The sequence below is a fragment of the Urocitellus parryii genome, chromosome 7 (genome assembly GCF_045843805.1).
Source record: "Urocitellus parryii isolate mUroPar1 chromosome 7, mUroPar1.hap1, whole genome shotgun sequence".
In the NCBI taxonomy this organism is placed as follows: Eukaryota; Metazoa; Chordata; class Mammalia; order Rodentia; family Sciuridae; genus Urocitellus; species Urocitellus parryii.
This window is the reverse complement of record NC_135537.1, coordinates 70,812,412-70,884,500: the sequence shown is the minus strand read 5'-3', so window position 1 is coordinate 70,884,500 and position 72,089 is coordinate 70,812,412. Positions and strand designations below refer to the sequence as shown.

At 35.5% G+C, this 72,089-nt stretch overlaps 1 pseudogene; it reads left to right on the top strand.

Moving 5' to 3' along the window:
* The first annotated feature begins 21,316 nt into the window (after window positions 1-21,316).
* LOC113176937 (tRNA pseudouridine synthase Pus10 pseudogene) lies at window positions 21,317-50,541 on the top strand (annotated as a pseudogene).
* The last annotated feature ends 21,548 nt before the right edge of the window (window positions 50,542-72,089 follow it).

The window sequence follows — 72,089 nt, the reverse complement described above, 5'->3', positions numbered from 1 at the left end:
CTCTGAATAGATATTCTATTCCCTTAGCCTGCATCTCTCCACCCTTGTTTATACCACTTGTCCTTATGTTTGGTATTTTAATAATGTCCCTGAGATCTTCTATCTTCTATTTAATCTTCTTCATTTTGTTTTCTTTTTGGTGAGGCTTTCACCAATAGATCTTAAAATCTGACTTATTGAGCTATCATTTCCAAGACTTCTATTTGATTCTTTTTCAGAATCTCTATCTCTTTATTTAATTGCTTTTTAATATCCTGAATTGCCTTCCTTAATTTATTTATCTGGTTAATTGTATCCTCTTGCAATTCATTAATCTTTTCAACAATCATTCCTTTGAATTCTTCATCATCTAGCACTTCATACACTGCTATCTTTGAAATCAGTTATTCTAGAGTTATGAAGTCTAGGAGATGTCATGTTGCCTTTTTTTCATTTTTTAAAATGTTTACACGTTGAGATTTTCTCAGCTGGTGGGATGGATATCTCTTCTACTTTTATGTGAGGACCTTATTATTAAGCAGTCTTTCCTGATCATGAGCCCTGGGATATTAGCTTGTTGTGTAGTGTTGAGTTTAATTCCAATTGGACTTTGTAGACTCAGGGGAGTTTGATTATTTGATTTGAGTTATACAGCAGAACCCTGATTTAGTCAGAGATTCACTTACAAAATTTCACAGGTTTTGGGTCAAATGTTTTTCCAGAAGGAACAGTTGGAAATTCAGTGTTTCTCAAGGAAATGTCAAGTATTTCTCACTGTCTTCAAAGTCCTTAATCTGGTTCCAGTAATTAATATGTTCTCAATATAAATGGCTGCATTTATAGTCAATAAACATGATTTAATTAATTGTGGTAAAAATAAACTTGCCTTAAAAATTCAAATGCATAATCACATATTTCCACAATATTTCACAACATAAAAAATTTCCCATGTGCAAAATCATATTATTAAAATGACTGAAGTATGGCAAGATAGCAGAGATAATTGGATTTGTTCTTGTGCTTGCCTAAATGTTCTGTCGATAGGCCAGTGATGTTTGAATGAGTGATCAAATAAATACATATACAATTCACAAATTATTATAATTATATCCCTCAAAGTTTGCTTTTTCTTTTCTTCTTGAAAAATTACTCATTAATGTTATTTCTGCTCAAACTATGAAATTTACTTATTCAAGAATCTACTGCATTCAAGCTATTTTAGAAGGAATTGACAAATTAATTCTGTCATTTATCTTAAAGTTTCTACTGATCAAATCTTCCTCAGACTTAGGAGCAGGGTCTGTTTCTGACATTGTCAGAAATCCAACACTGAAAACCTCATTGTGTTTAGATACCTTTTGTTTCATGGACGATGAGCAAGAGATAGGGAATAGCCTCCAGCTGTGATATCCTAACATCACATTGGGAGGTTTGAATCAGCATAGTGGGAGTTTTTATGCTCTGTACATACTACAAAGAGGGTCCCTCCTGATCCTCTTGAGTAGGTTCTTAAACATCAGCATATCACTAGTAGGGATTGCATTGTGTATTGAATTCTGAGTGACTGAGATGTCTGCCTTCCTTTTCATACATTTCTCTTTTTTTAAGTTTTTTTTTTAATTTGTTTTAATTAGTTACACATGACAGTACAGTGATCTTGACATATCATACATTTGAATCAGATGGGGTATAATTTCTCATTTTTCTGAGTGTACAGGTTGCAGAATCACATTGGTTATCCAGTCACATATATACATACAGCAATAATAATGTCTATTTTATTCTGCTATCCTTCATTTTCTTTGTGATGTGTTGCTGATATGCAGAACCCTCTAAAACACTCTGGGATTCTCTTGTCCAGTTTTAAGGGCAGCATTGATCTCTTAATAAACTGTGACTTTTGAAAGTGTCATTTTCTTTAATTCTTTAAATGAAAAGTCATTTTACAAAGATGATATTTTTTTTCTCTCACAGAAGACTAAATATTTTACCAATTTGGTATCCATTCTTTTAGTAAATATAGTTATGTGTTGGCCATCACAGTGGAAGACCCATTTTGTTAGTCAATATTGATATGATTCTTACTTAACTTGTTTGTTCTTTTTCATGGTCACTAGAGCAGATTTTATGTTATAAACACTGATCCAATTAGCAAAATGAAATACTTCTGAATTCAAATACCTAAAGACGTGTGTGTGTGTGTGTGTGTGTGTGTATGACTAAAGTAACATTAATTGCTTAATTTTTAGAAAGATGGATTTTAATCTTCAACAGATACTTGATTATCAAAAAGATGTCAGTAAGAAGAGGGACATTCTAGAAAAAAAATGGGCTGGTCAGATTAACTTCATTCAATTACATTGTTGTAGTTCATAAAAAAAATGGTAAGATATCACAGTATAACTCTTGCTTTAGATAATCTAAAAAAAGACAAAATGGCTTGGGTTGCCAGGAATTGAGCATGGTGATTAAGAAACTGATTTATAAAGCAGAGAAAGAATTCATGTCATTACCCAACACAAAGCAAATCTTCCAATATGGAATTATTTCCATCTTGTTCTTAATCTGATAGAATGCTTAGTCCAGATCCCTGTCAACTCATATAACTTACGCAACTATTCATCCATTCAGCTCCAAGGCAAAAGATTAGTAATTCATATTTGCTTCATGAAAATATGATCATAAAAATATCTGGACATATGTTGACCATCAAAATCAGGTACTGTATCTTTTCCTCAGAATTAGTTTAACTGATTAAATGTGTTCAATATATTGCAGCATTTACATTTATAAATTCATTTAGTTCAGCATGCTTTTTTGGGGCATATTTTTTGTTTATTAAAAAAAGCCTGGTTAAAATTATGCTTTGTATTAAAAAATTGAATTTGAAGTGTTTTCATAGTTTTGAATTGAGGATTCATTTTCCTAGTTGAACACGAAGCGATAGCGATTCTACGAGAAACAGAGTACCTTCTGAGGAGTATATATGGTACGAAATGCAACGGAACACTCATTTATTCCATGATTTCCAAATGTGGAGGAAAACAAGGAGCTACTTAGCTCTATTTAATAAATTCTCTCTGATGCCTACGCAGTCATGCTTCTGTTGATAGTTTTGGCTATTGTTACCATAAATGACTTGTGCTGGTGACTGGGGAGTAAAGGAAGAACTTTATGTGGGTACATGCTACGATCTCCCATCCTGCTGCATGTTGAGGTAGTGTGACTTAGTGTCAATCTCCACCTGAGATTTGAGGTGACCATTGTGCAGGCCCATACCTGTTAGCTTCTCCAAAACAGAGGAAAGAGCATTCGTGGGATCTGTGGTAAGGGATGCCATATAAGATGAGTCAGGATTTCACAAATTACCCTGCCTATCAGTCTTCTTTTTTATTTTATTGACAACTTTTCATTGTAAGCCTTTTCAGCCATAAGTTTTGGTTAGAACTGAAACAGAGAAGGGTAACTGAATATCAATTGGCATTGAAAAGGAAAGAGATAGTAGAGAGAAGGCATAGGGCCAGTGTATAGAAGAAAAAAAAAATCACGGACGTAGAACCTGGGGGTGTAGCCCAGTGGTAGAGTACTGACTTAGCATCTGGGAGGCCCTGCTTCCATCTCAAGCCCTGTTTAAAAAAATCACAGCTGGGGGTGGTGGTGCACACCTGTCATCCCAGTGGCTTAGGAGGCTGAGGCAGGAGGATATTGAGTTCAAAGCCAGCCTAAGCACTAAGCAACACAGTGAGACTCAGTCTCTAAATAAAATACATATAGGGCTGGGGATGTGGCTCAGTGGTTGACTGCCCCTGAATTCAATCCCCAGTATAAAAGAAGAAAGAAAGAAAGAAAGAAAGGAAAGAAAGGAAAGAAAGGAAAGAAAGGAAAGAAAGGAAAGAAAGGAAAGAAAGGAAAGAAAGGAAAGAAAGGAAAGAAAGGAAAGAAAGGAAAGAAAGGAAAGAAAGGAAAGAAAGGAAATAAAGGAAAGAAAGGAAGGAAGGAAGGAAGGAAGGAAGACATAGAACTTAAAAAAGTCTTTTGGGAGGCTGATGTGGGAAGATCATGAGTTCAAAGCCAGTCTCAGCAAAAAAGTGAGGCACTAAGCAATTCAGTGAGACCCTGTTTGTAAATAAAATACTAAATGGGGCTGGGGCTGGGGCTCAATGGCCTAGTTCCCCTCAGTTCAATCCCTGGTACACCCCTACCCTCACAAAAAAGTCATGGTTTATGGTCAATGTCTCAGGATCTGGAGAGAGAGATTTTAAAATTACAGAAAATTCTTTTACCGTTTCAGCCTTAGTAGAACTATAGAAAGCAATCAGTAAGTAATTTCATAGATCACTACTTGCATATTCACACTTTCATGTATTTGTTGGAAATGAAATTTAAAAACGTGTCCTTCCTCATTTATATCATTTATATCATGTAATGAATTTTTTTTCTTGCTGACCTACTCTAGGTAATTGAGAGCTAAAGGATATGCTCATGAGGTTCAGGTCTTTGGAGTTGTAGTGGCTGTTGTGGGGGCACTGTTCCATTGCCTTCTAGGATGGTGCCCCTTATTTCCATAGCTAATGGCGCATTGGAGGCTGAGGATTCTCACCTAAGTCCTATTTCCTTCCCTTTCAGTAGACATAGTCTGCCTTGTTCCAATTGTAGAGTATGTACTGCCCAAGTGAGTAACTGAAAAATTCTTTTCCGCAACTTTATAGAGATCCTTATAAATTTTTTTCTTTTGCTAGTCATACACATATTAAGACATATTTTTCCCTGGGCATAGTCCTTTTCCTAGATGATAGCATAATATTTTATTATTGTGGAGTTGTTCACATATATTCCCATATTCTCCACTGTCTGTTCCTTGGACAACTTCCACTCTCTCTGGGTTTGCCTCGGTCAACTTGCCTTCCACAATTCTGTCTTTACCTCATTAGCTATTGAAGTTAAATATCAATGTTTTAACTTTTTTTTTTTTTTACTTTTATAGATCCTTAGGTTTTCATATAGAATCTCTGCTCCTCTACAATATAATTTGTCATTTTCCAAATATCGATGTCTTCTTTTTGGAATTATCACCAGTTGATATGCATCCATTTTGGCAAAATGCATGTACTGGATCAGAATTGTTGGTGAATGTCAAAAATGTAAAGTAGATTAATGTACATGGGTATTTCACGGAGAAGAATTTTTTTTAAAAAAACACATGCACGCTCTTTTTCTCCTTTGTGCACATACTGTTAATTTTGCGTAAAATTCTCTTCCTTACTTTATGCAGCTGGCAAAATAAAACCCAGTTTATATATGACTACTTTCTTGAAGCTTCCTGACACCTCTCCGGGTCCCAAGCTCTTATTTATTGCACCATCTCTGCACTGGGTGTATGTTGTTATGATGGCAGCTACCTCTTGAATTATAATAATAACAATTATTACACTAATATGGTTTTACTTGTCTCATCCTGAGATTCTTGAAAAGAAAATTTTCACACCTGTCATCTTTGTATTTCTAGTTTCTAGCCTAGTGTGGAGCATAGATTACATGATCCATAAGTGTTGGCAGAATCTTAAGTAAGGATATGTCGGGCTGGGGATGTGGCTCAAGCGGTAGCGCGCTCGCCTGGCATGCGTGCGGCCCGGGTTCGATCCTCAGCACCACATACCAACAAAGATGTTGTGTCCGCCGAGAACTAAAAAATAAATATTAAAAAAAAATTCTCTCTCTCTCCTCTCTCACTCTCTTTAAAAAAAAAAAAAAAGTAAGGATATGTCTATTTAAAGATGGTGAATGGAACCATTCTCTATTACGTGGCAAATGTCAAGATGGGTTACATTCTCATAATGGCAAGGGGCACAGAAATGAATGGAAATCACTCTGAATTAGTTGATAAATATTATTGTTTAAAAAAATTCCATGAAGAAAACCAGTTGATTGAAAAGTGGCTGCTGCAAGGTTGTAAACAAATCATTATCTCTGTTCTGCATATGCTGTTGGGAACTCCTACTGAAAAATTTAGAAATATCTAAGAGATAGAAAATTATAAAAGAGGAGTAGACAAAATTTAAAAATTCATTTTCCAAATGGGACATGTTTAAATTCAGGTACTGCTTAATGGGAATAGTATTCATATTTTTACAGATGTCAATGCTTTGCTGTTTCTAGAAGTAATAGATTTGGGCATATAATGGTTCTCATTTTCTCAGGTTTAGCTCTTTGCTTGACTTTTCTGTTCTTTCCAAGAGGAGACTGTTCACAGCAGGAGAATTCCATGCTGAGAACCTGACAACACCCGCTTATCTTTCAATGGGATTCTAATTCATTAAAAAATAAACCAGGGCTTCATTCTCATTATAATTCTCCACATGAGTCATGGACCATAAGGTGCAATCTCAAGCTTGTCTTTAATTTTGGTGAAGCAATGTCATTCTAATTCATGAAAGGATTCAGGAGATGGTGGCTGTTAAATGTATTCTGGCTGCATGATAGAATTTTGTAGCTGGAAACAACTTTTTATGTTACTAAACGGACTTCCTCGTTTTATAGATGAGCAACCAGAGATCTGCGAACATTTCATTCCTGACTCAAGGTTAAAGAGATGGCACCGAGCTCAGTGATCTTTCTACTACAACAAGTTGATTTGGATATAGTTTCCCCCTTATGGTTCATGTGCTGGAAAATCGATTCCTGGTATGGGATGTTAAGAGGGTGGAACCTTTTAAGAGGTGGGGTTCTAGAAAAAGTAAACACACCACCCTCATGAGGGTCTTTTGGGAGTGGGTCAGGTCTCCCATATGAATGGGTGGTTATGAGCTCTGATTCCTCAGGTTACTCTCTTGCTTCTTATCATGGGATCTTTCTTTAATCCCCACCAACCCTCTCTTCACATGTTCCTCCCATGCAATGCCATCTGACCCCCAACAGAGCCAAGCAGATGCTCATGCCATGCTCTTGGACTTCCAGAACTAAACAAACCTCTTTTCTTTAAAAGTATCTAACCTCAGGTATTTTGTTCTAGCAACCTAATATGGATTAAGACAATCATACAGCTTTCATTTCTCATTGAACACTGAGAAAGTCTGAATACTTTAGAAGCTAGGCCCAATTGTATGAATTATTCCCATCATGACTGTGTTTTCCTCTTCCTCTATGTAAGCAAAATAATGGCCACCAAAGATGGCCTTTTCCCATGAGACTTGAGAATGATATTTTATATGACAAAATGAATTTTACAGATGGAATTAAGATTTTGGACCTTAATATAGGAAGACTTATAGGAAAAGTATAAATACATGAGTCTTGTAGAAGAGGAGGGCAGAGCAGTAAGCCAGAAAGATGAGATGGAAGAAGACAAGGAGAGGTTCCAAGCCCCAGAAGGACCTGACACACCATTGTTGGCTTTGAAGATAGAAGAAGGAAGGCATGAGCCAAGGAATGCTGGGACCCTTTAGAAGCTTGGAAAGGAAAGGAATGTGCTGTCTGCTGGGTCCTACGGATGAAAAACAAGGTAGATTTGTGAGAGTCAGAGGAAAGAAACTGAGACCACAAATAACTGATCTCATAATTTGTCAATGTAGTAACAGGACAAGGTATGTACCCTCCAGCTGCACTCCCTGCCTCTCCTCCACCTTCACATCCTCCCTGAAGTCACCATCACCATTGCCTTCATCAAGGTCATTGCTCCATGGTGGCCATCATCACCATCACCACCAGATTGTCCTCTTGCCCTGGGTGCCCATCAAGTGGAGCACTGGGCTGGATGCTTCACACCCACTGCCCCCAACCATTAGTTCTTTGCAACAGTTCTGCCAGGTCGGTACTATTAACTCTTTCTGACAACCCAGGTAACTGAGTTATAGAAAAGCAAGCAAATTTTTTTGTGGGTACATAGATAGGAAGTGTAGGACCACCTATCCCTAGGTAAGAAAGGATGTCAAATTTGTGGGTAGGCAAAAGTCATAATACTTTATTGTTAATTTTTTTTTATAAATGATCTAAAGAGAAGAAAAAGAAGGAGGAGGAGGAGGAGGAGGAGAAACAAACAAAAAAATAGTGCCTCTCTGCCTTGATACACTTGACACACTCAGGCATGTGGGCAAGAGAATATCAGCAGCATTTAGCAACAGAGGAAGATGAAATAGGTATTTATAAACAAGAAATTTTAAAAATATTTTATACATAGACATGAAATGAATATAGTATTTTGAGTGATGGCATTTCATGATAGTGTCAGTGTGGCTCAACATTTCATCTACAGACTTAGAGATTATTAAGATTATCCTAGGTGAGTTTCCAAAAGCCTTTGCTGCTTAGATAAGGAGATCTTCTAATCTCTTCATTACCTGATCTAGAATGGAGTTCAGGTAAGCTAAGCACTGCAGTGTGCTTACATCATCTGAATAAATCGGCTGAAAATACGCATTGTGGTCTCAGAATGTAAAAAGATGCTGGGGATAGATGCTTACTAACAACCATTTGGTGGAAATAACAAACCTGTAGATGGCAGAGAGGTCTGCAGGCCTGTGAGTCTGTGCTACAACATTAGGGTGCCAGGTGGGGGTTGCCAGGAGAATCCAAAAGAAATGGTGAGATTAGTGGAGGTTAGAAAGGAGACCTGGGAACAGCCGAGGGCAGGGAATTTTGGAAAAAAAAAAAAAAACCAGTAAAAAGGACAGAAAACAGGCTCAGAGAAACAAAACACCAGGAAAGAGGGATAAAATAGACCTAGAAAAAGGAGAGAAAACTGGAAATACTCAAAACAGTTTTTGGAAAAATAAAAGACATCTTAAGAAAAAGAAAATAAAATGGTGTTTGGGGTTATAGTGTTTAGGATGAGCTATTAAAATTCCAAGGTCATCTTTTAATGCTCTGTTTCCATTTTTAAAGGGTTCAGTTCTTATGTCACGTGAAAATATTTAACCAATTTAACTAACATTTGTTGAGCAAAGAGTTTAAATTTTTTGGTCTCCAGTTCACTTTGTTCTTTGAAGAAAAGAGCTGGGATTTGGTTCTCGTTCTTCCTGACACCCAGGCCCAGTTGCTTTTAACATTAAGGGTAGTTTGAAGACATCCACAATCTATACTTGTGTCTATTTGGTCAGGATAACTAAAGACTTTCATGTGCATCCTGAAATCCTGAGTTGAAGCCTTTGTAAAAGTAAGGAAGGGATCAGAGGATGGTGCTCACACTCCTAGGCAAAGGTGATTGACTCATAGTCAGGGCTCCCCCTCTTTCTGAGAGCCAGGCACTGTCCTGTTCCTTGGTGTCTATAAGAGGTGGAGGAGAGCAGGGTGGGGGAGACTGAAAACTGCCACCCAATAACCAAAGTTTTAGTTTATTTTTTTTTTTAGTAATAGAACACTAATACTATTCTGGACATCAGTGTTCCCATCGAAAATACTTCTTTAATAGCCCCCTTGCAGCTAGGTATGTCTACATGATTATGATTCAATCTTCAAAACAACTGAGGAGGTTGCGTGAGACTTCCAGGAAGGCTAGGAGCTTAGACAAAGCTTGATCATCAGGAAGGACACCATTTGGTTCTCTGCTCTTACTTCTTCCTGCTGCCTGGGACAGATGAGATAGTAGAAGCTCTAGCAGCCATTTTATATCATGGGGTGACCTTGAGGACAAAAGCTGGAAGCAAAAAGAGGACTTCTTAGTTACACCAGTTCTGGATGTTCTCCCTCTGTGCTTGAGAGAAAAATGGAATTCAGGGGGACAGTGTTAGTGTGGGTTTTCTGTATGTTCAAGGTAACATAATCCCAACTGGTACCATAGTTGCACTAGTTTGAGTTGTCATGGAAACAAACATCAAGACAGGATCAGACGTGAGATTTATAAGGAGGAAAGAGATTTATAAGGAGGAAAAACTGTGAAAAGAAAAGGGGAGGGAGCCCAGAGGAGGTGAGGAGAGTGTTGGGAAGGAGAGAGGGAAAGAAGATGGGTGAGATAGGCAGAGTCTCAGTGTGCAGGATAGTTTTTATGAAGGTTTTGGCTGGGAAGCTGGGTGTGGGTCTCCCTGCCAGCATGCACCTGCTGTGGGTCCCGGTCTTAGTAGCAAATGCAATAGTGGATTCAAAACACAGAAATTGGGTCCATTCATCAGCCCCAGTCTCATGGCAAGACAACGAGTCCCAATGCATTTCCATGGCCTCCCTAGCAGCCCAATATTGTTCCTGTCTGATTGTGTTCTGATTTCCCCTATTCAAAAATATTCTCAGACATTTGTGCACAATGAATCAAAGTGTGTTCTGTTGTCATGTGTAACTAATCTTTTAATTAGAGTAAAAATAAATAAATATTCTTAGAGATGGCGGTGGGAACACACTGTGTGAGACACTTCCACTGGGACAAAACCAAGCACTATGTTCCTAGTGGCCTCTGGTCACAAGTGTTCCTTCATGCTTCAGGTGCCTGTTCTAGGCTGCTTCCATTCTAGAGGTGAGAGCAAGAAGGCACACTTCAGTGGTTCTCACACATCCTGTATGAGCCAGGGAAAAGGTCTCCTCTGGAGGGATGGGCTGAGAAATAAAAGTGAAGAAAATAGTACTAGAGATAACCACAGGACACAGAAATATAGTTTGGGAGTGGGGGCAGCGATGGGCCATGCTGACCAGGCAGGTGCAGCTTCTAACAAAGATGGAGCCTGTGCTTTCTTCATTTATACTGGTACAGATCAAAGGGGATGGATCAGTGGTGTAAGGTTTTAATGTGGGAGGAGTCTTGCCTCCTACTTGCTTCTTCACAAAAAATAAGATATAGGTGGGGGTGGGCAGGCTGTTGGCTCTTAGAGCATCATGCCATCTCCAGTGTTGCGGGACCTTATGGCAGAGCTGGGTGGGAGTTCATATTGTTTTGGGCCATCTCACCAACAGCAGTGCTGCTGTGAGTTCCCAGACACCAGATCTTCCCACTCAGTGGCTTCAGTGCCTATCTGGTCCACGCACATTTCATGGGGGTGACTTCCCAAAAGTGGTTTCTCCCAGTTTGGGATGGTCAAGAGGAACTGAGAGATCTTAACATACACAGAGTGATGTCAGACAAGGCAGGTTGGAGAAGCCCAAGTGTGGATGGCAGAGAACACTGGTTTCACTCCTGCTCGCTGCCACAACTTGGAATGGACACTGGCAGGAGCACCCTGCCAGAAATGTCAGCTCCAGAAATGTACTACAAAGGCTATAAATGGAAAAAAAATGTGCTTTTTCTATTGACTTGCTTGTATAAATAGCTTAGAGATGTTTTCCAAGTGCAAATCCCTAACACTTTTAAGTTTTTATTTCACCCAGTAGGAAGAAAATACTCATTAAAGGATCTACAGACCCCAGCTTCTTGGCAGGAATTTTCAGCTCATTACATGGTAATTAATACTAATCTATATGCTAAAAAAACAAAAAAAGAAAAAAGAAAAAAACAACCCCTTTTCTTTTTTCCAATTTTTATATTGCTGCTCTGCCAGACAGCCAATAAAAGTAAAACAGAATCCTTTGTGCTTTTTAAGAGAGTATAAGGCAAATAAAAATTTCATGCCTAGAGTAAAGAGATCTATACATTTTTAGGTTCTTGATGATAAAAGTTTATTATTATTTGCAAAATTACTACCATCACTAAAACACTTTGCAACAACTGGAGACCCCCACAACCAGTAAAAATGCAAATAGCAGTAGGAATTGGAAAACTCTTTAAATCTTCTTTTTTAGATACTATTTTACCTGGATTTCATTACTTAACAATGTGAATTCACTAATGAAGATAATATTTGATATTAGATAGACTAGGCTCATGATGGAATTTAAAAGCTTGGTTTCTAATGATTATTCCATACTATACCATACAGAATAAATGTGAGATAAATACCCTCATTCATATTAATGTGAAATTTATAGCATTTTAGCCATATTTCTGCATGCGTATTTTTGAAAAAGTGTAACAATTTAGAAAAGAGGAAAGAAAAGATATGGCTTTTATTTTCTTAAGAACTTAGGAAATATTAATGATGATGACTCTGGTGATAAACATGAAGAAATATGTAAGAATAGCCATAGAGGGACTGGTTAGAAAAGAGATGCACACTAAGTACCTTCTCTAAATAAGGCACGGGACATGGACACCACACTTGTGAATTTATATAGTATTGAAAGAACATGATCATACATTAAAATTTCACTTCATGGAAAAATTGAATGGATGCAAACTTTCCCAAGTTTGGAATTCATTAAAATCTTGTATATTTACAAAGAAGGGCAGGAGGAGTGGCTGGTAAATATTCCATTGCCATGTGTGGCTCCACTTTAATTGGGAAAAGAAGGACCTGCCATCTTTTGTTAAGACCAGGTGTGTTGCTGTGCCAGTTCTGGGTTAGCGATGTGTCCTTTCATGCATTATGACTGCTGTCCACTGTGTCTTGGGAATGGTATTGTGCAATTCACAGACACTGCCGTTTAGTCCAGTGGAAGACATAAAGAAGTATAAAGACACATGGAAAAGGGGAAGACATGCAATGAGAGAGTCAAATACAGTATGTTTACAAAGTAGAGAGAAGGGAATAGGGAATGGGACCCAACTTTGAAAGTAGTAAGACAATCAAAAGGAACTGTCAACTCTCTGAGTTGACTTATGTAGACAAGTGGAAGTTAGCTTCAGAAATTGTTGGGGAATGTGGGTGATTATTACAGGAAAAGGATATTCAGGTAGAGGAAGAGGTTATGCAAAGGCATGGAAAGGAAGATGTAGTTTGGCTAGTCTGGAATGCAATTAGGGATGAGGCTGGAGAGGTTCTTAGAACTGTTCTAAGGAGTTTGAACCAAGCCAAGTATACATACTTTCTTTACAGGCTCTGTGTCTGTGATATGTCCAAATTTCTATTTTATAAGAATCACTTTGGAAGCAATGGAGGATGAACGGCAGGATATGGAGCAGAAGCAATATAAGACATCAAAGGGATCAAAACTGAAGCAGCAGAAATGAAAAAGAAAAAGTTAACTGAGTGACCTTTATGCAGAAAGTGAACAAGTCCTCATGACAGGTTAGTTTGAATTTGGGAAAAGAAGAATCGTGGATGAAGATTAATGTATGATTATATGGAGAGATCAGAATAAACAGGACTTTTAGACCAATTGGATGTGGGTACTGAAGGACAGAGAAGATTTTATTATAACCATTATATTTTATTTTTATTTTTTGGCAATTTTATTTTATTTATTTATTTTTGAATTGTATGCAGTGAAGGCTTAACTCAGTAGATCTGAATTTTTCTACAGTCTTCAAATGCCAAAGAAAAATTTGACCCTTGCCCACTTTCTGGGATATAACCCCTGATCCCTGGGATTATCCTACTTGTTAAAATGGACTTTGTTTATCCTAGGTCTTGGGTTATGCCAGGTAGTCTATGATAACAATGTGATTTATGGTGGGGCCCTTAGGTCATGCAGTATCAGATTGAACTCTGGTCAGACTGGACATTAAATAACTAATGTCAGCCACATGAGCAGTCAGCCAGGCGGATGTGACCAACTCCCAATAAAACCCCTTGACTCCAAGACTTGGGGACCTCCCTGGCTGGCAATCCTTGGGTGTGCTGTCGTATATCGTTATTAAGAGAGTTATGCACTGTCTCTAAGAATCACTGGGAGATGGGGCTGGGATTGTGGTTCAGGGGTAGAGCCCTGGCCTAGCATGTGGGAGGCACTGGGTTTGATCCTTAGCACCACATAAAATAAATGAACAAAATAAAGGCATTGTGTCCATCTACAACTAACTAACTAAATAAATAAATAAATCACAGGGAGAGTACCAACTAGAAGCTTGTGTCTGTTCTCATGTGTTCTCTGCCTCATGTTTCTTTTACCTTTGCTGATTTTAATTTGTTTCCTGTCACTACAATAAATATGATATCACACAACAGCTTTTCTGAATTGTCTAAATCCTTCTAGAGAATCCTTCAAACTGAGGATGAAGCCTTGGGGATCCCCATACACCAATAACCAATTGGATAATGATGATGTCATTTGTGGATTAATGAATAGATGAAAAGAAATGGATTTGGAGGAGAAAATGAGTTGGGTCTTGAACATATTGAGTTGAGGTGCTTATTCCTAAGCATTGAAGTAGAGATATCCAGTAAGAAGTGCATGTAAACATGGAATGGAGGAGAGAGGGACAAACCACAGCTCTGAATTTGGGAACCATACTATAGAGATATCATTTAAGTACATTTGCAAGGATAAGATTATCCTGGGAATCAGAAGGAAGGATAGTTAAAGAGAGAATTGCAGAGAAGCCCAATCGTGAAAGAAAAGAGGAAGGACTATCTTAAAACCAAGATGCAACCATGAAATTTCAAAAGCCAAAGGGGAAAAATATTCCAAGAAGGAGTTATCATCTAAAAATATGCCAAAAGGCACAGAAAGACCAAGTGATACTATAGGAATTTAATACAATGGTAATGGCCTTGTTAACTCTAAGTTATAGATGTCTAAGTTATACATGAAGAAACAGAATTGTGATTATCTAGCAAACACCACAAAGAAAGTGTCAGAAAGTAGACAGCCCTGTTCTCCCATGCCTGGACAGTCTCACTTGATCCAGGTACTCTTCTGGGCTTCTTTTCTGCAGGGTGCCCTTCCTGACCACACCAGCCTACACTCTTTCCCCAACTCCACTTCCTTTCATTACTGTTGCATGTCTGTGGTGCATGGAGGCATGCGCTCCCTCAGTGAGAGTGTTAAGTTCTCAGAGGCAGGGAACTACATTTCAAAGTATAGCTGTACAAAGTCATGCGTTACAGCATAATTTCTCACTCTCTCTTTTCATGATTTTGCTTCAGATATAAAAAGCTAAATCTCACCCCAGGGGATGTATGTTCTGTAAAGGAAAAAAGGATGAGTGTATAGTGGTTTTATTATGGATCCAATCCATAACTTATGATAACATGACATTTTTTTCTTCTTCTTCTTCCAGATGTAAGTAGGAATGATAGAGCTAGACAGCAAAGGTAGTATAGAAATGAACAGTTAAAGTTTCACCACCTTCTTTGGGGGGAGGTAATGGAGCTTTGGGGATGGTGACCGGTTCTAGGAGTTGAATTTAATATGAAGTTAGTTCATAGGATGATCTGGGTGAGACCCTTAACAAATAAAGTATTAAAAATTGAAAATGATGGTAGAAAAATTACGAATACTGCTGGTAGTATAAGTAGGGAAATGGATTCCTGGGAAATAAGAAGTTATTGTTATTTTGGTGAATTTTGTTGATTAACTGAGCAACTTGAATGTTTGCAGCAGACTCAGCTGGGGAAGCCCCTCACATTAATAAGGAAGGGACTTGCTCAAAGTGTTTTCTGGGATTGGAAGTATTCCAAGCTCTTGCTGACCTGTACTTTCTTGTTTTTCTCAGGCTGTTTCGAGGTTCTGAATACATTGAGAAAATGGAGAAAGTGGGAAATTTTAGTCCCAATATGACACTTGTAGATTAAGTGTGTTTTGCATTTTCTGCTTTAATGACCATTTTTGTTGATTCCCTATATTATGGGTGCCTCCAATATGGTGGTGGTTTTGAAGTTCATTGGTGAAACATGACCATGTTATTAAGCATCTCTTTCTAGTAGTATTGGAAAGGAATGGGAACCATTTCCTAAAGCCAGTCACCTGGCTTCAGTGAAATCATTATTTATAGTCCTAGATATGAAAAGTTGATATATGCATACAGATCCATTCAAGGTGTGTCCTCTCCTAAAATATAAATATAAGTGTGTGTGTGTGTATATATATATATACTTGGGTCAAAATGGAGGGAATGTGAATGCATTAAAATAGTTCCAGAAATCCTCTGCAATTTCTCATGCAAATAATTTAGCAACTTATAACTGTATTACCAATGACATAGCCACACTTCCCAGAAATGGGAGTTGCTATCCGTGAAAGCAAATTTATTGGTACAGTTACCAATTATATTGTGATTTTAGGAGATGAAGTAGGGTTGAAGCTTCCCAGCAGATATTAAAATCATTAATTTATAAGGAAAATTCTCTGGTGAACTTTCAATGCAGAGTAAAACCAACATAACCAAAAATCAGTCTCAAGTTTGTTTGCAGATGATTTCTAGAGGAAATTTCTTCTTGAAGTCTATTGTTAAAAATGAAGTGGACCTATGGTATAACAATGGAAAAATGAATATTTAAATAAAATGGTTTTTCTTCAAGATTTTATTGCTTAGTAGTAGGCTTGACAAAGAATGAAAACTTTTCTGTGTAAAAAAATTTAAAACAAATTATAAACTCTTAGGGTTATTTATTCTAACCATCATACTTTATTGACAGACAAACTGAGGCCCTAAAAGCTAAAAAATTTATTCAGGTCATGGAACAAAGTCCACCTGGACAACAAGGGCCTGGTCTGCCAGACCAGAGGTCTTTTGCTTAATTAATTTAAGCTTCCATGTTCTTCAGGAAGCTTAAATGGTTTCATCCATTATTCTAGAAAGGCTACTTTACTGAGATTGGCAAAAGCATTCAGCTGTTTCGTCTGCCTGGGAAACGGGGTGAATTTTGATCTTTAAATCCTTACCTGGTTTCTCAGGGAGTAGTGAAAAATGACCTAGCCTTAGGTTTTAGTCCTCTGCACTTGTGGGTATGAATTTTATTCCACACTACCAGGTAAAAGATATACACTCTTACTTTTAAATATGCACTGACAAGAATTTATATATTGTTCACTACTGGGATACTCTTCCACACTGGTAGAGTCAAATGAAGGTTTTAGCACTCTTTCCTAATGCTGAATATTCAGAGAGGTTCCCCCAATTTGCCTCCCTCTTCCATGTTTTTGTCTTTGAGTAGCATTGTATTGGGAATGGTTTGGAGAGCAAGGACCCTAAATACTCTCCTTCATTCATAAATACTAGCTCCATTCTTTGAATAGCAGCTCCCACCATCGTATCTATACCCTATACTCCAGTTCTATGACTTTGAAGGTCTTTGCCAATGTCACACAGTTAAAGATCTGCATATGAGATCATCCTGGTTTAATTCCAATGATAGGTGTCCTTAGAAGAAGAGGAGAAGATACAGAAGAACTGAAGACCATATGAAGAGGCGGAGACATTTGAAATTAAAAGCCAAAGAACCTCTGGAACTACCAGAGTACTTTTGGATACTACTTTTGAATACAAAGGTACTGGATAGTAATTTTGTGGACTGGGTAGCCCTCCTTGCTAACACTGAAATTTGTATTTCTGGTCTCCAAAACTGTGAAAGACTTGTATTCCATTGTTTTAAGACTTCAGGTTGTAGTAATATATTATAACACCTGGGCTAGGGGTAAGAGCACCTGCTTAGCGTCCATTAGGTCCTGGGTTCAATCCTCAGCACTGCAGAGAGAAAACAAAATAGAGAATCCATGGACAAAACCAAACTCAGTTACAGGAGGTACAGAAAACTAATACAGTGAGATAACCAAGGTAAGTATATCATAAACATTAGGCCTTGAGTCCATGCTGAACACTATTGATAAGACTACATAGAATGATTTTAAGCATCTGCTTCTTTGTTTCTGTTATGCAAAACTTGGGGAAAGGTGGTTTGTGGACTCCAGGACACCGTTATCCTGCATCCTCCTTTCCTAGGTGGTTCTCCATTTGAGTAGGTGGGGTCTTGTGTTAGCTGTCCCTGTTACAAAATACCTGAGATAACCAACTTAATCAGGGAAAAGGTTTACTTTGGCTAACAGTATGGTTGATTGGCCCTGTTGTTTTGGGCCCATGGTGGCACAGTACATTATGGCAGGGGCATGTGGCAGAAGATGCCACATGTCTGTTCACCTCATGGCAGCTAAAAAGCAGAGAGACAGGAAGGGATATGAGTTTCAATATCTCCTTCAAGGGTACCCAGTGACCTACCTTCCTTCCACTAGGCTCTACCTCTTAAAAGTTCCACCCCACTTCCAGTAGTGCCATAGGCTGGTGACCAAGATCATAACACATAGGCCTTTGCAGAACATTCAAAGTCCAAACTCTAATTAAATATGCACATTACAACTATGTTGTTTTCACTTCTTGGACAAAAGTGTGACTCCTTTCTAATCTATGTTGCTATTCTGGAAAACTGTGGCTGGACTGAGGACAGTGGCTCTGTCATGTATCATGTGCTACTCAAGGGGCTTTACTCTGTATCTTGCATGTGGTAGGTATGATCTAGATGCAAAGTGTATTTTGCTGAAGCAATTAAAATTTTTCAGATCTGGGAGACATATCAAGTTTTGGGGAATTCAAAATAAAAGGCAGAAGAGATATGGAAATATTTGGCATGTATTTAGAGGTAAAAGGAATGGATTTTGCTGAAGAATTATAATGGCAGTCAGAAATAAACATCATTATTGGAAGTTCCTAGGTTTTGCTCTGAATAAGTGGAAGGAAAGCAATGCTATTTAGCAAGATGAGGAAGACCAAGAAAGTCACAGTTTTGTTTTATTTTGATTTTTTTGTGTGTGTGTGTAGTGAAGTTTGAAGTCAAAAGATATCTTTTGGACATGTTCACTTTGAGATATATGATAAGTTCAACTTTAGAAATCAGGCTTGCAACTGAGCTCATCAGTTTGGAGCCCAGGTAAAGACTCAAAGGTGGGACATTGCATTTTTGATTTGCTGTAGCATACACAATATTAGAAGGTGTTTGAGGTCATCTAAGGAGGAAGCGTAGACTGAGAGGAGATGGTGCTCACTGAACCAAGCTCTGGGTTTCAATACAATTGACATTCATTATCAGTTATTTCCAATATGTTTCTTTTGCTTTAGCAATCACTTTAAAAAACCTGAAACTTCTACTTTATAGGATTCCCAGTCTCAGAGTGTTCAAAAGAATTGCACATTCTATATAATTTAGTACTGCTTATTTTGCCAAAAAAAAAAATTCCGTTAAGGTGTGCAGTCATTCCTTGCTTTATGAGAAGCCTTAACTTCTTAAGAGACCTGTAATTTTCCTTTTAATTTCTGATGTGAAGAGTCTGTCAATAGATTTTAGTCTGTTAATTACTGAAGCTTTATACTGGTTTCAACTCGTTAGAAAATGTTTAAATTTGATACCATTAGGGGAAATCTTCATAGGTCTTTTTATACTTCTCTGTTCTCAAAAGTATTTATAAACATAGCAGCTAAGGTTTCTTATTCAGGGAATAGCACTGATTTTATTTAATGAGGTACAATTTGGCTTTCCAATCCACTACCAGTCTCTCTCACACAGCTGGTATGGTATGGCCCGCTAAACCCCAGCCTTTTCAATTGTACTGACTTCTTGTTAAGTCCTGAAAATGCAATTTAGAAAAAAATTGGCACCCAGCACCAAGAGAGAGGGGATTGAAAAGGATCATAGGTCACAAGGAAATGATAGTCATTTGGGGGTTGGAGGTGTAGCTCACAGAGAGTGAGTGCATGATCAGCTTATGTGAGACCTTGGATTCAGTCTTGAGCACCCCCTCCCTCCAATTGGCAGAATCCTACAAGGCTTTTACCCATATTTATTTGACAGAGACCCTCTGAAGAACACACACACAGCAAAAAAACAACAACACATACACAAATAGTTAAAACTTGTCTGTTTCCCATGCCTGTCTTTTCCCACTCTCATGTAATAAGTCCATTTACAGGACATCTAAATAAAAGGACATCAACTTGCTCACAGTGGATATCCTTGACAGCTAAGCCTCCTTTGGAATTTCTGAAACCAGAAATATGTAGGAGAAGAAAGAACTGGATCTGACACCCAGTTCTCTTCTCAGCTAATACAAGAGATACTTAATGCTCAGCCATGCCTTCTTTCCAGTAAGAAAGGCCTGGCTGGGTTTTTGCCAGTGCTATTCGCTCCCACTATAAATCTTCTAATGCCACTAGAATGCTTTATTTTTCAGGTTTCCCCTGATCTTCTTCTCACTGTGATTTAGCAGAAAAACCCACACACTGCCAGATGATCCTATACAATTACAGGATTTATGGGGTGCTAAAACAGCCCCTGGGCAAGGCCATCAAAGGAAAGGAGCTATTCAGGGATTCTGTAGTTGGTGGGTGTACAAAAGGAAATGGTCAAAATGGCAACTGTTTATTACCAAATCTAAAGAATTTAAGCAGTTACCCAGGATAATCTGCTGGGTAAGAGGAAGCATATAGGACTTATTCACAAGAATGGGGTACGGTTTAAGGGTGCTTCTCTTACTGGATGGGCTTTCTGAGACATTCGGCTTATTCAAGCCAAGATACCCTTGTCCCGTAGATGAAGAGTTGGTCCTTTATCCTGTCTCAAGTTTTCTGCTTGGGAGAGGATGTGAATGAAATGCAGATGTTTAGAAATATAAAAATCTCATTTTGCTTTGAGTACTTAGTCTGGGAAGAAAGCCAGTGGAATCACTAATTCTGTTTTTTATTTGTTTTGTTTACTGAAAGCTTTTTAAGGTAAGAGTGTAAAAATCATTAAAGAAGATTTTTGACAAATGTCGAGCAAAAATCCCCCATTTTTCTATAGTGAAATGGAAAATGGTGCTTTTTTTAAAAAAAAAACAAATCTAGAGGTATCTGATTATATAAATCAGAATCCATGGTGATCAGAAATTTTTTACTTTTAAAATAGTTTTTTTCCCCCATGGAAATATGAATACTCTGAAAAAATTTCGTTCCACTTTCAGAGGCAGGTAGCGTAGGTCTGTCACTCTTGTCATTTCCCATAGTTTATCACAATTATGAAGAATTGGGTCATTAGAACAAAGTGTTGCACTAATTACATGTGAGAGTCTTGTGCACATAGTGCTCCAGTCTTGTGCACACAATCTGTGTCCACTGCTCTTTAGGTGCTAGATCAATATTTTGCTCCTCATTATCACCCTCTAACTTACCATAATGCCTTGATTATATGCAACCTTAAAGGCTGACTTACTTACTTACTGCAAGATGGGTGTGTGTCATGAGTCAGTGTTTTAAATAGTCCCCAAGATGTCCAGCGATCTTCTAGTCTATTCTGCTCGTTCCTGTTCCATGATCATTTTATGATTAGTGGCACCATGAAGGAGGGGACGTCCAATACACTCAGCCCTCTACGGTAAAAACCTGGGAGGAGAACCTATGGATGGGGTCCAAGGGAACACAAAACACCCCAGAAACATCATAGAATAACAATCGTGGGGAATATATTTGAAAAAGACAACAAACAGTAACCGAGTCTTTACTGTAACATTGTCAGGGGACCATATTCAAATCAATCAAAAAAGAGATCTGCCCAGCTTTCTCACCAAAAGTTGTACAGGTGATTGTTTGAAATCTTCACCTGGGAAAGCATTCCAATGTCTCCAATGAGAAGAATACTAAACTCCGATGTTTAATGTCCCATCCAAAGGAAATACGGTGTCCAAGAGGCACTCATGTACATCTTACTGTGACCTTACAGGATTCTCCTCAGCCTCTGTGATGGTGAGGGATGGAGGGTGGCTGGATCCAAATGCAAAATTGCAGGTGCTAGCTTGTGTTCATTCCCAGGATCGCCGGATTGCCGTGTCTGCCAAAGCCTGTGAGATTGCATGAAGGGGGAGCTTTTCATGTAACTTCTATTATTAAAAAAAAAAAAAAAAAGTGTTCTTTTTCATGCCAGTTCTCAAGCCTAAAATTGAGAGGCCTCCCTGAGGTCTTTAGGTGGTTATTACGAAAGTAGCTAAAACATGTTCTTTTGTTTCCCATTTAAGTCAGTTCAGACAAAAATAAAATTACTTCAGTTCCAACTCGAAGTGAACTGTGTTCAGATCCAGAAGTTGAAAGAATTTCTCAAGCCCATAGTAATCATCATGGCTTTCATTTATTAAATACTGTGCTATGTGCTTTACCACTGAGTAGCACTCTGAGAACTAAGTGTTATTTACTCCATTTTACAGACAAGAGAACTGATGTTCAGAGAGGTCAAGTAAATCAACCAGGCTTGCTCAGGCAGAAAATAGCAGAGCCTGGATTTGATACCAGAGCCTGTTTTCAAGTTTTTATCTCTAGGCCACATGGCCTCTGGCACTCGATTAAAGAGCCCTCTGAAATATGCAGCTAATACCTGATTTCTCAAAGGTCTGCTATCTGACCCAAATTAAAAATGAAATTGAAAATTGAACAAGAAAAGTCAAATGTGTCTAGATAAATGCTAGGGAGATAAAAAGGCATTTTCAGATTACTAGACCTTTTAGCTAGGGTTTTGTAGGTTCAATTATCTATATGATTCTCTGAATTCATTGCTCAATTCTGCCTGTGTAATATTTAGGCACTGTAAAGGCACTGCCCTCTCTCCTTAAGGACATTTTGTGATTAGTAGTGAGTTCTTAATTAAAGCCACTAATTGATACTAGTTAGTGGCTTTCTGTGGCTCCATGATACTTTATATTGGACATTTTTTTTTGATAACTAAGGTTGCAATCTAAAGGCTTTTTTAAAATTAATATATCAATACATTCAAATATATATACTTGATCTTTTCTCTATCTCTGTCTCTGTTTTTGTAATGACCCTTGGAGTTTTCCTGCTGAACACCAATAATTTCAGGGATGGTTCCAGCATCCTTTTGGGTACATTGTAGAATGCATAAGTTGGTCATTATCTCCGTTGCTCTCCCTCCAAAGATGGTAAAGAGTTTCAGATGAAAGAAATCTAAACTGTGCCTCTTTGCCAAAGAAAGCAAATCCAATATCTCCCTTATGGGTTTGTTGTGCCAAACTCCTAAAGGAAGACTGTATTTAAAATGGTGTCTTTTGCATTAAGTTTTCAAACACCACTGGATTTAAAGTAATCATAAAACTTTTTCCATTTCTTTGGATCTCGTAACTCTTTTAGGTGACATGTGAAGAGATGTCAGAAGACTCTTCTGTGGCCACATCAGTTTTTCAGGCATAGATCCCTCTCCTTCATCTCCCCCTGCCCCACCCCCCAGTTTGCATTAGGACTCTGAAGTCAAATGTGCTAATAGGATTCTGACAAATGTTTTAGATTTACCATGGAAAAATCTTTATCTACTTTGGATTATCAGTGTTTTTAATTTTTATTATAGTTCTTGGAAGCCAGTGGAATTTTCATGAAAACATAAAAGTGAACAGTAAAATTAAAGTCTTGAAAATCCATACCCTCCAAGAGTTTAATCAAATGCTACATCTCCAATAAAGCCTTTGTTGATTGTTCCAAGAATTGACAACTGTTATATTTGCTCCTATCATGTTCTTATTAATTTATTACATTTCTTTATTTTCCCTTTCCCTTTACAGTTGTCTGTACAAAATAATTCAACAAATGCTTTCTGAATGAATGCATTTTGAGTGAATATTACTGGAAATAATTGTTGGTGTAAATAAGTAAAGTTAACATACTAGTAGTTGATATTATGTGTGTTTTAAAATTGCTTTCTGAAACTTATCAAAAGTTACTTCACTATTTAAAAAGATCACAGAACTCTTCATAAATATTAATGTGTGCTCAAAAGCAGGTCAACTTTAATAAAAATGAAGAATTTAAACAACTTCCAAATACCTGCATTTAGGGATTAGGAGCTGAAAAGTTCAAAACACAAATTCCCAGCAAATTCCTAAGTTTCAATGGATTTAAATAGTAAGTGAATATGATTTGAAAGTTGTGAAGAAATGAAAAGTAAGTCTTTGTTGTTGTTGTTTTATATCCCATGTATCAATACTTAAGAGCTGGGGAGTAAGATAAGGGCTTGGAGGATTTTTCATAGATAATTACGGGATTTAAAATTTGGAGAAAAAAAGTATGTCAATTACAGACTTTCTATAAAGATTAATGATTATAAAATTATAACTGGAGTATATTGGTCTCCCAGAGTTGCTGTAACACATTATCACAAACAGGGTAGGTTAAAACAACAGATAAATATCATCTCACAGTTATCGAGACTAGAAGTACAAAATTGAGGTATTGGCAGGACATGTGCTCTTTGAACCCACAGCAGGGATATTTCCCAGCAGTCCTTGATGTTGCTTGGCTTGTGGATCCACCACTCCAGTCAATGGCCTTGTTATTAAAGGCATACCCTTGTCCTGGAGCAGTGTAAAGGCAGACTGGTTGGTGGACTGGAGTACAGATGGTGAGATTGGGCTGTACCTGCAGGGAGCCTGCCATGTCAATAGAGCAGCTCCAGACTCCCCCTCCTCTAGCATGCACAATTATCTGATTGCAATCTCCTGGGATCCTGGGATTTGAGAATGAGTGGCAAGAAGGTGGAAGGGGGGCAGACCTAAGTGGAAGTTCATACTCAAAAGTTAACCAATAGCATTAGTACTTTTCCAGAACCCTGAATAGCATAGTTTGGACCAACAACGTTGACCTCAGTGCTGTGTAAACCCCTAGATTAGCACACTCAAATGGAAAACCTGCTATTGGTTCCCCTCTCACCTTGGGAGAGTTCTGTTTCTGTTTCTATTCTTGAATAAATCCTACTCCTTTCACTCTCTTGCTTTCTGTTGTCCATGAATTTCATTCTTTGGATTTGCAAGACAAGAATGCAGAAAAAAGAAATTATTGGTAAGCTGCTGGGGTCTGCTGGAATACTGGAGGGTATATCCTGGCATTCAGAGCTATAACACTTCCTGGCTGCAGAGACCTGTGGTTTACACACACTGTAAGTGCCAGCAACAGGGGAAAATAAAGTTTCATCTCATACTCTATTTTCATTATTACCTGACTACATTCTCCATGTGTGTGTCTCTTGTCTTTTCTTATGAGAACACAAACCATGTTGGACTAAGGGCTCAGCCTCCTTCAGTATGACCTCATCTTAACTAATTACATCTGCAACTACCCTATTTCTAAATAGGGTCACATTTGGACATAACAGGGCTTGCCTCAACCTATCTTTTTGGGGACACAATTCAACCCACAACAGCCCTCCAATCTGTGGTAGTTTTCATTTAAACACTGCACTATGCTGTGTTTGTTTTTGTTTTTGTTTTTTTTTAATGAAGTAGAATTTTCAATTTCTCTTATTCTTCACAAAGCTTTGTTGTACATTTTGTACTAGGAAACCAGTTTATGTGGGAAAGGCTTTTAAAAATATGTTTTACCCTTAAATAAAATACACATTAAGAACATAACTCTATTTTTGCTTTGTTATTCTTATAAAAATTCAAATCAAATTTTCTAGTACTTTTCTGCTCATTTAAAAACAGGTGCCAAAGTAGCCTGGTTGTTTTTTAACGCCTCTAATGTTATCTTTTTAATTTTTTTTCACCTTAACCCTCCTGACGGATATGGCATACTCCAATGCATAGCATGGTTCACTACAACAATGATTCACAACAACAATGATTATTTCACCACTACCATACTGTCTTGATTACTGTAACTTTATAAGTTTGTAAGTTGGGTGGTGGGAATCTTCCAGTTTTGTTCTCCTTCGATACTGACTTGACTACTATGGACCTTTTGTCTCTCCATATAAACTTTAGAATCCATGTATTGATACTGTCATAAAAATAACTTGCTAGGCTTTTGATGGATTGCATCAAATCTGTAGATCAAGGGAGGAAGAATTGTCATTTTGACAATATTGAGCCTTCCTGTCCATGAACCTTAGGTATATTAGATTTACACCCAAGTATTTCACTTGGGGTGGGGGTTCCATTGTAATGAAATTGTGTTTTTAATTTCAAATTCCTCTGTTGATTGCTGCTATACAGGAGGCCATTCACTGTTGTGTATTAACTTTGTGTGCTTCAACATTGCTAACATTGCTTGTTAGTTCCAGGAGTCCTTGTTGATTCACTGGGATTTTCCACATAGACAATTGTGCTATCTGTCAACAAACAGTTTTATTTCTTCCTTCCTAAACTATCTCTTTTGTTGTTCTTATAGTTTGGATACGAGGTGTCCCCCAAAAGCTCATGTGTGAGACAGTGCAAGAAGGTTCAGAGGAGAAATGATTGGACTGTGAGAGTCTTAACTCAATCAGTGAATTAATCTCTGGTGGGGTTAACTGAGTGGTAACTAGAAGCAGGTAGAGTGTGGCTGGAGGAAGTGGTTAATTGGGGGCGTGGTTATGGGGTATATATTTTGTATCTAGAGGTGGAGTGGCTCTCTCTCTGATTCTTGATCACCATGAGGTGAGCTGATTTCCTCCACCACCCTCTCCTTCCATGATGTCCCACCAGGATGTTCAGCCTCACCGTGAACCCCAAGGAATGAAGCCAGCCTTCTGTGGACTGAGACCTCTGAAACCATAAGCTCTCAAATAAACTTTTCCTCCCCTACAGTTGTGCTGGTCAGATCCTTTAGTCACGGAAGCGGAAAAAGCTGACTAAACCAGATGTGTTATATCATTAGCTAGAAATATAAAGTAAACCCATAAAATTTTAGGTAGATAATGGACATCAAAATGAATTTATTGCCTTTTAGAAAATATAAAGTATCAGATATATGTAAATGAAAAATAACCTATAATAAGGATTGGGATAACAATATTATGTGAGAGAATGTTAGAAGAGTTTCTCATTTAGAAAAAATGCTTGTAGTTATCTGGTTCTGTAGATTCCTCCTCCAGCATTTTCGTAAAGTCATGCATTTCATGAAACCTTGCCCTCCTAAGTATCATTCATTTTTTGAAAGGTCTCCCTTCCTGTCCAGTAGGATCATTAGAGTTGACTCAGTCCTGTGCCCTTCTTTTCCCTCCTCCCTCCATCTCTTCTCTGTACACGCTTTCTCTATGTACCATATGTGCCAGTTTCTCCCAAATAGTTTCTTCAGACTTTTGCTCCCTTGTGATCACCAGATTGGTATATGGACTCCTTTTGACATTTCTGTTTGTGAACAAGCGCACATTTCAAACTTAATCAACATTAATAGATATTTAAAACAATCCAAGCAAGTTTCTTGCCTTCCACCCTCTCACACATGGGTTATTCCTTCAGTGGTCCTGACTGAGAAAATGACACTGCCGTTCTTATCTATAGGGCCACAAGGGCTCCTAACTGGTCTCCACTTTCCAATAATGACCCTTCTTCAATTCATTTCTTTCAAAATACTATTGAAATTGGCTTCTCTCTGCACTACATATTTAACCTCATTTCCTATCATATTTTCCTTGCGTACTGCTCTCTAGGCTACCTCTTTTTATTCACTGAATGCTGAGCTGCTTTCTGATTAGAGCATTAATAAAGGTTCTTTTGCATCCTCCCACAGTAGCCTTTTTCAGTTTCTTTCGAATTTAAGTTCACTCAATTTAATGTAGCCATCTTGTCACTATCACGTCACTAGGTTTGGATTCACTGCCCATCATTTCTTACTAACTCATAACTTCTTATTTACTTAGCTCTTTGTTGTCTCTTTCCCTTTTATCCCTATTAGGATGGGATTTCTTCTGATTTCTTTACCCATTGTACACCAGTTACCTAGTATAGTACCTAGCCCCAGGTATTCAGTAACTATTTGTTAAAATCAGGAGCAAGTTCAACAACTTTTCATTGAGTCGACTCTGCACCCAAGCACCCCCCACTTTTTAAAAAATATTGTTTAGTTGTTGATGTACCTTTTTTAAAAAAAAAATTATTTACATGTGGTGCTGAGGATCAAACCCAGTGCTTTACACATGCTAGGCAAGTGCTCTGCCATTGAGCCACAACCTCAGCCACCCCCCGAAGGGCTGAGAATTGGTGGTCAACAATACACAGCTCCTGTTCTCTCCAGAAGGTCAGAGCTAGTGAAAAGAGAGACAAATGAACATGTAATGAAGCTACAGGGTGTTTTGGGGAAGCATACTGGAAGGTAGCTTAACCCAGCTACAGAGAAGGAGTGGTCTGTTATGTCAGAAGAAATGAGATAATAAATTATGAAGAAAAAGTAAAAACTTTCCAGAGTAAGCAAGGAGGGAAAGAGTTCTGGGAAGAAGAGATATAAAAAGGTTCTGACTGTAAAATTGTCCTCTGTGAGTCAATCTCAAAAATAACAAAACAAAAACAAAAAACCCTCAGCTTCCCTTAAATGAATGTCTTCAGCCTATACCAACGCTTGAAAAAATGTTTTCAACTTTACTGAATGGATACAGTATGTCTTTTTTTTTATTTTGCAATTGGTTTTTAAAGAAACAGTTTTAGTATTGTAGATTTCAATTTTAATATTTTAGAATATGGTAAATAAATTTGTATTACATTCATTCCTCCAAATATAATGACTATCAACCATATCCTCTTGAAAGTCCTTATTTCTTTTGGTTTATATTAGTATGAAAATTTTCCATTCCATGAATCTTTAGGTGTGTTTACTAAACTTTGCTTGCATTGTAGCTACCAAAACTAAATATAATGTTCCTAATTTGGATAGTATGGCTTTATACAAATATAGTATAATCTTTGATCCTGTATTTCTCTTACTCTTGGGAGTGGTATACCACATGTTATTATTTTGAAGTAATATTCTCTTTCCGGAGTCAAAATTATTAATCTAGAGTTTGTCATCTGGTACCTGTGATTGGGAAAATATTTTTGTAAATGCATTACATTGCACTTTTTCACTCTGAAACTTCCTTAGGCTATTTGTACCTACTTCTAGGTGTTTTGAGTTGCCTTTCTTCCTTCATTATGTAGAACTGTGGTTCTCAGTCTTGATTATATGTTGTAATCACCTGGGAAGATTAAAATAATCCTCATGCCTTTGTTCTATCCCAAGAAATTCTAATTTAATTTCTATGGGTATGACTTGGGCATTAGATTTTTTTAAGTCTCCCTACATGATCCCAAAGGTACAGTGTTCAGAACAGTTAGACATCTTGCTTCTCACCATGTAGTCTAGGAGTAATCAGCCCCTGGATCACCTGAGTTTGTGGGAAATGCAGAATCTTGGGCCCCATCCCAGAACCAGTGAATCAGAATCTGTTATATCACTGAGATTTATTTTTTCCAGATAAATTTAATGTTTTCTGTAAACTTGTGGGTAACACTATAAATTTTCCCTTTGAAAAAATTTATTTATAAAAATGACATGTGAGGAAAGTCTCCATATTGGTTTTTAGGAGTTCTGATTATTAACATTTCCTACCCCGAGACTTGATTTTACTTTCATTAAACCAGATCTCTATTAGTAACTAAACAATTTTCACAATACCAACATTACTACTTAAAAATAGTCTTTCCTATGGAACCATGTAAACAGCTTTATGAAATTTTAAATCACATAGTTCCAGGATGCCTAAACATATCTTCTCTGAAAAAGCCCATGATCAAGAAAAATAATTAAATAAATAAATCGAAAAATGATAAGTGAGCAGTAAAGGAAGGTCATACACATTCTAAAATAATGAGGTTTTGAACCTAATGTACACTTTAGCAAAATTCCAGGGAACTATGGGTAAGGTGTCAGAATCTATAATTTCCTGTTTTCTGTCTTAAATCCGGTACTCATAAAATTATAAATTCTATTTCCATGAGACTAAAATATTTGACTTCACCTTGGGTATTACTTTTATAAAATCAAATTTACAGTTGTAGATTTGAGCAACTACTATGTGTCTCTGTGTTCTTGTGTTTCATTTTGATCCCAATTAATTCTGAATTCTGAAGTCCACAGAAGCATTCTCTTGTGTCTCTTTAAAGTCCAACAGTAGAGATTTAAAATGGGACTGTCTCAAAAGAGGTCAGGTGTTCTCTAATATTTTGTCCTCAGAAGGAGTAAATTATTCAGAGCAAACATTTTCAAGTCCTGATCCATGTGGAAAGCCTGTATATTCATATCTACCAATTATAAAAAATGCAACCACTGAGGGACAATTTAAAAAGACCACATATCCTCATTAAATTTGCTTCTTCAATGGCAGAAGGGACTCATGGAAAGAGCATCCTTAAGTGGATGTTTGTCCTTTCTGAGACATGTAGAGTTTCAGACTGTAAATTTTAATTCTGGGTCTGAAGTTAAAGGGATATATATATATATATATATATATATATATATATATATATATATATAATTATATATATAATATAAAAACACCTGAAAGAATGGTTGAAGCCCACAGACATTAGAAAAGGATATTAAATATCCCAGGGAAAATGATCAATAATGAGGTAGTTAAATACACTGAAAGAAATCCTGCCTCCGAAGCCTTAGGGAAGAAATTGAAACCACATCTAAAACCCACAGCAAAAAAACAGTTAGCTGGGAAAAGCACCTGGCCCCAACAATGCTATGGCTGAGCTCATAAAAGCGGCAGGCAATTATGTAGCTAGTACCCTATAAAATTTGTCAGTGCACATGGAAAAACAGAGCAATAGCCAGAAGCCTGGTACAAATCAAACGGCATAAAGACTGCTAAATAAGGGAGAACCGAGAGCAAGAAGGGACCACAGATCAGACCCAGGAAAGCTCCCTTATTGCCCATCAATCCAGCCACATGCCTCAAATGCTTCAATAAACTATTTTAAGCATAAGATATCCCGGGAGGCAGAAGTAAGGGGGACATTTTTAGAAAGAAAGCCAAACTAGTAAGCTATAGCAGTGGAGGTGGGGTTTATTGACAACAGCATCTTGATCATTCAATGAAGCCCTCCACCCACGGGACAATTTCACAATTAAAGAATGGTCTAAGGGGCTGGGGCTGTAGCTCAGTGGCAGAGCACTTGCCTTGCCCATGTGAGGCTCTGGGTTCGATCCTCAGCACCACATAAAAATAAACAAATAAAATAAGGATATGCTGTCCATCTACAACTACAAAAAAAAAATAAATAAATAAAATAAAGAATGGTCTCGGAATTACACCAATTAGCCCACCCCTCCTTCTCCTAAAATTGAGCTAGCACAGAAGTTGCAAATTATGAGATACACAATGTGAATTAACACTGATTTCATGTAGCTTTTTCAGAATGTCATCACCATATCAAAATCCCTTCCTGGGTTATTAGAAACAACAGGAGGTGGGAGGCAGAGAAAGTGGTTCCCCCCAAAACAAACAAACCAAAAAACCATTTAATTGATTTTCTAATGGCCTACAGTATATAAAGCATAGTGATAAGAACTGAGATTATAAAGTTGAGTGCCTCAGTGGCTTTGTCTTTAGCATGAAGAAAAGAGGATTCTAAAGATTGATTGGATAACTTCAGTGTGAATGAAAATGGTCATCTCGAGTTTTAACTATGGATGTGGGTGGTGCAACAGCAGCATCAGCATCACCTGGTAGTATGTTAGAGATGCAGAATTTGGGGTCACACAGTTGCTGAATCAGAATATGAATACTAACATTAAGGTTTAAGAAGTGTTGGTCAAATATGGTTTGCATTTCAGGAGGTGGATGCCTTGTGCTTAGGGTAAAATAACCAATCCTCAAACCTTAACTCAAATGATTCTATGTTCTTTGTTAAGACTGGACTCTCTCATTACTTGTGGGCTCTTCCCCTTACTCTTTGCCTCTTGATGTGTATTTGTTCCTTAGGTTTTAATTTAATATACCATCTTGGGGAGGTCTTTTGGATTATCTCCAGTCTGGATTAGCTTCTTCTGTTAACATGAACAGACCATCTGGATTTCTCTTCTGTCATTTCCCATGAGTTATGAACCTGTTTTTTGATTGTCTACCCTCAGATTTTATGCTGTAGGTCTTGGACCTGTTTTGTTTACCACTTTACCCCTTGGTGCTAAAAATGGTGCCTGGCAAAATTTTTCAATTGATTAGATAAAATGAATGAATTTGTTGGCCATGTTAGTCATTTCCAGATTTATGCTATTATACTTAATGCTCCCATAATTTGCCCCCAATTCATCTGCCCCCCCACCACATTTAGGATTCTATCTTAAACATGAATTACAAAGGATAGAATCTTTTTGAAGATTTTGATGTATTCTCCTAAGTAAATCTGTAATTATTAATAACCCCCATAATATCAGAGATTTCCCTTTCTTGTGCATTGTTGTAAATACTGCAAATGTAATAATTTGAAATAAAAGAAATTTTCTTGTGAAAGAATAAAATAGTGTTATATTTTAAATTTAATTTGCATTCCTTTGATTACCTGTGGATCTAGATGTTTATTTTCTATGTTAATTGACTTTTCTTTTGTGGAGAGAATGTTATTTACCTTATTGATTTTTAAGTGTTCTCTATATGTGCTTGAAATACCTGGAATCAAGGAATCTGTGAAGACTTTGGTTCTATTAAGAAAGCAATAGCATTCTTCACAACAACATCATTCTTGAAATAAGGGTGCTTTTCTCAGGGGTCCTGCTTTGGACCTTGGCACAATTATGATGAGGACTATTGCAATAAAAACAACCAGTTCAAATATAGACCTAGAAAATTACTGAAACATTTTATTTCAGCATCATAAATTAATTAGCATATTAAACAAATGAATGTAAATGGTATTTCATTTCTTCACAGAAAATGTACTTAGAATTGCAAAGAATTAGAATTATCAAGTAATTAACAAAGAGAGACTCTTGTCTTTCAGAATCATCTTTATGAAAAAACAGGAATGAATTTAGTTAGCACACCAAGTCCTTAGTAGAATAAGCTTTTATTTTTCACTCTTCTCTTAATATTGTTAACAGGGATTTCATAGAAGCCTCAAAGCTAAAATTTAGGATTTAGACAGAATACAGGATTAGAAAATGAGGAGGACTGACAGAGAATATTTATGTTTTTTCATCCCAATGGAATGATAATTAGAAGTTTAACTTGTCATAGAAAAGTTATAAAAGAGCAATTATCTTAATGATTACATGATTAATTGTAATTTAGTGTGTACCAGAGACATGAGACTTTATTTGCATTTCATTAGTGTGGTGAATGTATAAAGAGCAATACTGATCAAAATTTATTCTTTCTCATTCTAGAACAACCAGTAGTTGACCAGATAATCTGTGAGGCAGGTCTGTTTAAAAAGAAGAGCCCCATCTTTAGCCAAAATGTAGATGATAAGAAGATTTAGTGATTTTTTGGGGGGGATGTGATTTTAACATAGAGATTCTTCCAGGAGAAATGCTAATAGAATATATTTCTTATCTTAGAATTATCTTAAAATTTTCTAAATTCCTTTTGTAAGAGAAAACTGTTAGCTGTCTGAAAACATTGATGGACCTCCAATCCTGTGATGATCAAGATTGAATTATTTTTAGCTACAAGATTTAGATTAATAAGAGAGGCATATTGTTGCCTTAGGCAGTATTTTTGCTTTTAAACAAAGTGATCTGTTTTTATAATCCAGGATTTGACGAGACTAGTACATCAGCATATGTACTCGTCCTCCCTGGCTGGAGCATCGTTTCTGGGTTATAGTAGTGGAAATATCTAAGAGTAGAGGAGGTAGTTTCTAGACCTGCTTAATAAAAAACAGAAACCTCATATGCTTTAAAAAGACTTCAAATATATTTTGTCTTCATCATGATTCTTGCTCTATGACAAGAGGTATTGAGGAACTGTATCTCTGAAGAATCCTGTTCTCTTCTTGGACATCTCTGATGAACACATCTGATGGCACATCCCCTCTCAAGGATTCTCTTTTGATATTACAGGAAAAAAAAAAAAGCCAGTCTTTATCTCTGAAGAAAATCTGCTTGTGTCTCTGAGTCTTGCCTTCTTATTTCTTCAGTCTTCTTTCTGAGGATGTTAGAGATTACTTACTTTGGTCAGTACCTGAAGGCACATGAAATGATATTTAAGCTCATCAAAGGTGATTTCAACTGCTTGACATAATAATCAGGCCACTATCCCCAATGGGAAACAGCAGTGTCATCTATTATATACATCACATTTGTGTGTGTGTGTGTGTGTGGTGCTGGGGATCAAATCCAGAGCCTTGTGCATGCGAGGCAAGAACTCTACCAACTGAGCTATATTCCCAGCCCCTACATCATACTTTTAATACAGCCTGATATCATCATACTATTTTTCTTGAATATTTCATACTCTTGTTAAAGTTACTTGTTGCTCCAATCCTAAAATCCTTTTCCTTTATATCCGGTTACTCTGAAATTATTGCAGTAGTTTTCAATCAGGATGATGTCTGTCCCTGCTGCCCCTAGAACACTTGGTAATATATGGAAGTATTTTGTTTGTCCAATTGGTATGGGAAGGGAATCCTACTGGCATCCAAAGGGTAGAAGTCAAAGATATTTTCGAACATCTGACAATCCATTGGATAGTCTTCATTATCAAATAATTATACATTCAAAATGTTGATAGTGCTGAAACTGAGAAATCCCGAGTTCGAGTTCATGTTTTAGATTCAAGCACAGATGCTTATGTTTATAGACTAAAATTCAGTTTTGATATGATTCATTTTCTTATGTGAAGTATCCGCCTCTGTTCTTAGAGTCTGGCACACATGAAAACACTGTTATTATTGTTAAGATCATTAAAGAACAAAAACAACAAAATTCAGTACAACATCAGTAGCACACATGAAAACAGTAATAGTGTTCAGTAAATAAACAAATTAGGTTTGTGATAGAACTATCAGCAAAGCTGTGAATTCTTGATTTTGAAGCATAGATAGCGGTAGTCAATTTAGGACTTCAGCTAATAAAATTTCAAGCAATTAAATCTCCAGGTATGTGAGTGTGTGTACATGTGTGTATCCATGTATTTCAGATTTGTTTGTTTGAGGTGCTAAGGATAAAACCCAAGGCCTGGAATATGCCACTACCACTGATCTATGTCCCCAGACCTATTTCATCTTTTTTTAAAAAATAAAGTGTAATATATTTTTGTTTAACTAGACTCATTCAACTGCTCATTCTTAAGAAAAAGTGCTTCCCAAATTCTATTAAATCTTTTACAATCCAAGATCAAGAGAGAATTTTGTGCTATGTACTTGTTTTGGTCAACTTCCTCAACTTATCTTTCCATTAAGCACCTCCCCTTCAGAAGATGTCCTGTGACCTATGCACTCAAAACTCTTGCTTTTAAGCTTCCCCAAACAGAAATTGGTATATTAGAACATTTTAGAAGTGTTCTTGAGAAGCCTTTTGTTTCTGTAAGAATAACTGGAGGCCTGTTGAACAATCACTTTTTGGTTCTCCTTTCTTGTGTGGTCACAGGAAAAGAGGTAGAATTGGTGCAAGATACTAGACCAGGTGGTGATGAGTCCTTAGGTTGGTGGGCTTTTCCCTGGCCTTCTGTCCCTGAGTTATTTGAAAACCTCACAGCCTACTAAGCTGTACCTAGAGGCTTTTTTTCTTCTTCTGCTGAATTCTATGCATTATCAGCAGTATGCTCTTCACTGCTTCATACTGACCTCAAAATTTTAATGACCTCATTTAAAAAATCTTAGGTGGCTGGGAGTGACTGGAGTTTCTGTAATTGGCTGCAGGAAGAGGCAGCAAGGTCTGTAGGCATTGCTGCATTTGTGTCCAAAATGGGGAAACAATGTGTCGCAACTTTGGGAAATTTGGAATCGATTTAGGGAATTAATATAGATACACAGAACCATATGGCAAGTGTAACTTTGCTCATGGGAGTTATCAATAACATTTACTGAATGAATGAGAATATGTGTTCTGATAGTGCCTTCCAGTCCTGCCAAACAAGAGCGAATTAGATGTCAATACCATAAAAACAGGGACCAAACTTCAATCACATCTTATTTATCTTGGCATCACCAGTACCAGGCACAGTGTCGAATGGAATGCATACTTGGTGTTTTATAAATGTTTCATAAATGACTGACTCGATGAATAAATAAATATAATGGAATTCCCAACAGGTGTTATTCATCTGAGGGAAGGGACAGGTAAGGCTGTGATATGGCTCCAATCGCACTATTTGGAATGGGAGGAGAGTGGACATGAAAGAATTCCTGTTGGCCTTTGGGAAGTTTGGAATCAATTTAGGAAATTAATATAGACACCCCAGAACATTTGGACAGTAGGATGTAACAAACTTAAATCTGTAAGCAAGCAGCTTGTATGCTTGCAAAGCATTAGGAAAGTAATTACTTAAAAGGTAAACTATTTTGTATTCATTTGAAACAAAATTGAAACAATTTTGTTATTCCTGAGCTATTATGAAGCAAATCCTGAAGTGTTTTCTTCCCAGAAATCATTAATTAAAGCCTGCAAGTGCATACAGTTACAATCCTTGCAATGTAAGAATTAAGTCTAATCAACCAACCAGTCAGTAAACTAAAAGATAAGGTGGAGAAAGCCTGATTTTTAAACTCTGTTTATTTCTGAAAACAAACATCAAGCCAAGTTGGTTCTGGACAAGTCTGCAACGTTCACAAATGCAGAGAGCTCTTGTTTCATGGGAGAGATAGTCAGATGGTTCCCACAGCAGCTGGGCTCCATGCTAGTGCTGGTCTCACCATCCCTGTGATAACTCCAAGGGCTCTTGAGCTGTTCTCCAAGTTACCAGTCTTTAGGTGAGGCATTCTCTTGGCTATCACACATGTGCATGTTTACCAATCTATTTAGGTTATCTTTGGAGTATTTTCAATGGGTGAGTTTTGTAAGAATGTGGTGGGAGGTGCATACCATGGTAGAAGTTCTTAGATTTTGTAGAAAAGAAAGTTTCATCTCAGGTATGAACTATGAGGCAGAAGATGCCAAAAAAATGTTACTCTTAGGGCATGATTTAATTAATGGTGAAATATGTAATTAGTAAATATGTAATTCTGACTCCTCAATTAGGGTGATGCCAAGAGAAAAAATAAATCAAGATACCTATGGTTTAAAAATGCCTCTTGTTTTTATTATATTTTATAATAAACCTAATAATTATGATCACTGTAAAAACATGTATATTATTTTAAAAATGAGAAAAAAAAAGTAAAAGTCTCCACTTCTAATTCTTAGGGAACTCTGCTTTTGGAGATATTTCCTTTCCAGGATATTTTATGAGCATATGCACACAGCAGGACCCAAAACACTTTTTAAAAATTGGCTCTGATTTTGTGCCACTTTATTGTAGCTTACTTTCACTTTACCTTCTATATTTTATATATTGAGATTTTTGCAAATTATTATTTTTTAAAAGGCATGATTTTGAAAATCTACATAAATGTTGGTTCTACTTTCTGATTGTCTTTCAATCACTAAATTTTCAGATAACTTATATTTAAATTAGCAGCCATAGAAAATTGTAACCTTTGGACATTCTCATCACCAATGGATATGATGACTTAGAAAACTGATTTGTTGGTGGACCGAAAGAATTGTCTTGTTCCCTGAATTTGCACTTATGAGATTAATATTAGATTGTGCTTCCTGGTTTTTGCTTGTTATTCTCCTGTATTTCCTGCTCTTCTGTCTTGTCCTCTGCCTATTCTTTACTATGACAGTGAAGTTTTCCCTGTGGATGGAATTGAGTTCTTTATACATTAACTCTTTGCTGTATTTTTGGCAAATATTTTCTCCACTTTCTTTCTTGGGAATCTTTTTCAATTTTTTTTTCCTTTTGGACATACAAATGCAAATTTTAAAATTTGGACACACAAATTTTAAAACTTGTAGGCAATTAAACCTATCATTCTTGTTTATTTTCTTCAAAAAATTCTTATTAATTTTATGCCTCAAAAGTCTTTTCTTCTGTTAAAGTAAGATATGTTAGACCACACACTCTTTTATAGGTTTATGCCTTTATTATTATTTTTATTTATTTATTCCATTTATATGGCATGAAGCAAAGTTATAAGCTGATTTAAAACTTAATTTCTCCAGTCATTACATAATTCTATTTTTCCCAATTGACTTTTTCTTCTTTAAATCATAAATAATATTAAATTCTAGTTAAAGTCCATTTCTAAGCTTTTTGAGTTATTTATTAAATTCATGCCTTTTCTTATATCAGTACAATACTGTCTTAATGAATGAAGATTAGTAATATATTTAATTTACTGAGAACACTCCTCTCTCATTAGTCTTTTGAAGGTTTTTTCCAAAATACTTACCTGTTCTTCAGAAAAATTTTACCTTTTTCCCAAAAATAACAAGATGAGATTTTATTTAGAATTATTTGAGTAGTAAAAGTTGCTTTGGGAAGCATTCACACCTATTTAATTTTTATGTTTTATTTCTACATAGGACTCTTCACTTATATTCTTATATTTTTAAGCAAAATTTTGTAATTTACTTTTATAGATCCTCCACATTAAAATTAGCATCTTTTCCTAATTCTTTTACATTCTTCTTTAGTATTGTGAATGGCATAGTTAATCTATTTTTATTTTTAAAACTTTAAATTATTTTTAATGAACACATAATGATAGTACTTACTGGGCACAGTGTACTAATGTGTATGTATACAATATTAACTATTTTACTAATTGCTTATTTTATGCTATTATCAGGAAAATTATTGATATTTAGATGTTTTTCTAAATCCAGCCACAATATATCTTTAAATATTTCAAAATCGCATTGCTATTAAAAATGGTATAGTTTGTTTCCTTTTAAAGAAAACCTAATTAGACTTATTGTTTTAAGCTGCTAGTGACCTGGCTGTCCTGATTTTGAATTTCTATCATATGGAAAGTTTTATGCTGGTTACATAAAAGCTGCACAGATTTTTTCCATTCTCAGCACTGTCCCATGGTAGCTATATGCCACTTCTGAATAATAAACTTTTAAATTAGAAGCACATAGTAATCCCACAGAGTCCCTCTGGCAACATCTGCATATTGATAAATATTTTGGTAAGAAAGAATCAAGTGCTCAAGATGGTAGAATCTTAGTGAATAGAGCATTTTCTGTTGACCTAATAATATATATTATGAATACAGTTTGGGGCAATATGGTATTTTCTGCCTTATTTGGGCCAGAAATTGCCTCATGCGATATGGACCATGAAATCCACAAGGGTACAAATCATTATTTTCACCAGGGGCAGAAGGTGGCTAATGCAGAATGATCCTAAATTTGTCATAAGGATACTGGCCCTGGTCCTAAGGGAACTGAAGGAGGTTTTGTGGGAAATCCCCAAGGCAAAACTTGGGCTTTGCACTGATATAAATTTACCTTTTATTTCCAGCAAACTAATTCCATGAACTTGGTTTAACCCAGTGTGTCTCAACCTGAGCTGCAAACTGGAGTCACCTTAAGAGTTTTTAAAAATATTGTTTCTTGGGTTCCGCTTCCAGGATTTTTTATTTAGCTTTGAGTTAAGACTTAGACATTGGAATTTTATAAGCTCCCTAGTTGATTCCAATATTCAGTCAAGGTAAGGATCCTTTGGAAACTCTGAATCTGTTCCTTTATCAGCAAAATGAGGAGGATAACATTGATAAGGTGGTGGTGAAAATTCATTGAGAAACAGGAATTCAGCTACTATTGCATCTAAATGCTTTGTAATAAATTCTAGATGTTATTATGATTAAATTTTGGGCTTAGAATGTTGCCCAAAGTAAATACTATGATAGGAGGAGCCATCTCCAAAATATTTAAGACCTGACACCCTACACTCATGCAGGAATAAGATGCTCTGATTTTTGAGAATCAGAGAGGAATCCTGAATGTGCACACCTACTCATATTTTTCAGGAATTTTGCCCTGGTCATTTTTCTGATTATCTCACAGAGCGGTTTTGCCGTTTGGGATCTCAAAATTTACTCCTTATTTGTTTCTTTACTAAAAGAAAATAAGGAGAAAATGTGTTTGCTTTTAATAGTATTTTATACTTGACAAGAACATACTAAGCTCATTTAGGCATAAATTATTTATTTAATTCCAGTTCCAGCTTTGCTTAAATAAAGGCTTAAGCTCTTCAAATTCTTAGAAATTTGACACAAGTTGACCATGAAATTTTTGACTAAGAGGTGTAAAACAAGACTCTTTCTAAGTAGCAGATACTCAAATCCTTGGTAGACCAGGGGATAATGAGAGAAAGACATTGGCAGATAAAGGCAGTCTGCTAGCATGAAGTCTATGACTCTCCCTTTACTTGTCATGGTCTGTGTGACCTCTCAATATTTCAATCCTCCTGCCTTTGTGCTTATTTGAAAAACCATCTGCAATAATTCAAATGCAATGACTTTCTACATGTATATGTAAGTATATGTGTGTGTGTGTATATATATATATATAAAGACATATTGCAGGCATCTTTTTCCATATGGTGCTAGCAATTTGGATTTTGGTAGCAGTTTTTATAACTTGTCAGCTTACCACTAAAATGTCAGAACCTGTGAGAATAAAACAACTTCTATTTTAGGTGGTGGATTCATTTGCTCTGATCTTTCAACCAGAAAAACTGACTCTAAAGGCCCCTTTTATTCTGAATGAATGTAACTTTCAGTTCACTACTACCTTTTCAGTTTATTAAGGCTAAGAGTGTTCCAGTATCTCTTCTCTTTGTTCACTTACTGACATTTATTGAACATGTGCCATGAGGGAGAGGCTGTCACCACAGTTAACAAACTGACCTTTATGGCAATGGAAACCAGTGTAAGAGAAACCACAGTAAAAAGAAAGAAAAAAAAAAATCACATCGCTAGAAGAAAGTGTCTCTAAGCTAAGTAAAGATGCACCTAGTTTTTAAATCAATTCAAAAAATCTGAGCAAAGGCAGCATAGAAAATTAATAAGAAAAATAATAAATTTGCCTTGATGCTGGCTTTTAAATTAAAGCCACATTTATAATCTTTGGGTGGTTTTGAAATGCCTGACCAAACTTACTGGAAAAACTTTCAAGTGTTTTTACACAGCAATAATTTTATATTTCAGACATGCCAATGCCTTTTCCTAACATTTCCCTAGTCTACTAAGGGGTTGGATATCTTTTTTTTTCTTTTCTTTTCATTTCTTTTTTTTTTGTGTGTGTGGTATTGGGGTTTGAACCCAGGGATGCTTTACCACTGAGCTACATCCCTAGAACTTTTTATTTTGTATTTTGAGGCAGTGTCTCACTAAATTGCTGAGGTTGGCTTTGAACTTGCAATCCTCCTGCTTCAGCCTCCTGAGCCACTGGGATTACAGGTGTGCACCACCATGCCTGAATAGGAGTTGGATATCTTACTGTCATTTATGCCTCATATTGACACATGACCCAGTAATTCCAGGGCAGTTGTTTTATAAAGATTCTTCATTTTAGAAACTGACCAGTTTTGGTTATTACTAGTCTGAATAAAGAGAATTGTTTGTCTAAATGTTAACTTTTTATAGCAATTTCCTATCATTTATTCAGGAGGAAGAGAATGTCCTCCCCAAATCATCCTTAAAGCATCACATTGAATTATGATAGTTTTTTCAACTCAACTATATTTCAAATAATATAAGAGGCCAACTAGTAAGACTCTTGGAAATCTTTCTTCATTGATTTGACTTGGGTAAAGGAGACTACTTGATTAGGATGTGTCAGATTCTGGGAGATTCCATTTTCCTGGGATGGTCCTAACTTATCTCTTAAGTGTAAGTACTGGGAAACTGGGGTGGTTGATTAGAGGTTGGCCTATGAGGATCAGTAACACTGAAGGTCTCTCTTCTTGTGCAGCAGGCCTATAAAGTCTTGTGTCTTTAATTCTAGGTAATTTGCTCAAACTGGAATCATTTGTGGTAATTTAGATTTCAAGGTGAGGATTCTTAAACCCAGGATTAGGGCAGAGCTGGGGTAGGGGATTAAAAACAAAAACAAAAACCTTTGAGGTGATAGGGTACATCAAGTTTCAATCAAAAGACAGCTATCCACAGATTGAAGATTGACAGTTTTTCAAGGAAATAAGAGCTTTTATTCTGCCAACTTAGTTCATGGCACATAGGTGGCCAATTTCCAATAATCTAAAATCTGTTTTTCAGAGTTCAGAAAAACATGAGTTACTGTCAGTTATCCACAATCTCAATAACACAGCTATTATCTGGTGAATTTGAAGGTCTTGTTGATTTTCTACTTTATGTAAATGGACTAGACATAGACATAGGTGTCTTCATGTCTCTGACAAAGGCATAAAACTCTTTATTTTCCAAGTAATTACTAACCAATTTATCAAGATGCTTAGAATATTTATTATGCCTAATCATAGAGTCAATTCTCATTTAATTGTGTTTTCAGCTAGTTTTAACCCTTGTTGTTCAATATGTGAATCACTAAGTATATGGAGCTTTTGAATAATTGGAAATTATAATGTCTAGTCTGAACTATGGTGTTATATAATATGGAAGTAAAATACATTTTTGAATATTTAGCATGAATGAAAGTATAAAAAACTTATCAATATCTTTAAATCACATGCTGAAATAATATCTTAGATATATTGGTTAAATCAAATGTATTATTACAATTAAATTTCTCTAAAAATATTTAAAACCAGAATAATGGAAAATTCAAAATTGTGTACATGACTTACATTTGTCCTTTGCATTATATTTTTAGTGGGCTGTGGTATTTTAACAAAGGTTCTGATAGAAATTGTTTTTTCTTGAAGACCTATAAAGCTGTAGGTAGACAAATGCTATTATTACCCAGAGAAAAATGGCCTAGAATTTCAAATTTTTCCTTATTTTAATAACAGACACTAAAAAATTTGATAAAATGGAAGTTTTAAATTTAGGGGTAAAACAGGTTGTTAAACAAGATATTTTGATCTCTAATTATATTGTTGTTCATACAGCTAACATTATTGGGCGCCTACTATGGAAGTGCCCAGCATTAGGCACATTGAGCAAATATGACAGTTGAGTGAGACTCAGATTTTATCTTGAAGGAGTTTGCAGTTGACCACAGTGTTATAAATGTTCTGAAGTGAAAACTACAAGTTGGTGAAGAAGATAGTACTAAAAATACAAAGCTCAGAACAGTGATGGGGGATCATTTAGAGAAGGCATAAGCAAAGGGCCCTGAGTGGAAGTCACCTTATTTTAAACAAAAATGTTTTTATTAGTGTACTATAGTCTTTCTGTAGTCACTTTAGTTTAAGAGGCAGGTTGTCTCCTTCCTCTCTGTTTTAAATTAGCTCATTTTGTTTTTGACATGAAAACATATGGGGTTAGAATATTGTCACTCCATAATCTCTGAAAGTTTACAAATGATAAAGTGAGTAGAGTTTATTTATCTTCTGACAAGTTCTGTAGTTGGACTCCTGGCAGATTGGTTCACGAGAATGAAAGCAGCTGGATAAATACTCCCTCTGAAATGCTTAATTTTTCTGGTTCCATTAATAATTAAAACACTACCAAATACAGAACTTACATGGCAGGTCTTCTTGACAGGCTGGCCGAGAAAGGTCCATTAATCACAGGTGGTTCGTGACACAGGCTTTGGAATCAGATAGGATTTGAGGTTTGGGGGACTTTGGGAAAGTTAGTGAACTCTTGAATCTTAGTTCCTTCATTTGTAAATCAAGAAAATAGAGTGTCCAAGCCAGTTTATGAAGATAGAATGAAATAATATATGTAAAACGCTTAACACAGTATTGGTATACAGTAAGTGATCATTGTTTTCCCATGTTCTAGATATTTATTTATCAGAAAGAGTTAAGTGAATTAAATAAAAGTCTTTTTTAACGAAAAAAGTTACACTTTTACAATTCTACAAGAGCCAAATACTATTTGGAAGAATGCAGAGGTGATTCTTGAGCTGAGGGTCTAGGAGTGAGAAGTGGTTTGCTTTGATTCGATTTTCAGAGTAGAATTTTTGAGTTATTCTCTCCTTTTCACCTTTTGAGAATTTAGTGCCGTTTCTGTCTCCTGGGCCTGGAGTTTTCTTGGTAGAAAGTTTCAAATAATGGGTTTGAGTCTTAAAATAGATACAGAACTAATCAGGCTTTCTATTGTCAGTTTTGGAAAGTTGTGGTTTATAAGAAATTCATTTACATTGTCAAAGATATTGACAAAGGTATTTAAATATTATTTTACTCTCATTTTAATACCTATAATGTCACTTGTAATTTTTTTTCATTCCTGATATTGGTGATTTTTAAAAATTCTTTCTTTCTTCCTTGTTCCTTTCATTAGATTGATAAGTTTTATATTTTTATCTATAAAGATCAATATTTTGGCTTTGGAATTTCTTTATTGTTCATATTTTCTATATCATTGCTTTTTATACTTCTTTTCATTATTTCCTTACTTCTATTTTGTACTTCATTTGCTCTTTTTCTATCTTCCTGAATGATAAGCTTCAGTTATTGATTTTAAACCTTTCTCATTATCTAGCATAAAACTTTATATATTTATATATTTCCCATTAATTGCTATTTTGCTGTATTATATCCATTTTAACATATTGTGTCCTAATTATTATTCAGTTAAAATCATTTCTATTTTGCTTTGTTATTTCCTTATTGATACATGCATCATTTAGAGGAATGTTGCTGTGTTTTCAACATTAAAATATATTTCACTTCCTCTTGTATTAATTTCTAGCTTGAGGCTATTGTGGCCACAAATACTCTGTATGATTTTAGTTTTTTTTTAATTTATGGAGACTAGTTTAATGGCCTACTATTTGGTATATTTTAGCAAACACTTCATGTCCATTTTGTAAACATGGATTTTTATATTTTTGTTTGGGTAAAGTTTAATGGAAATGTTTAGTTGATTAATAGTGTTAAATGTTCTATGTCTTATTGGTTAATTTGTCTTTTTTTCCTTGTCAGTTACTCAGAAATATGCTAAAATCTTTATGATTTCATATTTTTCTATTTTTTTTTCATTTAGCTTTTAAATTTTTTCTTTATATATCTTAAAGTTATTTTCTGGCTAGGTTCATATTTACTACTTTTTTGTTTTCCTGATGAATTAACTTTTTATTATTATGAAATATCTCACCTTTTCTCTATAATTTCTTTTTTTCTTAAAATTGACTTTGACTCATTAATACAGCCACACTGCTGGCTTTTTTTATAATTAGATTTTGCAGATTTTAAACTTTTTTATTCTCTAATAAATACCAGTCTAAGTCTTAGTATGTCAAGTTTGTTTTTAAAACTATCATACAATTGTTGTCTTATTTTTAAATCATATCTTTCAAAAAATATTGATTCATTTACATTTAATGCAATTATTGCTATGGTTAGATTTAAGTCTATCATCTTGCTATTTGTTTTCTGTTTGTTTTTTTTTCCTGGGTTCTTTTAATCTGTTAGTGACCAATTCTCTCAGTTTTCATTTGTCTGAGATGTCTTTATTTTTTCTTTTGTGGAATATTTCTTTATTGGGTAGAGTTCTAGGTTGACAGATTTTTTTTTTTTAGCATGCTAAAGATGCTTTCCACTATCTTTAGTTCTCATTCTCTTTTTTTGTAAGAATCCAGTCATCATTATTAATTTTGTTTTCCTAAGTGTAATGCATGTTTAAAATTCTTCTCCTTTATCTTTGACTCTTGGTAGTCTGAATTTGAGATGACTGCACACAGTTTTCTTTGTCTTCAAACTTTAAGGGTTTGCTGATATTCTTGGATCTATGAGTTGATACACAACCTCAGTTTTGGCAAATCTTGGCCTTTATGTCTTCCAATAGTGCCACATTCTTTCCCATTTTTCTTTTTTGAGATTCTATGTACAGAATCTTAATGTCATCCATTGGGCTTAAGTCATGTATACCTTTTAATCCTAAATTAATTTTTTTACAGTATCATTTTTTTCCTATTGAAATTCTCCTCTTAAAAAAGCATTTTTTTCTAAACTATTTTCATATTCATAATAATTATGCAAAAATCCATATCTGGTAATTTGAACATGTAGGTGATAATGAATATGCTTTTATTGGCTACTTTTCATTGGTTATGGGTTGTATTTTCTTGCTTTGCATTTTTTATTATGTACTAGACGTTGTCTATAAAACAGTAGAAAACTGAAATGGATGTTATTTTTATCTCAGAAAAACATTGCCCTTTCTTTTAACAGGATGGGGAAAGTTTCCTTTAATTTAATGCCAAATTGAGTTTTCAGAGCAGAGCCTTTACTTTTGTTCAGTTCACTTCTAATTTTAAGTATTTGGAGGCTGGAATTAGTTCTTCTATTCAGGAAGGTTTTGGGTCTAAGCACTGAAAGACTTTGTGTTTTTTCTCTGCTTCTTAGCTTCATTCTCTTTCCATGATGCTGCTTAGTCAGAAAAAGTCTCAAGGGGACAACTTATCAATGACAGGGAGTCTTTAACTTTTTGTGCTTCCTCCGATGTCCAACTAACTTGCCAACTCATGCTTGGACTTGAAGAATTTTAGTAATCTCCTTTTTACAGAAAAAGTTTCAGTTTTTACCAGTCCCATGGCTCTCCTTGGTATCCTAGGCTATGCTAATACTTCTAGAGATGAGAGTGAGCCATGGGTTCCGCTTGCTTAGGAAGGATTCATTATTCTTAGAGCATAATTCATTACTTGCCTCCAAGCATTTTAGTAAGCTACAGAGAAAATTTTCAGTTTTTGGTTCATTCTATGATTTCTCATTGTTAAGTTGTGAGTAATGACTTTATTGGCAATTTCTACATCTTAACCAGAGAAGGGCTAAGAGAATTTTGGTATTCAAAGATCTTGAAACTTTTACTATAATCATATACAATGTTTATTAATGATATGTTATTTGGCTTGGGAAATTAAAAACAAAAATTTCATCTTTGTATTTGTATTATTTCCTAGTACTAACTATCTTCTCACCTAAAAGAGTTTCTTATTTTACAAAATGTAGTAAAATTGGATTTGATAGACTAAAATGTCATTCAAATATCCTAGGAATAATCTCTTCCACACAAACTTGATGATGCTCCATATGGCAAACAGATCAAACATTAGATGATTCTATAGATGTCCAAACATGGTCTAAGATGTGAATGGCAATCTTTGAGTTGTAAAATATATTGCTTCTCTGTATCTCATAGGGCAGTAATGAAAACCCAGTCATAACACATGTGAAGTGCTTACTATAGGAAGAAGTTAAAATGAATTTTTACTTTCCTTTTGATTAACAAAATATTTTAATGATACTCATTTCATATTTAAATACAATTCTATTTTAAGACGTTCTAAACCGTCAATTGTTTCTATATTCACAACTGGGTTTTTTTTGGTGGTGGGGGGGGTAATTTTAGTTTTAGTTTTATCAGTTTAGAATTGTGTTTATTTTTTTTATTTTTTTTTTAAAGAGAGAGTGAGAGAGGAGAGACAGAGAGAGAGAAATTTTAATATTTATTTTTTAGTTCTCGGCGGACACAACATCTTTGTTGGTATGTGGTGCTGAGGATGGAACCCGGGCCGCACGCATGCCAGGCGAGCGCGCTACCGCTGAGCCACATCTCCAGCCCATAGAATTGTGTTTATAAAGTAACTGAGAGACCACGGTGTTTTGGGGCCAGACTGTGAAGAGAGATTATTTAATGTGTAATCTCCAAAGAATATAAACAACAGACAAAGTTTGTCCCATAAATGCTTTCTGGATATGACAATAGATCATATTTGAAAATAGGTTTGGAATACAAATGAATTTGAATTTTAGACCTAAATTTTCACCAAGGATAATAATGTTGTAAAAATAGACAAATGGAACTAAAACTTATCAAGTATCTACATTAAATAACTATGGTATAGACAATATCTCATTTGATGAGATTGATCCTATCATAATTTTTCCATGTTTTATATTCAAAAAAGCAATGAGGTTATATGAAGATCATTGGCATATCCTGAGACAAGATAAGTTATCAGCAAAAATAGAATTAGAAACCTAATTTAAAAGCTTGATACTTCAATCTTAGTTGATATTTCAGGGGAAGGAATTCCAGAAAATTGGCTTGAAGTATAATCATTATTTTCTGAATCAGGAAACTCAGTAGCTTCAAGGGGACAAGTGAAGAGTATGACAATATTCTTTCTGTGAATTAATTTTTCATCAGATTAGAACTGACAGGTGTTTTGTGCCATGAAAACTCACTAAATTCTCATTTGAATGAATGAATATATCTTTATTGTTTGTACTTACAGGCATTTATACATGGAACAATTTTCATCCATTTATTTAAATTTTCATCCATTTTGATATTGGATTACATTACATGGATTACAAAGTCCACACCCTTTCCAAAATTTTTCCTTGATTTTTGGGGAAAATATTTTGTAAATTCAAGCATAACCCCAGAAGGAACACTTCTTGAAGGCAATAATACATAGCAGAGTGTGTTCTCACACGAAAACTTAATAACAATTATTGAATAACCCAATCTGACCAATATACTCCTCAGGTGGTGCTATGGCTTAGACAAATGTCTCCCAAAGGCCCATGTGTTAAAGACTTGGTTGCCAGTCTATGATGTTCTTGGGAAGTGGTGGAACTTTCATGATGTAGAATTTAGTGAAAAGTAACTAGGTGCATGCCCTTGCAAGATATATGGGGTCCTCAGCCCCTTCCCATTTCTTTTTGTTTCTGGCTGCCTTGAGCTGAGCAGCTTCCTCTGCCATGCATCCCTACCATGATGAACTGCCTCAAAGCAGTAGACACAAAGCAGTAGGCCAATTGCTTTGGGTCAGAAACTGTAACCATGAGACCAATTAAACTTTTCCTACTTACAAGTTGTTTTTCTTGGGTATTTTGTCACAGTGATGAAAGCTGACTGACATAGCTGGTAAACAACTTGACAATAGGAAATGTGTTTCTGCCACCCCATCTTTAGAACTCAAAACTGTGCTGCTGGTATTCAATAGGATTCCATTTAAAATTATGTTTAAGTAATAAGTATTCATTGGCTCATTAAATTTAAGAAAATGGAGTTGTAAAATATAAAGATGAATTTAAAAATATGAATAATATGAATAGTTGATATTTGTTATAGACATATTTTTTGACAAGCTTTGGGTTCTATCTTCATATACATACTTTGTAAATAACTACCATAGTCATAGAAGTCTACCCATTGTAGGATAGGGAAACTAGTCCTTGCTGTATTCTAACTGGGTAATAAGTATCATATTTGGGACTTGAAGACTTGCCATTGTGATTACAAAACCCTCATAATTAACTTATAATGCTATAATTCCTGGGTTTTTCAGTTTTGCCTTGGCTTTCACCAACTGTCCATTTTAGAACACATCATATACTTTGGCACCATGTGTTATTTATAAAATGGGAGATCTATCTACATGTTACAATTGTAGTAAGGGTTAAAACTTAAAAGTTCATCTGAAAATGTTAGGCTCTTCCTCTTGGAAGAAGTTTTTAAATATACTACTACTGAGAAAAATAAACATGTGATCCAGTTGTTTCTCAGTACAAAATACCTGTCCAAGAGGTATTTTTAGAAGATTCTATGGTATGGATTTTTCATGTACCTTACAAACTATAAGAAATGGAAGATGAGATTAATAATCTGAAACAAAATGGAGAGGGCAGGATCTACATTATTGAAGATGGAAGCATTATTTCCAAGAGCTCCAATTTAAATCTATGCAATGTTTGCCAGTAATTCTTCAAGAATTCTGTAATAGAGAGTTCATTAAAACATTGTGCCAAAAGATTGAGGCCTCTGGGTTTTAATTCACCAACTTGGTATTTTTAGTCCACTTCGCCAATTCCCCCAACTCAGTTTTCTATCTCTAAGACAGAATGTTGTATGGTTGCTCATAAAACAGGAAATGAAATGTAGAGGCTGCTGGTGGAAGAAATGACAGAGCTGAACATAACATAGCCTACAACTTGACAACTAGCCTTCTGTTTTCAGAGGATTGGAATGCTCCCATTGATGTAAAAAGCTCATTTTATGTGAGTATGGTCTTTGCTCACCAAGAACAGTTGAGGATTGCTTCTTCTTCCTCAGTGTAATTCCTCAGGTTGTTTCAAACCCGTCCAAACTCAGCAATCAGTATTCATTGGAATGCAGTTATGAAAACTTTGAATAAGAGGAAAGAAGAGGATTTCTGTGTGCAGTTTCCTTGTCCTCCAAACTTACCAAGAGTTATATGCTTTTTTCCTGAAATTGAATATGCTCATGGTGCTGTTTTTGTGGCTGGGATATATAATAAATATGCCAGGAACCTCCTGCAAACTTCTTGTATAATTGATGGGGTAAGGATGCTGGAATCATCAGTGAAAAAAATTAATTTCAGATTATTTGTTGACATTATTAAAAGCAGAGAGTAAATTTTTCATCCTCTGGAAGAGAAGCTATAGATAAGAGAACATTAGGAAATGGGAGGCCCTTCACAATTGAGCCAGTGAATCTCCAACAGTGCATTTCTCTTCACAATAAATTAAGGAACTTTATCCAGAAGTTAATAAGTCACAGAATAATAAAATCCAGGTATGGGACTTGCAGCTTGTCACAAGGGAGGCAATAGAAAATATATAAAAAAAATAAAAGACCAAGACCTATAGTGCTTTAATATGAACATATAGAGCAATAGAGATAAAGGATATTGAATTCCTAAATGATATAAATGACATAAAGATTCACCATAAAACACCTCTGCAGATGGTCCTTCACCAAAGGTCCTTGGCTGTGAGAACTCGTATTGTTTATTCCACGGAGACACTCTATATCAATGTGCATCGTTTTTGCCTCTATATGTAGATTCAAGATGGAACATACGTCTTACACATAAAATCTTGTACATAAAAAAATTGGAGAACAAAGCCAAATATTGGTTCTCTGATAAATGTGGTTGCTTACAATCTTGAGATGAATGTTAATTCTGTACACATTGACTGGCTAATGATCTGGATGACATGCTTCAAATTTTGAGGCAATAGGGTTCTTTTCTGTGGATATTTTTATTTTATTAGATGAACATTCACACAGCATAAACTATAAACTGACTATTTATCCATCAAAATGGTACTTTGGAAACCATTTGGATGATGTCCATCTGTGGTATTTTTCTTTTAATTTGTTATAACATCTCAGGATCTCTGTATAGTTTTAAAGGATCTCTGTATAGTTTTAATTTTCATTCTCTCTCACTCCCACAAAAAAAAACTATGAATAATGAAACCATCTTCCCTCTTAATTATTTCATTTAGAGGGTTATGGAAATAGGAAACATGTTCTGTTAATCTAAGTTATAATTCCTTTCAGCAAGAAATTGTCCCTCCATAAGACACATATCATCTTTAAAATCATGTTCTAAATTTTTAAATTATCTGAAAAAAAGTTATGTCTAGAAAAACAAAACAAGAACTAAAACGGTAATCCATAGAATACTTTAGTTTCATCATTCAGGTGGATGTCTGGAGGTAGGACTCCCATATGGGTCCTGGGTGGCATATTCTTCTTCTATGTTATGTTTAGAGAATGTAAACTATCCAGAAAAGTCCAGTGGTATTTAGAAAAGATGGACTCAGTGTCTCTGTAACACAGATTTTGAGCTTTATCTATAATATATTCAAGTAGATGCAGTGTTGTCCAAGAGACTGCAAGATACTTAGATGGAAAAACAGAACCTTAAGAGAAAACCACCAAGAATGAAGGAATTATGTACTTGGGTGGGCTAGACTGCATGTCTGAGGAGTGAGGTATAGGAAGATGTCTGTGCCCAATCATGACACCAGTGTCCCTCTCCCTTCCCCACCAAACCCTATCCCCAGAATGCATGTGCGGTCGTGGAGGAAAATGGCGATTCCGTAAAGAAAAGGACAATGTTACTTGTGATCCAAACAACTCTGCTGAGCAAACTGTCTACGAAACATTTGTTTACAAAAGGAAAATTATTTGGGGGTTAGTAAGAAGCAGCAGAGATTGGTGGTCTGAGCCCCTGTAGTGTAATGGGTGCTAACCCACATGTTAAACAGAAGAAACATGGTCTATGGAGCAGAAAGTTATGAAAACTCCAATTATATGGAAGAAATATTGAAAATTATATTCTCTCAAATTGACAACACAAACAGTTTCTTCTTTCTCCACTCTGCTAAGGGATTCTGCTAAAGAAGGCCCTTCCCTCAAACTAATAATCTTAAAATGTCTTCAATGAGCATTGGTGCCCCTAGAAGTTTCTCAGACAGACCAAAGAGAATTATTTAAAGACAAATGTAGCTTTGAAAAGGAAGGGTATTGAGATGCTAAAATCTAGTGGCATTATTATACCCAGGGTCCATATTAAGTCATAGAAAGAACTTTGGTTGTACTGATTTTATATATGAGAACATTTGGAAAATTGTAATGTACTATTAAAAGGGTAAACTCAAAACATGTTATCTCAATCAATAGTTTTCCCTCTATTAAGCACTATATTAGACTCTTAGACACATTGTAGTATGAGAGTGACATATATAAAGATGTAGGCAAGTATTGAGATTAATGGGTATACCAGGGTAGGACGGGTGGACTAGAAGTTAGGGAAATTTCTAGAATATTAGGAAAAAGGCTCCAGATGTTTCTCAGTAGGAATAAGGTAGGTGATCTCAGAAGAATATTCCAAAGAGAAGGAACAATGCATGTCATGGTAGAGAGGGCTGGAAGAAAGCCACCATCAGGGTTGAACAAGGAGCTTGATGTGGTCCAGTGCTCAGCAAGGTCCCTAGTTCCTAGGAACACAACTGAAGATAAAGATTAAAGGGCAGCAGCCAGAATGCTTGTATGCCCTATGAACTTTTCTGGCATAGTTTTTCAGGGAATAAGATGTCACTGGAAGATTCCAAGTAGGGGAGTTCCATGATAAGACGGCATTTCTGAGATTTCTCACAGGGGCGTTGTGAATTCTTGCACACAGCAACACACCCAGCAGGTCAGTGTGGCATATCCTTCACCCAGAGGAAGAGAAGACACCATCGAGTAACAAATGTGCTAGGGAGGAGCTCAGATACTGTGGGATCATGACACTCCTCCAAGGATGTCTAGCCATATATTCCTATAAATCTGCATTAACAAGCAAATGCATGCATGAATGAGTAAGATCATAAAATCACTTGGAAAGGAAACAATATGCAGAAGCAAAGCATTAAACTGGGGAATAAAAAGAAAATCGGAATGAATGGAGAATGATACCTTGTTCCTGGATGGAAAGACACACACATAAATATTTCAATACTGAGAATGATCTCTAAATCCATTTGCAGCCCCTAAGAGTCCCCACATAATTTCTTTTGTTTTTAAAGCAAGAAAATGACTGCATGCATTTTTATTTTTCATTGAGACCACCATAACCATATAGATTTACAGGGTTTTTAATGTGAAGTTTTGATATACGTTTACTGCATGCTCTTTCAATGTCATACCAAAGAATTCAGGCTCACCCAGAATTATTTAATTCCCTAGGAAAATTTACCTATGATTGACTTCACTTTTTACTCTAGAATGAAACCCAGATGCTGAATGTTGCATGTGAACATAGAGATTTCCATCTTGTAGAAGTGGAAATGATTTTTTTCCTCATAGAAAGGATAGTCTATTAGTCCATGGTTTTGCTGCCGTGTAGAAGATAAACCAATTTTGTCCCTGACCTAGAAATTTTATTCCAACATTTTTTTCTATCTTTCTTTTATTATGCACTATTTTAGTACTTTTTTTTTCAGTTATACGAGACAGTAGAATATATATTGACATCATGCATATATGGAGTATAACTTCCCATTCTTGTGGTTGTACATGATGTGGAGTTACACTGGTCATGTATTCGTATTAAACATAGGAAGGTTTTGTCTGATTCATTCTACTATCTTTCCCATTCCCATCTCCTCTCTCTTCCCCCTGATTCTGGCCCTGTTCAATCCAGAGAACTTCCCCTTCTCTCTCCCCTCCTAGCCTATTGTGAGTCAGCATTGTATATCAGAGAGAACAATTGGCCCTTGGTTTTTTTTTTAGGATTGGCTTATTTTGCTTAGCATGATAGTCTCCGTTCTATCCATTTACCAGCAAATGCCATAATTTCATTCTTCTTTATAACTAATTAATTTTCTATTGTGTATATATACTATATTTTCTTTATTTATTCATATATTGAAGGGCACCTAGGTTGGTTCCATAGCATAGCTATTGTGAATTAAGCAGCTGTGAACATTGATGTGGCTTCCTCTCTATAGTATGCTGATTTTAAGTCTTCTAGGTATATGCTGAGAAGTGGGATAACTGGGTCAAATGGTTGTTCTATTCCAAGTTTTCTGAGGACTCTGCATTCTGCTTTCCAGAGTGGTTGCCCCAATTTGCAGTGCCACTAGCAATGTCTGGGTGTACCTTTATCCCCACATCCTAATCAACATTTATTGTTACTTGTATTAGTGACAGCTGCCATTCTGAATGGAGTGAGATGAAAAATCAGTGTAGTTTTAACTTGCATTTCTCTAATTGGTAGAGATATTGAACTTTTTTTTTCACATATTTGTTGACTACTCTGTGAAGTATCTGTTCAGTTCCTTTGCCCATTTATAGATTGGGTTCTTTGTCTTTTGGTGTTTTTTGTGTTTTTTATACATCTTGGAGATTAATTCTCTATTAATGCTCTATCTGAGGTGCAGTAGCAAAAATTCTCTTCCATTCTATAGGCTCTTTCTTAATGTTCTTGTTTCCTTTGTTAGAAGCTTTTTAGTATGATACAATCTCAATTATTGTTTCTTGATTTTTACTCCTTGTACTTTAGGAGTATTGTTGAGGAATTTGGTCCCTAAGTTGACATGATGGAGATTTGGGCTGACTTTTTCTTCTAGTAGGTCCAGGGTCTCTGATCTAATGCCTAGGTCCTTGATCTACCCGCAGTGGAATTTTGTGCAACATGAGAGATACAGGTCTAATTTTATTATTACATATGGATTTCCAGTTTTCCCAGCACCATTTGTCGAAGAGGCTATCTTTTCTCCAATGTATGTTCTTGGTGCCTTTGTCTAGTATAACTGTATTTATGTGGGTTCGTTTCTCTATCTTCTATTTTGTACCACTGGTATCCATGTCTGTTTTGGTGCCAATACCATGCTGTTTTTGTTACTATGGCTCTGTAGTATAATTTAAGATCTGGTATTAAGATGCCTCCTGCTTCCCTTTTCTTGCTACGTATTGCTTTGGCTATTCTGTGCCTCTTGCTTTTCCAAATGAATTTCATGATTGCCTTTTCTAATTCTATAAAGAACATCATTGGGATTTTAATAGGAATTGCTTTTGGTAGTATGGACATTTGAACAATGTTAATTCTGCCTCTCCAAAAACATGAGAGATCACTCCATCTTTTAAGGTTTTGTTTAATTTCTTTATTTAGTGTTATGTAGTTTTCATTGTAGAGGTCCTTCACCTCTTTTGTTAGGTTGATTCCCAAATAGTTTTTTTTTTTTTTGAGGCTATTGTGAATGGGATGGTTTTCCTAATTTCTCCTTCAATGTATTCATCACTGATATATAGGAAAGCGTTTGATTTATGGGTGTTTATTTTAAATCCTGCCACTTCCTTGAATTCAATTATTCTAGAAGTTTTTTGGTGGAGATTTTTGCATCTTCTAATCATGTCATCAGCAAACAGGGATAGTTTGAGTTATTTTTCTATTCATATCCCTTTAGTTTTTTTCTTCTAATTTCTCTGGATAGAGTTTTAGGGACTATGTTGAATAGAAGCGGTGAAAGAGTATCCCTGTCTTCTTCCAGCTTTTAGAAGGAATTCTTTCAATTTTTCTCCATTTAGAATGATGTTGGCCTTGGGTTTAGCATATATAGCTCTCATAACATTGAGGTATATTCCTATTATCTCTAGTTTTTCTAGTATTTTGAACATGAATGAATGCTGCATGTTGTCAAATGTTCTCTTATGCTTCTATTGAGATAATCATGGGATTCTTGTAAGTTTACTGATGTGATGAATTTTGTTTGATGATTTCCGTATGTTGAATCCATCTTGCATACCTGTGATGAACACCCCTCATCAGGTGCACTATCTTTTAAAAATATTTTTTGTCTGCAATTTACCAGTATTTTATTAAGAATTTTTGCATTTATGTTCATCAGGGATATTAGTCTGAAGTTTTGCTTTGTTTTTCCTTGATGTGTCTTTGTCTAGTTTGGTATCAGGGTGATACTAGCCTTCTTTTATATTTCACAAAACAATTTGAGGAGGATGGTGTTAGTTGAGTTTTACCAGACATTGAACGGAGAATCTATCTGGGCCTGGGCTTTTTTTTTCCTGATAAGCTTTTGATGGTGTCTTGATCTGTTTAACTTTTTGTCCTCCTGAATCAATTTGGACAGGTCATGTGTCTCTAGGAATTTGTCTGTCTTCAAGATTTTCTATTTTATTAGAGTATAAATTTTCAAAATAGGCTCTGATTAGGGTCTGTATTTTAGTATTGTTCATTGTGACATTTCCTTTTTCGATTCGAATATTAGTAATTTGAATTTTCTCTTTCTCTTTGTTAGTATTGCTAAGGGTTTTCAATTTTACTTATTTTTCAAAGATCCAACTTTTGGTTTGTTAATTGTTTGAGTTTTTTTTTGTTTCGATTTTATTGATTTCAGCTCTGACTTTACTTGTTTTCAGTTTTCTACTGCTTTTGGTGTTGATTTGTTCTTCTTTTTCTAGGGCTTTTAGATGTAATGTTAGGTCATTTACTTGTTGATTTTTATTCTTTTCTTTTTTATTTTTGGTGGTGTTGGGGATTGAACCCAGGGCATGTGGGGCAAGCACTCTACCAACTGAGCTATATCCCAGCCTTCTAAAACTCAGTGCAACGAACTTTCTTTACACTGCCTTCATAGTGCCCCAGAAATTTAGATATGTTGATTCACTATTCTCATTTACCTCTAAGCATTTTTTTTAAATTTCATCCCTGATTTCTTTTGCTATCCATTCATCATTCAATAGTGTATTATTTAGTCTCCATGTAGTAGAATAGCTTCTTTTTTATTCTATTGTTTTTTTCTAATTTCACTCCATTATGATCTGATAGAGTGCATGGTATTATCTCTGTTTTTATTTGTATTTGCTAAGAGTTGCATTGTGGCCTAAGATTGGTCTATTTTGGAGAAGGAGCCATGTGCTGCTGAGAAGAAAGTATTTTCAGTCCTTGATGGATGAAATATTCTATATATGTATGTTAAGTCTAAATTATTAATTGTATTTTATTAGTTCTATAGCCTCTTTTTTTAGTTGTGGTTTGGAGGATCTATCCAGTGGTGAGAGAGGTATGTTAAAGTCACCCAGTATTATTGTATTGTATTCTATTTGATTCTTTTTTTTTTTTTTTATTGGTCGTTCATAACGTTACATAGTTCTTAATACATCATATTACACGGTTTGATTCAAGTGGATTATGAACTCCCGCTTTTACCCCGTATACAAATTGCTGTATCACATCAGTTACCCTTCCATTGATTGACATATTGCCTTTCTAGTGTCTGATGTATTCTGCTGTCTGTCCTATTCTCTACTATCCCCCCTCCCCTCCCCTTCCCTCCCCTCCCCCCCTCCCCTTTTCTCTCTCTACCCCTTTTACTGTAAATCATTTCTTCCATTTGTATTATCTTGTCTTACCCCTCCTTTCCTCTTATATGACATTTTGTATAACCCTGGGGATCGCCTTCCATTTCCATGCACTTTCCCTTCTCACTCCCTTTCCCTCCCACCTCTCATCCCTGTTTAATGTAAATATTCTTCTCAAGCTCTTCGTCCCTACCCTGTCCTTGTTAACTCCCCTTATAGCAAAGGAGTCATTTGGTATTTGTTTTTTAAAGATTGACTAGCTTCACTTAGCATAATCTGCTCTAATGCCATCCATTTCCCTCCAAATTCTATGATTTTGTCATTTTTTAATGCAGAATAATACTCCATTGTATATAAATGCCACGTTTTTTTTATCCATTCATCTATTGAAGGGCATCTAGGCTGGTTCCACAGTCTTGCTATCGTGAATTGAGCTGCTATGAACATCGATGTAGCAGTGTCCCTGTAGCATGCTCTTGTTAGGGCTTTAGGGAATAGACCGAGAAGGGGAATAGCTGGGTCAAATGGTGGTTCCATTCCCAGCTTTCCGAGAAATCTCCATACTGCTTTCCAAATTGGCTGCACCAATTTGCAGTCCCACCAGCAATGAACAAGAGTGCCCTTTTCCCCGCATCCTCTCCAGCACTTATTGTTGTTTGACTTCCTAATGGCTGCCAGACTTACTGGAGTGAGATGGTATCTTAGGGTAGTTTTGATTTGCATTTCTCTGACTGCTAGCGATGGTGAGCATTTTTTCATGTACTTGTTGATTGATTGTATGTCCTCCTCTGAGAAGTGTCTGTTCAGGTCCTTGGCCCATTTATTGATTGGGTTATTTGTTATCTTATTGTCTAATTTTTTGAGTTCTTTGTATATTCTGGTTATTAGGGCTCTATCTGAAGTGTGTGGAGTAAAGATTTGTTCCCAGGATGTAGGCTCCCTGTTTATCTCTCTTATTGTTTCTTTTGCTGAGAAAAAACTTTTTAGTTTGAGTAAGTCCCATTTGTTGATTCTATTTGTTAACTCTAGCGCTATGGGTGTCCTATTGAGGAATTTGGAGCCCGATCCCACAGCGTGTAGATCATAACCAACTTTTTCTTCTATCAGATGCCGTGTCTCTGATTTAATATCAAGCTCCTTGATCCATTTTGAGTTAACTTTTGTGCACGGCGAGAGATAGGGATTCAGATTCATTTTGGTGCAAATGGATTTCCAGTTTTCCCAGCACCATTTGTTGAAGATGCTATCCTTCCTCCATTGCATGCTTTTAGCCCCTTTATCAAATATAAGATAGTTGTAGTTTTGTGGATTGGTTACTGTGTCCTCTATTCTGTACCATTGGTCCACCCGCCTGTTTCTATTTGATTCTTGAAATTGAGATGGGTTTGTTTGATATATGTAGATGCTCCATTGTTTGGGGCATAAATATTTATGATGGTTATGTCTTTTGATGTGTAATTCCCTTAAGGAGTATGAAATGTCTTTCTTTGTCTCTTCTAACTTTGGCTTGAAGTCCACTTTATCTGATATGAGGCTAGAAACCCCTACTTGTTTATGAGATCCCTATGTATGATATATTTTCCCCATCCTTTTACCTTCCATCTATGGATTTCTTTACCTATGAGATGAGTCTCTTGGAGACAGCATATTGTTGTGTCTTGTTTTTTTTTAATCCATTCTGTCATTCTATGTCTTTTGATTGATGAGTTTAGGTGATTTGCATTCAGTGGTGTTATTGAGAAATTATTTTTATCCCCTGTCATTTTGATTTATTTCTGGATTTTAATTTGAATTAGTTTCTCCTTTGATTGACTATTACTTTAGTGAAGTTCCGCCCTTTGCTAGTTTTCACTTTTATTTTTCATCTCCTCTTCATAAAATATTTTGACTATATTTTGTAGTGCAGGCTTTCTAGTTTTGAATTCCTTTAAATTTTATCATGAAGTGTTTTTATTTCATTGTCAATTGTTAAGTTTAATTTTGGGGGGATATAGTATTTTTAGCTGGCATCCAGTTTCTTTCAGAGCTTGGCATATATTATTCCAGTACCTCCTAGCTTTGACAATCTGGTTGAGAGATCAGCTGAGGTTTGGATTGCTTTCCCTCTAAATGTTACCTTTCATTTTTTTTCCTGGAGTCTCTAAAATTTTATCCTTATACTATGTTAAGTATTTTCAAAATAATGTCACTTGGCATGGGTCTGTTGTAATTTTGTATAGTTGGGGTCCTATAAGCCTCCTGTATTTGATTTTCCATTTCATTCTTTTGGTTCAGGAAATTTTCTGATATTATTTCATTGAGAAGCTTGTGCATTTCTTTCATTTGTATCTCCGATCCTTTGTTTATCCACATAAACCTTAAATTTGGTCTTTTTAGGTTATCCCATATTTCTTGGAATTTCTCTTCATGGTCTCTTAACATCATATATATATATATGGTCTTCGTTGCTGGAAATTCTGTCTTCCAAGTGAACTAGTCTGTTGTTGATGCTTTCACTTGATTTTTTGGTTTGCTGATTCTTTCATTTCAAGGATTTCTGCTTTTTTTCCCCTCCATAATCTCCCTCTCTTTATTAAAGTGGTTTTTCACTTCCTGCATTTTATCTCTGATTTCACTTTTTATACCATCCTTTAGTTCACAGATCAGTTTAACTATGTACATTCTAAACTCCTTCTCTGACATTCTTTCCACTGTGGTGTCAATGGATACTGTTATTGGAGTATCTTGGTTTGTTTGGGGTTATTTGTTCCCTATTTTTTCCTATTGTTTGTGTGTCAACTCAGGTAACAGTATGGATCTGAAGCATTAGAGTTTCTACCCTGTAGATTTAGTGTCCCTGAAGTCTTCCAGTACCTTACTGTTTAAGGGAAAAAAATAATAACAACAACCAATGCAAACAATATGCAGCATTAAACCAAATAGTTCCTATAGTGATAATCATCACAATAAAAATGATATGATTAGTTATTGTCTACAATAAAAGTAGCACGTTTGCAAAAGGCTTGCACCATTTCCAATGGTGGATATCAAGAGAACAGAAGTGAGAGAAAAACAGATGATTATAAGGGAGGAGGAGAGAAGATAGAAGTGAAAAATCAAAGAGTGAAAAAACAATAGAAATTGTTAGTGAAAAATAAGAGAATCAAGGGCAACAGATAACAGAAGAACTATACATAAAGTAAAAATTTTTAAAAAATAATAAAAAGCAAATATATTAATCAAACATCCTAGTCCTCAAAAATCCGATCCATGAAAAATGACTGGCTTCAAAAATGACGGAAAAATACAGTATGTATAATTACCTTAATAACATTAAGGTCACAGTGAAACAGAAAAAAGAAGAGAAAAAGAAGAGAGGGGGAAAATTTTTTGATGAAAAGTTCAAGAATTCTTTGCATTGGAATTCAAAAGATTCTCAGCTTCTCTTAGCAGTTTTAGGTGGGGTCATCTTAGCAGCACCTTCTGAATTGATGGAGTGAGGGAAGTAATCCCATAGGCAAAATTCCTGGATTAGGATTTAGGCTTAGTTGAGCTCCAGGATCTTTACTCAATGCCAATTAGTTTGGAGATTTTAAATCAGCACACCTCCATTGCCAGTAATTGCCAGCCCATGCCTGGAAGTCTATACCTCAAGGATCCCCCTTGGTTTCCACTTGTGTGGTGGAGAAGCCAATTCTTAGACCCCTTCATCACCTGCAGACATCACACTTCCTGGTCTTGAGTTCAGTCTCACTCAATCTGTCCCACCCCAACCCTTCCAAGTTCCTCACCAGCTGTGTCTCTCCAGCTAGTCCTGCAAACAGCTGGATTGGAGGAGAAGAGCTGGAGCTAGATGGGTTTCCAAGACCAATATTTCCCTGTGTGAACCTTTCTCCAAGTTTTATTTTCTCCTGGTCACTTAAGCACACTCTGTCTTGCAGTGTGTATTTACTGGGCCTGTATTTTGGGCCAAGCTTGGGTTTGCCAGGAATCGGCTCACTCCGCTGCAGGTGCCTATGCTGCAGCTGCAAATGCTTCCTTCCTTTGTCTTCAGCATGCCACCTTGAGAGACGGTGGCTTCTTACCTGCACAACAAGTATGTTGTGCAGCATGCCTTTCAGAGGATTGAGCAATGTCTTTGATCTCTAAATGTTCCATACCTAGACATGCCTCGGGCCTCCTAAAAATGTGGCTCCTTTTATTCCCTTATCCATCTACTTTGCTGACAGAAGGACCACTCTGGCTGGTGCTTCCAACCTGGCCATGGCAACAGCTGTGCTGCTGGGGATTTCTTCCTTATTTTATTAAATCCAACTCCTGAGACCCTAATCTGCTTTTAATGTTCAGTTTTAAATTCCAATAAAGTACTCCCCAACATTTTTTTGTTCACCCACCTTGCTGAGAAGCTGCCAGTTTTCTTGGTTTCACACCATGGGGAGACCAGGGAAAGTGACTTTCTCTATTTTGCCATCTTGAAAACCTCCCCTGCGTGATTTCTTAAAGGAGCATAATAAGGATGCTTTAATATTTAGCTCATGGAAAACAAAAAAGTATCTAAGTAATTCAGAAATTTAACATTTTAAAATTTGTAATAAAGATGTAGTAAATGAAATATTATGGCAGTCATGTAAAAATAATAAATTAATGAAACTAAAGAGTTTAGAAATAGACCCTGGTATAAATGAAAATTAGAACATAATATACTTCTCACTATGATATAATATATATTGTATGTTATCATAATTAACTATATAATATAGTGTACTAATATATATACTATATATAATATACTACATAATTTACTTATATATACTACATATAATATATACTATATAATATAAAAATACTATATTATTATAATATATACTATATAATATAATGTACTTCTATATATAATAAAATAATATACTGAGGAATGAATGGATTCCTCATTTAATAGTATCATGATAATTTTGGAAAGATAATAATAGTACATTTTCTACCATACACAACTGAGGAATACATTCTAGCAGAGGCAAAGGCCTACCCATAATAGGTACACATCAATGTTTATACACAGAGACTTAGAAGATATATAGGTTTATGCATCTTACCTTGAGTTTGAGAAAGCTTTCTTTGAATAAAAAGCAGAAACTGAGAGGAAAAGATTGGTACAGTTATATCAAAATCATAAATATCTTAAATTCTACAAAACTATCAACATCATAAACAAAGTTAAAAATCTGTCACTAGACAGAGTGGGAGAAAATTGATAAACTGGAAGAAAGTTTTTATATCGAAAATACTCAAAGGATATGTATCCATTACATATTTACAACAAATGAATAGTTAAAAAGAATATTCTAAAAGAAAAATTTATAAAGGATAAAAACTGACTCAGGAAAGCAGATATAAATATTCAATTAGCACTTTAAGTCAGCACACCCATAATCAGGAAAATGAAAATTAGAATTAATCCAATTTTATTGTTCACCTATCAGGTGAACAAGTACCAAGAAAAAGTACCAAGGATTGAGCTGCTGCTGAGGCTTAGAAGAATAATTATTCATTGATTATAGGGTGTAAATTGTACACTACTTAAGAAGGCAACTTGGTAACAGCAAAGAAATTTTTAAAAACACACATGGTCTATACCTGCATTCTCACTTCTAGGTATTTATCAGGGAGAAACAATTGCACACATCTACAGAGAGGTATGTAAAAGGATATTTGTGATAGCATTATTTATAGTATAAATACATTAGGAACAACTTACGTGTCCTTAGATAGGATGGATAAATCAGCTTTGATGTATTTATACCACGAAGTATATTCAGAAGCCATGAAACATTGAAATGGCAAAGTATTTATACCATAATGGTGAGCAAAAGAATGAAAAGGAAATTTTAGAGCCATAGATACTGAACACTGTTTACATATAGACATAATCATGCAAAATACGGTTCAAATATGCACATTTAAAAATGTACAGAAAAAGATATCAAGACAAAAACAAAAAATAAAAGTGCTTTTCTCTGAGGCAGAGAATGTGAATGTTTGGGAAGCTTTCAGGAAAAAAAATTGCTTTGTTGATAGTATTGAATGAATCTCAAAACTGATTTATGAGAAGAAAATAGAGACATTCATACCTAATGGTTTTTTTTTTCTGTGAAACAACTAATCTGTTGACTGCAGATAAATAACATTAGTATAGTGATAGAAGGTAAGAATGTCTTCGATGGGACTCAAGGACCCATCAGAACTTAAAAGCCTGTGTTTGTAGGACACCAAGTCACAAAGTTTTGTAACTGTACCTGTCAGTCATCAGCAGGAAGTGGTGAACAGAGAAAGAATGATAGATGGATTAATACAAGATGTGGTGACTCGGTACACATGGAGAACAGAGTTCTGAGGATTCAAGTAAGAGAATGGAAAGGATTTAAATTATGGGGTGAGGATGATGGATTTGAAGAAAAAGAATAAAGTAACTGGAGGTCTTTTGAGGTCCCTTTCCCTAAATTGCCTGTTTAAATAAGTTTCCCATTTTCTCTTAGTGGTTTGACCTTTTCTCCTTGATTGATGAGGTATTAATCCTTTACTATATATCTTGTGAATATTCTGGTGCTGTGAATTAAGCAATGAGAAGGTGGAATGGATGAAAGTTGTGGTCAGAGAACCTGAATTTCTGATTGAAATCTCAGCTATGGGAATAGCTTGCAAACACGGTCTAAAGATGGAATTCATTGCTCCAAGAAAAGTAAGAAATTTTGTGACTGAGGACTTGAGTCTATTGCTCACTTGATTTCACACGTCTTTGTGTTGTAACTGGGACCTTGCTAGAGGAGATTGTAAGATGAAAGCCAAAGTCTTAATGCTCATTAGCAGTGAAGATAGGGGGACAATATAGTTTGACAGGTTCTTCATATCCAAATGAAATGCATCTAGGCATCTCCATAGAGTAGGAACTGCATCAAGGTGGAAGAATTATGACCTGGAAAGGGTAAGGAAAGCCTAGAAGAAGGTATAGATAGCTGGCTTTATAGCCCGCAGTTTGGGATGCAATGGAAAAAGCAACTAGAGTCTGTGCACTCACAGTTGTACAAGTGAGATTATGGATCAAGAAGAGTAAGATGGATCATGGTCCTTCAAATTTCATTGGTCAACAGTTAGTTATAGGAGAACCTGAGGAAACTCCAGCTCAGCTTTTTTTATCTCTTACGTTTTACCAATAGATTATTTTGTATTACTGAACCAGAATTTTGTGTTCCATATTTGTGCACATGATGCCTTCTCTTTCTGATTGCAAGTTAGATGAGTTTTCAACCAGAAAAAAAAAAAAAAGAAGAAACAGTACATTGTCAGTATATTGCATAATGATACATGTTAAACAGGGAAACAGGTTAAAAGGATGCTATGTGAAAATTTACCTTACAGGATTGGGATCCACCCAGCTAAGTGTTTCATTAAAAATGTTCCCTGTTGTGGCTCCGTATTGACTCTTGGCTCTTTTTCCAGCAGCTGCTCACTTAGAGAAGGCTTAGGTCACACAGCAAGTGTTGGGAACAGACATTTGGGACAATTAAGTAGAAGACTTTAGAGGACAATTAAGTAGAAGTTGACTGATTTCATTCTAGAGCTTTACTTATTGTCATTGACACTGAAAGATTTCTTAAAAAATGAAGTTAAGTCAAATATTAAAATCATGTTTATTTATAATTATAGTTTTGCTTATTTAGAATATCAGTGATAATTTCAGAAAATTAAACTTTCCTGATATTGAGATGATTTTGGCTTAAGTAATAGTAAATACAAATTATCATAATTAGAGACCAAAAGTTTTCAAACAAACAATATTGTAAAACACAATCAACAGAAAAAATAGAATTAAAATATTCTTACATATTTACAAGCACTATTTCTGTTTATTTTCAATTCAATTTAAGACATTAACCTAAGGATTCTTTTTTTTTATATATATATCTTTGTTTTATTTTTATGTGATGCTGAGGATCGAACCCAGTGCCTCACGCATACTAGGCAAGTGCTCTACCTCTGAGCCACAACACCAGCCCCAGGATTCTCTTTAGATAAACTACCTTTTTGTTTCTTTTAGTGATATCTTCATCATCTCACTGTCTAGGCTTAAAGGATTAAGCTCTATTTGAAACCAGTTGTGGTTTGAATGTATGTCTCCCTCCCCAATTCATAGCTGGAATTTACACCCTAACATGATGGGACAAAGAAATGGAGGCTTTGGGAAGTGATTAGGTCATCAGGGCTCTGCCCTGGTTGGCTGGATTAGTTACACCATATAAACATTTAAAAGGAGTGAGTTCTTCCCTTTTGCCCTTCTGTCCTTCCACCAAGCAAGGACACAGAGTTCATCCTCTCTGCCATATGAAGATGCAGCAAAAGGTGCTCTCTTAAAGAAGATTGAGCCCTCACCAAACACTGAATCTGCTAGCACTTGACCTTGGACTTTCTAGCCTCTAGAACTGTGAGAAAAAATAAATAAATTTCTGTTGATTATAAATTACTCTGCCTAAGGTATTTTGTTATAGCAGCAGGATTGGACTAAGACAATATCTTCCTTCTAGTCTCTACTTATATTTAGAATGCCAAATCCTGTGTGATCATTTTGTTTTTCTTACCCGCTTCCATTTACATAACCTAAAATGAGGCCTTTGTTTTCTCAGGCTAAAACTGTAGAATAGCTCCTTTAATGATATCGTTACTTTTAATTTTTCCTTTTTTTATTTTATATATAATTTTTTTAAAGATTCAAATTCAAAAACTTTACTATTCACTCAGGCAACAAATATTCATTAAACTCCAATATGGGACAGGTCCTTTTACAGGTTGTATGATTATAGTTAAGAATTTTTAGTAAGGGCCTTGCTCTTCTGGAGTGTATATTTGAATCTGGAAGGAGCCCCAAATCTTTAGCAAAAGACAAATAAATGGAAAGTTACTTTTTTGAAAAATGATAAGTGCAATGAAGGAAATGAAACAGAATGATGTGAAGAACAATTAAGAAGGTGGAACTAGAGGAAGTTGTTCTTGGCACTGTAAAAGCTAAAGCCAAAAAAGGCCCTTGGGTTTCAAAGACCCTTTCCCAAGACTTGTTTGAACCCTAGAAATGTGTTCAGAGCAAGCCATTCCTTCATAGTGATTGAATATTAAGCATTTACTTTCTATTAAAAATAAGATTTTCAATCTCAGAAATGTTTTCTGGAGCCTATATATATATATATATATATATATATAATAGGAATATAAATGATTTATTTTTAATTAATTAATTATTCTGGTACTAGGGAGCTTTACCACTGAGCTACATCCCCCATCCCTTTTATTTTTTATTTTCAGGCCTGATCTAGCTAAGTTGTTCATACTGCAACTATCAATCTTCCTGCCTCAGCCTCCTGGGTAGCTGTGGTTACAGGTATGCACTACCATGTTTGGCTCATTCTTTTAATTATTAATTCAAATACTTAATACGTATAACACATCTTGAGTTTTTAAATTTAAAAGAATCACATTTAACCACATTGAGATATAACTTATAGGTACAGTTAGATGAAGTATGATCTGCTTTCTGTAGCTAAATATTTGTCTTTTTTGAAGCATTTCATGTAAACAAGATCATGTAGCATGAACTCTTGTGTTTCCTTTTTCTTTTGCTCAGGCGAATGTATTTGAGGTTTTCTCTTGTCATTATACACATCACTAAATTTTTTCTTTATAGCCTTATCTTTTATGTTTGGTGTATAATCAATTATAGGTTAATTTATATCTAAAGTATAACATTACATATCCATGTATTTGTTGGATATTTAGGTTATTTCCAGAGTTTAGATACATTAGTTTTCTATTTTGTGGGGCACATTGTCCCAAACTTAGCTTAAAGCAATACCCACTTGCGATTTCACTGGGCACAGTTCTGCTGGTGCTCCACAAGCCTGCCATCAAGGGGTCAGCCAACACTGGGTTCTCATCTGAGGGAACGTTTCTCTTCCAAACTCACTCAGGTTGTTGGCAGAACTCATTTCCTGGAGGCTGTAGGAGGCAGAGTGGCTTGCTAGTTAGATGCCAGAAATGGAGAACAACACTTTCTGCAGAGATTCTATCAAGATGGGATCTTATATAACATAGTGTAATCACGAGAGTGAAACTGCATCACTTTGCTGAGTTCCAAAGGTTAGAAACAAGTTACTGGTCTCACTCATACTCAAAGGAGGAAATTATACTGGGGCAGAAATATTTGGAGTTCGGTCCACGAGGGCTGCCTTACAGCTCGTCACCACCAGCCTATTCCAAATAAATTTTGTGTGAACACTTGTGTATAGGAATTTAGGTGGACATATGTTTTTGTTTCTTTGGCATAAACACCCAAGAGTAGAAATGCTGGTATATGTGGTAAAAATATATTTAACTTTTTAATAGACTGCCAAGCTGTTTTTGAGAGCAGTTGTGTCATTTTAAATTCCTACCCAAATGTAGGGTATTCCATTTGTTCCATATTATCACCAGCATTTGGTGTCATCAGTTCTTTTATAGTTAGCCATTCAAGTGGGTGTGTAGTGGTATCTTATTATGGTTTTGCTTTGCATTTCTTAATAACTAATGATGCCGACCGTTTTTTCTCATGTGTTTATTGGCCATTCAATGTATTTCCTTTTGTGAGTGTTTATTCAAATTTTTGGTCCGTCCTTTTTATTGGGTTGTTTGCTTTTACATATTCTTGATACAAGCCATATGTCAGATACATATACTGTGAATATTTCCCCAGTCTGTTGCTTTCAAGAGCAGAAGGTTTTAATTTTGGTGAAGTCTATTTTATCATTTTCCTTTTATATTCTGTGCATTTTGCATTCTATCTAAGTAATCTTTGTCTACCCTAAGTTCTAAAAAATTTTCTTTTAAGTTTTCTTCTACAGGATTTATAGCCTTATCTTTTATGTTTGGTGTATAATCAATTATAGGTTAATTTATATCTAAAGTATAAGTAAGGGTTGATTTAATTTTCTTCCATATCAATATCTAGTTTTTTTCCAACATGTTTTAAATAAGGTTGTTCTTTTCTCATTTAATTATTTTGGTTTCCATGGCAAAAATCAATTTACCATGCCCATGGGTCTCTATTGTGTTCCACTGATCTTTATGACAAGCCACTATTGTCCTGGTTAATGGAACTCTGTAGCAAGTCTTCAAAGTAAGTATTCTAAGTCATATGACTTTGTTTTTCTCTTTCAAGGTAGACTGGCCATTCTAGGTTCTTTTTATTTAAAAGTAAATTTTAGAATTAACTTGTTAATTTAAAAAGTTAGCTTGAAATTGAGTTGAATCACAGATCATTCAGGAAGAGTCAATATCTTAGCAGTAGTTGTGTTCAAATCCATTAACATGGTATATGGTTTTCTTTAAAATTTTAATTTTTCTTTCATGTCTTACACTTCATTGTACAGGTTCTGCACTTTTCCTGTTAAATTTATTCTTAAGTTTTTATATTTTAGCATGTAATTTAAATGGTATTTTATTTACATATTCAATTGCTCATTGTATATATAAATACAATTAATTTTGTAAATTGATTTGTATGTTTTGGAAAGATTTTTTAATATAAGTTAATAATCTTTAATAGATATAAATTCAGATTTTGTGTTTTCAATTAAATAAGTTTTTGTGTTTTCAATTAAATAAGTTTAAATTTGTATCTTTGAAAATATTTATTTTAACTACAGCTTGTATTTATTGACATAAACTAATTCATAATATTCTCTTATTATCCCTTAATGTTTCTAGGATCTATAATAATCTAATTTTTATTCCTCATACTGATAATTTTGATCATCCTTATATTAAAGAATGAGTTTTATTTTGTTAATATTCTATACTCTGTCAGTTTTAAATCTTCCCTATTATCTTTATTATACTTAATTTTCCATGTTCTTAAAGTTGAAATGTAGATCATTGCTATTGGACTTTTCTTTCCTAATACAAAATCTTATATTCATGACCCAGCATATATGTTTGATTATAGTGAATGTTCTATATTCTGTATTAGGTTTTCAGTAGAGTGTTATATTAGATATCATTAAGATTAAGTTAGTCAATTATATTGGTTAAGTCTTCCAGAAGAATATTGGTTTTTCTATTTTTTTTCTCTCAGGTACTGAGAAAAGAATGGTGAAACATATAATTGTTTGTGTCAATTTTGTCAGTTTTTGTAACAATGTTGAAGCTCCATTATTAGGTCTATATTCATTCTGGATTGTTTTGTCTCCTTGATGAATTATGCATTTATCTTTATGAATTATTCATCTTTGTTTTTGGTAGCTTTCTTCATCTTGAAATTCTCTTTTCAAAATATTGTGTTAATCAGTTTTCCATCACTGTGACAAAGTAACAGAGATAAGCAACTTAAAAAAAGAAAGAATTTACTTTGACTCATGGTTTCAGGAGTTTCAGTCCATGGTCTTCTAGCAATGTTGCTTTGGGCCTGTGGTGACATAGTTCTTCATCACAGCAATGCATTGTGGGAGGAGCTGCTCACCTCATGGTGTAGAGGAAGCTGGGTAATAATAGATCACTAAAGCTTATTCATCCCATGTAATTGAAACTTTCTACCCTTTGGCCAACATTCCCCCATCTCCACCAGTCTCTGGAAATCATTATTTTACTCTACTTCTATAGAGTTTGACTTTTAGGACACCAAATGTAAGTGAGATGCATTATGTTTCTCTCCATGCCTGGCTTATCTCACTTCACACAATATCCTTCATGCTTATCCATGCTGTTGCAACGACAGGATTTCCTTTCTTTTTATTTTTTTCAAGATTGAAGAGTATTTCATTGTTCATAGATTTATTATTATTATTATTATTATTATTATTATTATTACTAGGATTGAACCCAGAACTGCTTTAACACTGAGCTGCAAAACCCAGCCCTTTTTTAATTTTTAATTTTGAGACAGGGTCTCGTTAGGTGGCATAGAGCTTCGCTAAGGTGCTTAGGCTGGTTTTGAACTTGTGCTCCTCCTGCCTCATCCTCCTGAGCTGCTAGGATTACAGGCCTGGCTCACTGCACCCGGCCATATTATATATGTTTTTATTCACTCATTCATTGACAGATACTTAAGTTGCTTCTGTATGATGCCTACATTATAATTTTATATTTATGAATACTAGACTTAGTTGAATATCTTTAAAGATTGTTTGGCGTAGTTGGACAGGTAAGGTCTAAGGTTGATGCGACTCTAGGTCTAGTTCTGCCTTACTATCATGGTGTGATTTTTCAGGTAGTCTCTACAGAATATCCCCTCCACTTTGGCTGCTTGATAACTTGAGTGATTCCTGGGCTTGTGTGAGCTCTGGAAAGTGTTTGGCTTATAGATTCTTTTGGTAATATTTTTCCCCCTAGATGTCGTTATTATTTTGCCCAACATAGTAGAATTTTATTCTAAGCATGCACATATTGACAATCAGCCCCAAAGCCAAATGAACACTGTGTAGAGTTCTGGAACTGTTTGAATTGCTCCTTCTCTCTAGTAATGTACCCCACAAGTTCTAGCAACTTTGGTCCTTAACTCCAATTCTGTCTCTTCAACCAAATATCCTCTGCTTCACTTTCCTACCTGTGCTGAAGTGTGGAAAATATCTCTGGGTAAAAAGTTGGAACAGTCATAAGATTTACCTCATTGGTTTTCCTCTCCTCATAAGATTCACCTCATTGGTTTTCCTGTGCTGCCTGTTGCCCATTGTTTGAAAATAGGTGTTTCATAAGTTTTGTGAAGGTTTTTGAAGGGTGTGTCTAGACCCTGTTTCTTCATCATGGGTGAGAACAGAAAGTTTTTGATAACTAACTAATGTTTTTAAACCAAAACTTCTTTTAAATTTTTATTTGTTCTTTCTAGTTAATGCCAGAACTTTTTCTAAACCAGAAGTTTTTGTTTGTTTGTTTGTTTGTACGAGGGATTGAACCCAGAGGCACACTGAGCCACATCCCCAGCCTTTTTATTTTGAAACAAGTTCTTGCTAAATTGCTTAGGGCCTCACTAAATTGCTGAGTCTGGGTTTGAACTTAATGATCCTCCTGCCTCAGCCTCCCAAGCTGCTGGGATTACAGGCATGAGTTACTGTGTCTGGCTAAGCCAGAAGATCTTAACAGAGCACTATTTAGCATGTGCTGGGTGCAGTGCTTAGCATGTTAAATGTGTTATGTCGTTTGGTGTTCTCAGGAATCTTATCATGGAGTAATACTCTTGTTCCCATTTATACTATAGATTAAAAAAAATTGGAGAAATTAGGTAATTTGCCCAAGGTCCCATAGTTAGTAAATATCACAGGTCAAGACTGCCCAACACTCACCCTTATTCTCAAACGTTACCATAATTATATATTGGGTTTGTTTTACTATCTTGGGCATATCTTACAAGTGAAAGTAATGACACTTGCAAATGATTTCCAAAAAGAAAAAAACAGGCTGTATTTAAAATTTCCCTTCTTTTGCTTTTGTCAATTTATGATATATGTACATGTAAATATATATGTATGTTCATAATTTTATTTTAAGGGGTATATGAGGAGTGATGTTATATCTAGGAATCAATGAGATTTATGTGAAAAATTTCCCTGGATTATAAACCTCATCATCCATTGGGGAAAAATGTTGTTTTACCTCTGGAAAACTGTTGTAAATAACTACTATGAACTATGTTATAAGTCCTTGATAAAGTGTGTGTGTGTGTGACACACACACACACATACACATCTTAATAACATATTAGAGTCTGAGGTCATAGCTCAGTGGTAGAGGGCTTGCTTCACATGTGAGGCACTGGATTCTATCCTCAGCACCACGTAAACATAAATAAACAAAATAAAGGTATTTTTATGTCCAGCTATAACTAAAAAAATATTTTAAAAGAATAACAGATTAAAAGT